Source organism: Acipenser ruthenus, chromosome 16 (assembly GCF_902713425.1).
Source record: "Acipenser ruthenus chromosome 16, fAciRut3.2 maternal haplotype, whole genome shotgun sequence".
Lineage (NCBI taxonomy): Eukaryota > Metazoa > Chordata > Actinopteri > Acipenseriformes > Acipenseridae > Acipenser > Acipenser ruthenus.
In genome coordinates this window covers 35,066,674-35,138,762 of record NC_081204.1, presented here as the reverse complement: position 1 = coordinate 35,138,762, position 72,089 = coordinate 35,066,674, and the positions used below count along the sequence as shown (strand labels likewise).

Here is a 72,089-nt window from a genome sequence, read left to right as displayed (position 1 = left end):
CTAAGAAAAGGGAACACATTTAGAAGAATATGAGCAAGAAAGCTCAAGCAAGACTGGAGAGCAGCAAACCATAATACAATTCAAAGCAACGACACTAATGCTAACACTTACTAATAATCCATAGCAATATTAATAGCGCTGCTGAGAGATCATTCATATAATACCCTATTGGGATTCATTATACATAGGATTTTCATGTTAAGGTATTGCTTGTAATATGTTGTAGCTTTTCATAAGTCACTCCAATGATGTGCCATTTTAATCCACATGAATTTAAATTGAATCAAATCAATTGATACTTATTGTTGTTGAGTGTAACCCATAACAGTAGAACAGAGCCCAGTATATTTCTTCTGGGTGCGGTTACTTGCAGGAGAGATCAGTGCATTGCTGTGTTGCAGTGAGAGCGTGCAGCGTGTCAGGGGTGTAGAGTACAGAGTGGACTGGGCAACCCCAATGCCCCCTCAATATCGATGTGCTGTAGCAGATGACAGCACTGTGAAATGACAGCCTCCTGCTCACCAGCACGGCTCCACACTTTAACATGCTCCCCTCAGTTTCAGCAGGAGGACGCTGCTGTGTGCACAGATGACACAGCCTGCTGGGAGGTCTTCGCAGGCATCAGTATGTACTTGCTTGTAAAGACAGTTTCAGAAGTCCTGTGCCTTGGATCCAGGTTTTCCACATGGCACAGCCTCATGTGGAAATGGGGTCATGCTGCGATTTCCGGATCGTTTTTTTTTCTTTTTTTCTCTTAACATATGAAATGACGGTTCAGATATTATTTAATGAACAAGTGTCATACGAGCCGGATGCTCCCCACAGCAATGAGAGACACCTCGATGAGGCCTGCAGCTCCCCACAGCAATGAGAGGCACTTCTATGAGGCCTGCAGCTCCCCACAGCAGTGAGAGGCACCTCTATGAGGCCAGCAGCTCCCCATTGACCGACCTGGGAAAACAAAGGGCTCATTCATGCCGGGAGCTTTGGCATAGCACTCTAGAGCGGCCTGTGAAGAAGCAATCAATGCTGCTTTTATTAGCTGCCTGTAATTTGCCAGCATTCTGCCTTCCTGGTAACTATCACTGCGGCATCCAGGGAAAGGAATGCAGACAGCCGTGTGAAGATGACCTTGACTTCTAGACCTTGCTTGGACCAACATATACGTTGCATATAACCCCACAGTACAGTAACACATTTTTATCAGTGTTACTGTTATTTCGAATATGGATAACCTTCAATACACTGTCCAAGTACAATGCTGTGTACGTTTACTGTCTCTTAGTTACACTTGATTACAGTGGAAAAACACAGATGTTTGAGTCATTACGATTCAACGAAATATCTGATTACAAATCAGCAAATATAATGTTGGACAGATAATAAATAATTTCTGCTAAGAAATAAATAATAATGTTTCCCACAAAGAGGGAAATAAATACATTAAAAAACACTGCATGACAACAAACTAAAATAGTGAAAGTGTATCTGCTAAACAGCCTCTCTAGCCCTCTTCCAATGCACCACTCTGTTCTCCCATGTTTATTTGACACTGTTGAAATGATAAATCTGGGACCATGCATCTATTTTTGCTGTCCATGTGCTTGGCAGAGCATTATGGAATGAGCAGCTCAGTCCTTTCAGTCCCTCTCGTAATGTCATGGTTATTAGGAGGCTGAAAGCGCCATCTAGGCCATTGATAATCACAATGAAAGCTTTAATGATAGTTTTCCGGTTACTTCTTTCCAAGGCCATCCAAGCGTTCTTTGAGGCACAGCTCTGACTGACATCCAGGGTAAGAAAAGTGAACATCTGCCACAGCCTTTCTTGCTTTAGAAAGCTGGACTTTTAAGTGAAATATTTTAAAGTGTAAGCAATTCAATAACTCCTTGGAATAATGGCTGCCAATTTGTAACACTAAAACAAGAATACAAGGAATAATATCAGAATCTCTTATATCATCATCCATTCAATAGGAATTTCCCAGTGGTCACTAATTCAGGGCAGGGTGTTCATTGGATGAATTCAATGGAAGATCTTAAGTGGTGATTCTATTTGAAAAAACTGGATAGTATTTTAAATTATTTATAATAAATACAATCAGAAAATGATTCAGTATCACCAGCCAATCAGCTTCCAGCTATAGTAAGCATTAATACACAGTAGATGCCCACGGGAACATCATCGCATCACCTGTGAATCAAATTTAAAATCAATCTGTGCAAGTGCTGCCTTTTTCTTTTTGACTTGCTGCATTTTTAAGCATAAATAAATACTAAACAAAGACACAATCAGTCCAAATTAACCAAAACCAGCCAATCAATTGTTTGCATTGACAAAAACAATCAATCATGTACCTGCAACTTCCGAGTCAGCCAATCACAGGCTGTCAGCTCAACTGGGGCACAGACACAGCATCTTAGAACAACAACAAAGCAAGAGACTGACAGTTCAGTAATATCACTCCATTCAGATATATGGCACTGCTCAGATAAACCATAAGCAGCACCAACAAGTAAAAAAAGGGTTAGGGTTAGGGTTAGGGTTTTCTTTCTCTAATTATGTGTGTGACCCTTTATGAACATTTTTGGGACAATTTTCCTAAGACTTTTCTCAGTGGAAGGATACCTGATGATACAAGTTCAAGGTAAATTTAGGGTTTAAAGTGTTTTTTTTTTCAAATAATGAGAAACTTGTTTTCTAATAGTGATAGTGCCCTCTTGATGAATTTTCTACCATGTGCTAGTTGACCTTGACTTTCGTTAGAGCCTCACCTTCGGCTCGGGACGTATAACTCCCGTCGCGATCAACCAACACGCGGTAGAGCCTTCATCGATGCGTACTATCGCTTACATGGAAATCCGGTACTAATTATAAAATGTGATCCGTCTTTGATATAACTAGTTGTAAATTGTTGAGTTCACAAGGGAATTACTGCTGGTAATGGTTTCTTCCTTACAGCTGTGCTGCCGCATGTTAAATCATTATAAAGAGCGAGCCCAAGCATCTTGGGCACCTTTATAGTTTCAGTTATCTTCCTACATTACTTTCACTGCAGAAAATGTCAGCTTTTTATTGCAGATTTCGGATTTAAAGCAGATGTCAATTTCTCATGGATTTAATGAAACAACAGCTAGACTGCTTTTGAGATCTGCATATTCTCGGAAAGCATCTATGTATTCTGTTTCCATTGTTAAAGGTGATGAGCCTACATGAGGGTTTTATGGAACACTTTAGCGTCAGACAAGCTGCGGAGAGCTGGGAGTCTTCTTTGCCAGGTTTCCACACAGAACGAAATCGTTTCACAGCTGCTTAAAGAAAGGAAATCACACATGCTCAACTTGATTAAAGGACAGGTGAAATGTAGGTCTCATTGCTTGAGAAACAAAAAAAGGATATGTTGGTACCAAATCAAAACTGCACTCTTACTTCACAAATCCAAGAAAAAGCCAGCAAGGCAAGCAACTTTGTTTAACCTTGAATCCCAGTTAGCTCATTGGACCTATTTTAGGCTACAAAGTATGCACTGTTGCAGAACTCTCTGAAAAGATATTTTCTTCCCATCTTCACAAACAAACCTGATAAATGAGTCTCGAGGTCCATGCTGGGTATACAGCACACGTACTATCCTGGGGAAAACCCTTATATTAGTTCATTGTTTTCAGTACTCATTTATCTGTGGTTTTTCAGAATTCTATTTTATTAGCTTGCAGTGACCAAGTGCGAAGCCCCCAGTGTCACCCCTTATGAATGGGTGAATGTCAATTTGAGAATGGATGATGAATTAACAAAGGGGTCTGATTAGCTTGTCTGGATATGGACAGAGCCCATGTCTCGAGGCTAGTGTCCCTCCTGTGGGATGGAAGGAGAGTGCCCGGGATATAAATCAAAACAATTTGATTTAGAAGGGTAACCTTAAGATATAAGCCTCAGGTAGATAACTGTGATTGGTTTAGGGAGGCTGGACCTACTTGGGGAATACCTTTAGATGTTTTATATTTACATGTAAAAGAGAATATGCACAGAATGAATGTCCTGGTTTCTGTGTTGTAGGAGCTGTGCATTGTCTTATCTACTAATAATTATTAAAATCCAGGGTAGCTATTTTAAAATTCTACACAAAAAGGAAGAATGTGTTTGAACTGAACCCCAGCCTGTGTGCTCATTGATTTCACCTGTAGGAAATGATGCAGACAGTGGAGCGCAGGAATCCAGTTTAACAGAGCCTTCACGTTGCAACTGTTTTTCTTTTCTTTTATGCTCAAGACCAAGCAGCTGTTTCTTGATGCTGGTTTCTCTTGGTAACGAGTCTTAATTTAACAGCTTTTAGTTTATACCATTGGCATTGTTGTGTTGCGAGGATCCCATTAGTTAAACTGGAGATGTGATCGTATTGTTGGGGAGATTCAAGGTATCCTATTCAAAGCTGCTTTCTTACCCTGGCTAAAAGAAGATAGTCACCACTGTATGGCATACTGTTGTGGGGCAGGGATGACAGTGTAAGAGTATTATATGTTTCTATTGAAATACTCCTAGCCTGCTGTACTGTATTCCAATAATGTGCTGGAACCACTGATATTTTATTGTAACTGTGTTTTTGCATTATTGCATTATTGCATATCTCTATAAATGTTGGTGTCAAAGGTGATTCTATTCAGACTCGGGTTCTGGCTCAGCCTGTGTTAATTAGTGTACAACAAGTATTCAAAAGGCCTGTTGGTTCCCATTTAGCCAAGTTTAAATGCAACATTTACCCCTTGAGAATGTTTCTGTGACAGCTCCGCATTATTAATTACTGCCTGACAGCAGCTGGTAACGTTTTAATTTGCAGAAGCATTCATAATTATGACAGTCCTTAAATTATGCAGGAACACACTTCAAGAGGGAGATTAGAACATAGCTTTGGTCCTAATGAAAAGGAGGATGCTGAGATTTCTTTGTGTATTTCAATCTGGACACTTCATGGGGACTTCCACAGGAGCTACAGATTGAAGTGAATCTTAATGAGGCAGCTATATAGTATGAGGCAGGTTTCTGTTTTTGCTGATTCTCACTGGGGTTGAGAATAGTACATTTTTTAATGGTTTTGCAAAATGTCGATCCTTTGCTTTTTTTTCATTAAACAAGTAAACAAAAGCATAGTTTCCATAAATAACAGTCTAGATTGTTCTGGTTTTTAAAAGGGTTGGTTTTGCAGTGGAGAACAATGCTGTGGAATAAACCTCCAAACATTGTCAGATTTGACTGTATTGGCTGTACATCTTACATGGCACTTGCCTACACATAATGCACACAATGCTAATGGGGTAATTACATGAGCTTGAGAGTTCAGATTCATTTTAATTGCACCTGCACAAAGCTTGCAGCTTTTTTCTAACAAACTATGAAACACTCAATATTGCTCAATTTAGAAATACCTAAAGAAGGCTTAATGACAAAAAATGTATGTCATTGAATTTATTAAGTTTATTTGAGTACAGTCATCTGTCTCGTATCCGACTGCAGTGGGACCAGAGTAATGGCGGAGATGTAAATTATATTATACATAGCTGTAACAATTACTATAGTCACACAATTATTGTTTTGAGATTCAGGTTTTATTAGGGAGCTCCCCTAAATCCCTTGTTTAAAAAGATACAGGGTATTAATGCTTGTGACAGAGTAGTCGTCTGCTGTGTAGGTGCATGCATTCACTGCTGAGTGACAGGCAGGAGATTGAGACGGAGGTTGAAGTTGATACGCCATGCAGGCGAACAGGATTTATTTACATATCAACACACTGAACAGCTCACGTGACACTACCAGCAATGGTAGCACATGGAGCACATACAACACAGTGTATGAAAACTTTGGTAGGATCTACAATCTCTGAACTAATCTTCTGTGTTCAATAATAAAGTAACGTTGCTGAAGAGATTGATCATGGTGGATATGTGACAGGTGGATACGTGACAGATTACTGTCTTTCTAGTTGTTAAAAGAATAAGAAACCAGGTGAGTTAAAGCAGAAGAAATCCATTTAAATAAACATTTTTTAAGTTTATTTCTCATTTTATATCATTTGCAGATTTGCATTTCTTTTGGGGAAAAAAAGTATGCAGACTGGTGAAAAAATGTAAATTTGCTGCAACAGGAGATACGACTGAAATCTCCCTGGCCTGCATATTCAGTTATGAAACTCTCTTTAAACTCTAAATATATTATTCTTTTGGTGAATGCTGCTCATTAGTTAATATTTGGTAAAACGTAGATTAATGGCAACCACCTGTCTGTTAGGAGTACTCCATTATGGTCCCAAAGGTGGTCATTACAGGCCCGTTCTCTCTGCACAAGTTAATATAGGAGCTTTGCAGTACTTTCTTTCCATAGTTAATGCCTTTGCAGTGAAACTAAAATTAATCATTCATTTTCAATTGCTCCCATTAAAATTCTCAACTGAAATATATATAAATATATATATATATATATATATATATATATATATATATATATATATATATATATATATATATATATATATAATCGTAGTTCCAGATAACCACTTGTGTATGTATATCTCTATGGGGTATAAGATAACAGTATATGGCAGAGCAGTCTTAGTAAGGCAATGCTGTAGTCCCATTTTAATGAGCTTTGCCCTATTGGTCACCCTATGGCTAACTAGATATTGACTACAACTTAAATCATATTTGGATTTCAGTGTGAGCTTCCTATTGTGCCCAATCATGGATGTCAAGCTGCCTTCTTCTCTGGATCCCTCCCAAGCTGGTTTAGATAGGTCTGCACAATCTTGGCTTCCCTTCATTGAGGAGCTGGGGAAGGAGATGCAGAGATTTGCATTGGTTTTGTTCCAGTGGAATGCGTAATTGGGCACACCTCAGCAAACCACTGACTTGCTAATGCAGGAAAAGAATAGCAGCAGTGCAATGCAATGCTAGAATAAACTGATATCCTAATGTCAGCCCCCCAGCGTTGAGTAAAATGTCTCAATTAGCAATATATATTTTCTAAAAAGTATTTCATTAGAGGGTCAACTTTTAAGCTAAAAAGAGAAAAAGTTTATGCAGTAATTCAATTTCAGTTTCAATTATAATGTTTTCAACCACATGGAATGTGTATTTTTGTATTTTTGTTAGCTATTTCTTTGCACAAGTCGGGGTGTTTTTCAATCAATAGAAGTTGTAAGATCTCCTGTTACAGCTTTAATTAAAAAAAACATGTTTTTTACATCATGTTCCTCAGTGGATCTCCTCTAGTAGTTTGGATAATCACACTGGAAACATGTACATCCATCTAAAGCATTTATAAAGATGAAAGTAGCAGCAAGCTTTTTTAATTAAAATATAATGAAGCTAGCTTGTCAGTGCTGTAATAAAGACGAAAGAAACTCTCATTGATGCTGCACATTATTCCACTTGGATTTGAGCAACAGAAGAATAACAAAGAACCTGCAAAGGCAGTGAGGGTATGATGTGTCAATTTCTGAGAGGAAGAATAGCTGACAGAATTCCATTCATATTGTATTATACAGCTGCTGCGGGGAGAGCGTTTCTACAAATTCGACTGCAAACTGCAAACAGAGACCACTAACCTTCATGCAGCCACTGTGATTGAGATTGAGATTTCTACACTCAAGAAGATTGGTGATAAGATTGAAATCCACCAGCCTTCACTGCAATGGCATTCTGAGGTAAATTTTTAGGGAATGAATCCAATGCAGCAAGTATTGGAAGACGGTCTGGAATGACATGGTCAGTTATCTTGTTATAACAGCCGATGTAAACTGGCTATTATTGCTATTAAAGTATGTGTATAAAGAAAATGACGTGTTCATTGTGAAACTCTGGTACAGTAGATCAGGGAGAGAACAATTATACTGCACGCTGTAGACTGCTTTAGTCACAAGCGAATCTGGAATTAATTTGTTACAGTTCTGTGAAATTAAAGGCCAAATTAGGTATTTGTGAATTTGATTACTCACACTTCCTCAGAAACTGCTCCACTGCATCTGCCCTCTCTCCATCCTCCCTCCTCCCTCTCTCTGTCCTCCCTCCTCCCTCATTCCTCCTCTCTCCTCCCTAATTCCTCCTCCCTCCATCCTCCCTCATTCTTCCTCCCTCAGCTTTTCTCAGGCAATTCCATCTGCTTTGCTAACACAGCTCACCTAAGACACACGTGTGATGAAAGGTTGTCACATAAATTGCATCTGGGCTACAGAATAACTTGAAAGGAAGAATGTAAAATGTAAAGGAAACAGTAAAGGCATGTGTCCATTGTATGATGTACACACTGTAGCACTGGTGCCTTTTGCTAACTTTTTGTTCTATCTTTCCTACAAGGTTTCTTTGTAGCAATTCGATTACATGAAATTGATATTATGAACATGAGAAAAGTTACAAGAGAGGATGTTGAAGGCCATTGCAAAGATCCCAATGATGCAGCAGCAACAACATAGCTTGGCAGCTCATTTGGGGCATGAAAAAGTCACTCAACTTGACATTGTGTCCTTGTTTGAAATAATGACTGTGGTTAACTTTGTTGACCCCTATATATTTAAAACTTTTGATCAGTTCTTAACTAACACTTCCTTTCCTTCAAACCATCCTCATTACTCATCCCCTAAAGCCCTGGAACATTTCCCGAACCACAGACAGGTTTATAATTAAAGTCCTGTAAAGTGTAAAGCAATGCAATATTTAAGATCCCTTCTGTAAAGACCATCCATGGAACACTGTGATTCATGTGCATGTTTTGATCTTTGTTTTACATGTCGGTTGCCTGGTGGCAGGCGTCATCTGAAAATGTTACATCTCGGGGACAGTAAACTGTTAAAATAAATAATATACAAAAGGATGAATGAATAGATCCTAGCCTGAAGTATTGCCCTGGCTTTCATGATAAATATCATTGTAGTTACACTATGGAAACAACACATTCCATAGAGCCAAGACAACCGGTTTATAGTACTTTAATTCCTATTTTATTTGTAACAAATAGGCAGGACATGATGTGACAGAAGCTGGCATGAAACACTGAGAAGAAGAAGAAGAAGAAGAAGAAGAAGAAGAAGAAGAAGAAGACGAAGAAGAAGAAGAAGAAGACGAAGAAGAAGAAGAAGAAGAAGAAGAAGAAGAAGAAGAAGAAGAAGAAGACACTAGTGAAAATCAGGCCATATTGTAAATGTAAAAGTGTGTGTGTGTTACTGCAGAGAGCAGTAACAAGGGGGTGGAGATGTACACAGATAATGGCCACTTGAACACAAAGAGAGTATCAGTAATGCTAATAGTGGGCCACCTAATGATGCACCTCAACATGAGGAAATCTACAGTGTGTGTCACAAAGCCAGTGCGTCACTAACCTGCACCTTGTGGAGAGATCAGCACAGCCCCCGAAATGAGGCTTCAGATCGGACACTTCATCACCGGAATGCACTAATGTATTATGTCAAATACTTCTCTAAAATAAGTTTCTCAGGCTTGTGTACTGTAACAACACATTTTTCAAGAAATTAGATAAACACAGATATTTCAAAATTAGCATTATTTGCATGGTAAATAAGAAAGTAATGAGTAGGAAAAACTAATTAAAATCCATTACAAACTGTTCAGTGTAAAAGGGCCACCCTCGGGTATTCTTGGAGTAACAGGCTCTAGTATGCATGTTATGGACTTGATTGAATTCAGATAAAATGATTGCTATCAAACCAGCAGTTTACAAGTTATTATCAACAGGACAGTAATGAAAAAATACAATAACCATGATCACTTTTCAGAAATGACTGATGCAATTACCGAAGCCAATGTCACATATATAAATAGTGTGTGAGGCCTTGAGTGTTGAAACTAATGTGGAGTTCTAGTATGTGGCAACTTTTCTACCCATTGCACACTGAATGTGGTTTGCACATAGATCAGAACTATTTCAGATATAAATACGTGTCTTCAGACAGAGCTGTATTCTCTACAACTGTTGGGATAATTATTAAGAACATAACAAACAATTCTAACTGCATCCGTACAGAACGTTGCACAGATCGCCTCTTTCTTTCTTTTATTATTTGTTTATTTAGCAGTCGCCTTTATCCAAGGCGACTTACAGAGACTAGGGTGTGTGAACTATGCATCAGCTGCAGAGTCACTTACAACTACGTCTCACCCGAAAGCACAAGGAGGTTAAGTGACTTGCTCAGTGGCTGAGGTGGGATTTGAACCGGGGACCTCCTGGTTACAAGCCTTTTTCTTTAACCACTGGACCGCAAAATAAATACAAAACATACGCTAATAAAACACAACAAAAGAATGAAGCTTCACTCTAGGAAGATTATGTAGTCCCTGCACAGGACAGCAATGCTCCCAAACTAAACTATCAGCATTGTTGACAGGGGAGATCACCAGGATAGCAGATAACAGCAGGGAAAATAAGTGACTGATAAAACAGCTTCTGCACAACCTCTCTGAGCTTCAATTACAATGGAAATGCTGACTCGTGTCTCAGCTGTCTCACAGTTTTATCAAAATTTGAATTCATACAACATTGTGTTTCATTCATGAAAACCACTAATTGCACACAAGTGCATCAGCGTGTCCTTACTCATAAATACATTACTGAAGCAATCTGGGGATGGGGCAGGCATTGACTATTTACTCAGGCTTTGGTCGTTTTTAATTGAATCAATGTTCTCTGTTCAAACAGAAACGCTTGACTTGATATTCCAGACTTGTAAAATGACACGACAGGCAGTGTTTCTGGCTAATTGCTAAATAATAATGATGATAAAAATCACACAGTAAGCACTTACAGTCTCTTCCAAGCAAAAATAATAAGGAGCAGCAGGGATTGCTTTGTACACTAATGAAGACCTGGGAGAATGCTTCATCTGGAAGAGAAAGCTCTGTGTTTGCATCAAATTAAAATCTGTTTGGGGGAATAATGAGGAGACAGGTGTCACCAGGGAAGCCCGGCCAGAACTAGGGACAGGAAATGTGCCTATAAAACAGCAGCAGGATAATGGCAAGAACAAATCAATAGCAGTGGTTTCAGGAGACAATTCACAGCAACGACCTTGCAGCAAATGGTTTTAAATCAGTTCTTATTGTGTGTAATCAAAGAAACTACAAAATGATGTCGCAAAAGTCTACCAGAAGCCATAATAGTACAGTATTTCATGTTAGATTTCGAAATTTCACATTTTTCAATATTTGTCAGTTTTTTTGTTAAGTATATGGATATCCACACGCAGGTTGAGGGAGGGCCCGAACCTGGAACCTCTCGCACTAAAGCATAGCGCCCAACTATGGGTATTGCCAGGTATTGCCAGTGTATAAACCAAGGGGTTGCAGTCCTAAAACAATAATACAAACACAGACACACAACACAGATACAGACACATCTCCGGACAGTGCGTTCTTTAGGTGCAGGTGCGGTGCTGGATTCAATACAGGTGCAGTGAAGTCCGGGCTTATGACTGGCTTGAAGCGACAGCTCCTGGATGCGTATAGCAGCCGTCTGGCAAAGATAAACATACACAGTTATTGATAACAAAACACTTCACTCACTGTTTCTCCATCCTCGTTTCCTCCCATTAACCACAACAAAGGAACCGATTATGGCATCACACCCCCCTAAAGTACCCTAAGCCCCACCCCCTCCGATAGCTAGTTCAATCACGTCTCCTCCAATTCATGACTGATACTTCGCTCACCGTACTAGGGCGATGACCCCTGGTACCGTGACGCCACCCCCTTCCTGAATGGCTGGCTTCCGACTGCCCCTGGAATGAACTGCCCAACCATTCAGTACAAGGCACACAGTTCCTGTTGTACAGCACCCTCACATGTCGAGAGGGAGATTGTTGATTCAGATTCATTCGCTCCCTGTCACACAATACTATTAATCGATCATACTTGCCATTGGTGCTACAATCTGAAATAGCAAAAAAATATCTAATTTTCATAAACAAGAAAAAGTCATATTTGGAGACAGGTTACTGCAGTGTGAATGTCAGGGGAGAAGCAGTTGGGATTTGTAAAGTATAGCAGTGATTTAGCATCTGTCCTTGATAAGCCCAGGGAACGCGTGTCGCAGCACCTCTTTTGACAGAATGTAAATGCAAGTAATAGACCTGTGCAAGCTAATACACAGATTTCTTATTTTATGACATAAATTATTACAACTACTGATACTAGTGCAGCGTGTTAGAATTGTACAATAAGGCCAGGGCACTAGAGATGTAAATGAAGCCAGGCATCTATCTATCTATCTATCTATCTATCTATCTATCTATCTATCTATCTATATATCTATCTATCTATCTATCTATCTATCTATTTATGCCTGCAATGTGGGAATGGAATAAGTGCTGTGTAATTAGCTATAGTAACATAAGGAAAGCAACAGCAGTTACAGCACAGAAATTGCTCTGTTTATTTTAAGCAAGGTCGAATATACAGCTGCTGTATTTTCAATGGCAGTGTCTCAGGAACATTCCAATGATTTTGTTGTTCACTGAGTGATATTTCCTGTGGGTAGTTCTCATGTCTTGATCTCTTCTGGAAGTCTGGCCCAGGTTCCAATCACATCCATGCAAAACCAAAAGGTTCTGCAGTAGAGTGGTGTGATATTGGACCGCAGCTTTCCAGAGCAGCAGTGTGGAGTAGTGGTTAGGGCTCTGGACTCTTGACCGGAGGGTTGTGGGTTCAATCCCCAGTGGGGGACACTGCTGTTGTACCCTTGAGCAAGGTACTTTACCTAGATTGCTCCAGTAAAAACCCAACTGTATAAATGGGTAATTGTATGTAAAATAATGTGATATCTGTATAATGTGAAATAATGTATAATGTGATATCTTGTAACAATTGTAAGTCGCCCTGGATAAGGGCGTCTGCTAAGAAATAAATAATAATAAGAGCACTGCTGCTCAGATTAACACAAGGACTCCCCTGTGGAACCTTGTCCCCTTTTTCACATTGCCTGCTTCCTTTTTTTACATGATTAAATTATGTTCAATGCTGTTGCTACCCCATTCTACACAAGGTGACCTGGTTTAGGGCAGTTAAGCAGACAATTCTGACTGTTTGTCTCAGATATTAAGTGCAAAATTAAAGTGCCTTACAGACGTATTTATCATATCCCCTGCCACCTTCAGCTAGTCCTGATTGAGTACTGACAAGCAGCGTGCCCTATCATTGAGTATCAGCTTTGCAATGAAATGCACTCAGCTCCTACAGATATCAATGTATCATAACCAGAGGATTACAATGAACCATTTCTCTGGATGTCAAGGAGATTCTGTATTCACTTTTAAGTTAATCTTATAGGAAACCGAGGCAACTTTTAGCTCATAATGATTTATCGTCTTTTCATAGTTCCGGCTGTATTACCTTTGCAAAGTAGATTTTGACTCAGAATAAACATTCAGGAGAACACGCATATTGCTGAAAGGAAGAAACCCAAATATATCAGACTTAATAACCCTTTCTTAAATCTCAGTGAACATGAATTTAAGCAACAATAAAGGAATCAACTGTTTTTATTCCATGAATTTATTATGAACCAAGAAGCCCAGCTAAGTGTCACATCTTGTTTACAAAATCTTTTTTTAAAAGCTCAGGTGTCTTGCCCCAGGGTCTAACATTAGAAGAGTCTCCTGGGCTCCACAGTATTCTATCTGACCCTGGAACTGACCTATGCTCTTACAAACAATCATGTTGGTGCACAATGGTAAAAGCATAGCAAAGTCTTGTGAAGAATTGACAAGTATGGTAAAGAACTATATGCATGGAATGCAAAGTTAACCTCAAAATCAATGTAAATGAAAACATTGACATGGTATAAATACCATTCTGAACATGATATCTGACAATATAAGAATCGACCTGGCATTCATTAATTTAAATAATACTGTTACAAAATCAGCCTCTTTGTAGCCCCACTTACAGAAAGGCGTTCGTTGAAAGATGAGTAATGAAACTTTTTTTGTTCTGAAGTACTGTATGTAACTGTACTTGTCACACTTCAAACACCCAGCACAAATGGATGAGATGCTGATCTCTTATTCAATAACATCTTTCTAAAACAGTGAAAGTAGCCAGATTTAGCCCTGGAATGTGTTTTCAATTGTCTACTATTAGTGTCACAGAACAGTACAAAGGCACATTATCATTATGCGTTGATGTATTGTGAACCACAGACAGAGGCTAGTCAACAGCAAACACTGCCTAACACTGCTTGCGTCAGTCTGTCACATGTATTCATTTGATGCTTTTTTCTCTTACCATGAGTACAATGAAGTCTTAGCTGAATACAATGTTATTTAAAGACTGTTCGTGACCTAGAAACACAATTAAATGCAGATGCAAAACAGCATGCAGAATTGTATGTTAATAATACAGCTCTTCACCTTTGACAGGATAACAGGAGTGTTTAATGAGAACCATTTGCTTACCTTTATCAATGATCACAGATTCACCAAAGATGTATCAAATTCATGCTACTAGAAGAAATAGCTGAGGTCTGTTATGGTATGTCTCATCATTGAATCCTTTTCCCCCAATGACTTTGACGTGATTTTCTACTGCACACCTGCTGAGAGGTTTCAGGAAGCCAATGGGATTATAATAGCAAAGGGCTCAAGACCTCTCACATCTTCCTCTGTTCTTAACTATTCAGATCTTTCACTTACATTTTTACTTTGAGGTGAAACACCAGAAAGTACAAGCCATATCCCCAAAACAGTTCTGTTATAAAAGCAAAACTTAGTATGAAGATTGTGTTACTGATTTTTCAGCACCACTCACTTTGGGACAGAAGCCTGTGTACTCAGACCAGCTAAGAGTTTAAGAATAGTGCTTCTTATTGGCTTTGTTCTTTTCAACTTCAAAATAAACCACACTGTTCCAAGGCATGACTTGACATTTGCCACAACCCTTTGCGTTGGAATTGGGTGAATGCAGTAGTCATTCGTTCACCCATCGAATATGTTTTCAGAAGAAGCATATCCTGGATACTGCTCCTGTGAAAGGTGCCTCACACAGATAGAAGCCCACAGCTGATGCTGAAAACATATTCTCTTCAAACATCTGCTTCAATTCTCTTTAATTATCATAAGCTTTGGTAAACTTCACAAACATCATAAACAAAGGACAAAATGCTAATATTATTACACTGCAATCGATAATACTGGCAAATAAATAATTTCCTACAAAGTGTTCTCTCTCTCTCTCAGGAAATAAAAGGGGGAGGTTATTCTTTTCTTTACAGTGGTCTTGGGACCTGATGGTACCAGCTGTGGGCAGCACATTACCCTGGCAAAGATTAGCACACTGCACAGCTGCAATGGCTACCTTCAATACAATGGCCTGCTGCAATGCTGCATTGCAGGCTCTGTTCCATTTCTGTATGGAAATCTGAACAGCAATTGCCCTCAGTAAATGAGAGGTTACAGATTACAAGGAAGCAGCACAAGGAGGTCAGTCTGAAGAATCTTTAAAGTGCATGTTTCTGTCTATAATAATGACCGCAGGGAACAGTTATAATGATATAAACAACTCTTCATTCTTACCTGACAGCTGCTTAGAGCAGATGTCTGACGTTTGTTATTATGAATATATGAATAGCGTCTATTCATATGTATTAGGTTAATGTTACTGTTTTTATGTCTCATATAAATGTAACTGTTCATATTATTTTGTTTCCCATCGATTATTATGTGTCATTATGTGTTTGAGCTTCAGAACTTTCTGCCCTGCTAACAACACAGCATATCTGTACAAATGATTCAATTGCACTCTGATATTTCTTGCTTCTTTGTATGTTTAGCATCGTCAGTTTTCCCCAGATGAATGCCTTCAGTTTGCAACTTTAAATGTCCAAGCTGAGGAACAGTATGTTCCAGCCCCACGGTTAATAAAGTTCTCATGCACTTCTCTTCCACTCCCTCTTTTCAGTTCATGTGATTAACAGAGTGGGAGTTTGCTTTATTAGCGCTGGTGCTGTCAGGGGGTTTCCAGCACTCGCATGCTGTTGAGATTTCTTCTAACCACTTCGGTTGCAGGGGAGAGATTGATGGTCCAGGCACATTTGTTCACTCACTTTAAAACTAATCACTGCTGTCACTCCCAGCTAAAGGCTTGTAGCTTTTCTGTACTGCTGCAGTAAATAACTCTTCCACTCTCCAAGAGCTTTGTCTTGCAGCCGGTTTCATTCCCCTTGTGTCGCTCCTGTTTCCTCACTCTGCACATACGACTTGCACTCTGACTCTTCTCATTTGCAGGCCGATGGACATGTCCAGTCCTCCTGCTTTCAGTATTCACAAGACTGGTCTTTAATAAGTATGGATATGGGGACAGTTGTGTAAATAAAAGAGTTAGGAAAGTGTCTGTGAGTGCTGGAAAATACTATTGTGTTTTGCAAGTGAACAATAAGTATCCCTGCTTTACTTTATTTTGAAATCAAATGAATGCCTTTCCCTAAGGCTTGTCTGAAACCCTGTACTTGGAACTTGCCAGTCCAGCATGGCTTTCAAATGTTTTTTTTTTTATTATTGTTAAACGTCAATAATAATGATATTCATAATTACTTTATGAACAAATGGAAAATGCTACCTTTAAGCTTTACATGACACAAAGGGTATTCTGGTAATAATAACACTGTATAATTAACCAGTAGTGTGTAGTAGGTGCATCATAAAATATAAAATAGTGAATATCAATTTCCAATGGTGTATGACCATTAAGCATTGAGCTTAAATTCTCAAGAAGCAACTGTTAAAAATGTCATGTCATCTTTCGGGATGATGAAGAAATAGCAGGGTGAGCTGAATCGATAAGTACAGCCCTCACAGTGAAGGGATCTCACACTGGTAGCCAAGCTAGATGGTATTGCTTGTATACACAAAATCACAGGTTACTGCAGGCCCACAATTGGGACCTAAGCGCTCCTATTTAGGACATTGGACACAACATGTGCATTACAAACAAAGCCACATGATGCAGACTAGCTGTCTTTGTGTTTTCTCACTTTTACTTGAGCTTCTTATTTGGGTCACCCAGAATCCAGTGTGACGTTAACATGTACAACACCATTGTTGACATGTTTGTAGACATTTCTAATGGATCATTAAACTTACAGTTGCACTACAACATTTAGACATCATGCCGTGGGGAATGATTTGATGTTAAAGTTCATCTAGACACAATTCATTGGATACAAGTTTTGTCAAATAAACACTTGTATGAATTGCCTTATGAAAGTGCAATGTGTGCTAAGTGGCTAAAGCAAAATCCTGGATTGAAATGAAAACAGAAGTGAAATACCTTCGAGTAGGACTTGGTCACTTCAGACATGCGTTTATAAACAAAGACAGTGATTTCAAGCGAGCGCAGATACTAAATTGGATATTGAAAACGGCACACTGTTTAACATGTGCCCTGACCTAGTAATAGGAACCCACCAGTACCCATTTATATTAAAAGGACAGCTTTTGAAAAGGGTTGATTTTTTTTTTTTTTCCAATTGTTCCTTCATCCAACGTGCAACTGTATTTTGTTTGTCACATAATATGTATATAGTTGAGTGCATTTTACTCTTGACAGTGTTGGAGAAGATAATGGGCTAGATACTCCAAATCTTGGGAAAAGAGGAAACACCAATTATAATTCTACAACTAAAACAACTCAAGAGTGCTCCAAGCACCCATATTAGATGTCTGATTGATTTTGTAACAGAAGCAGCTCTTGCTTGATAAGCTCCTATAAGTATTTTGCGCAGTATAACTGAACACATGTTTCAAGTATTTATGTATTTTTTCTGTAGCTATATTTAGTTCTGTGTGCTTTTCTCCTCCTCCGTTAACACTATTAAAGGCAATAACGATGATACTGTTACAATAGAGAGACTGCGGGGGGTCTAATGTGAAGGATCTGTCCCCTGCTGCGCACTGTTACATTCCCCAGTTACACTATCAACAACAACAACAGCAAGAATTGCATTCAATATCATCTCCAGAAACGCTCCATGGAGCACAATGTGAATTACTGAGCAATGATTATTCGCTTTGCAACGTTATGCCATCTTTCTTTCTTTCTTTCTTCTTTCTTCCTTCTTCCTTCTTTCTTTCTTTCTTTCTTTCTTTCCATGGAGTCAGCCATCACAGGCTGTGTTATTATTGGTTCTCTCTGTTACATTCAGGTGTGGAATGTCTCTAGGCAAAGCAGAATAATTGCAGATCATTATGAGCTTGATTGATTCTGCATGCCCAGGGAGGGGTAATCATTGGAAAAGGGTTCTCACTGAGAACGGCTTCCAGCCCTTTGTCATTTCAATCCTGCATCTACAAAAAATAAAAACCTGAACTTTGAAGTCTGCAGTATTTGTATTTTGTCTATAGCTTGTCTAAGAGCGAGAGCACAGCCCAAGAGAAACGAGCAGCACAGTTTAATCCATCAATCACCCTGCTCATCAGCAGCCTTGAAAGGTGTTTCATAAAGGACTTATTATTATTTAATTTTTTTCATGCATGGAAGACCAAAACATATTTCATAAGTTGCCTCTACAACGTCTATTTGGCTTTTATTTACTAGCATTGCAACTTAGCGAGGTGCCATTTGATTTTATGTTCTTTCAGAATTCATGCTCTGTGGGTTTAAATCAATTTATACTGGGTAATTTACACAGGAAAAAAAATGTTACTGTCGAAGGCTTAATGAAGTTCTCAGGAAGCTTTCTTTATTATTCTCAAAAGAATGATCTTCTCCTAAAAGGGTGTTCAAATATGCACTAACATTAAAAAGACTCAGCTTTAATTACACCATTGCTATTTAGAGAGCTATGTGGCCCTCTGCAATGAAAAACAACTTAGACCCCCTCATGCACTGAATATCATATTGATCCTTCGGGTAAACAGTGTTTATTATATTATTAAAGCAGAATGCCAATGCAATCTCTTTCCAAAGCACGGGAACACTGAGATATCAATGCAGAGCTTCTCAAATGTCAATCAGAGAATGTGTATTCAAAAACAAAATACCAGCGGAAAACACCATGCTTGTTGTACTTGCCAATGGCAATGCTGACTCTCAGAACAAGCCACGGGTAATCAAGACATTGAAACTCTGTAGCTACCCATAACACATTGCCCTCAGGTAAGGTACAAACTGATGGAGTGTAATGGGGCTGATGCTCCTTTCCTAAGGTGCTGAATAGTTCATATTTGCTGGAAGGCTTGCTTTGGAAAATTAAAGATAATTATAAAGGGCTCCCTTGAGAGCATGAGATCTGCAAATGTATATATGTATTTTTAAACGTCATACATAGCTTTAACTACTTAACCCTAAAATATAAAGTAGTACTACAGACCAAAAGACTTTAGTTAGTACTGAATATTAATGCTATAAAGTAGATGTGCATCAGATGTTTTGCACTTTATTATAAATGCTGTTTTTACAACCGGTGTTTAAAACAGTAAAGGCTGCAGCTGAATCGAGAGCTAATGAAGACTCGTTATAATCAGTTCATGGACGGTCTAAGCTGTAATGGCAATCTGCAGCTTTCCTCTTCACAGTCAGTGTTAAGTGCAAACAAGATACAAATACTGAGAGCTGCACAGTGATTGCCACATGCATCATAATTTGAGAGGTTTTATTTATAAAAGACAATAAAATATTGATGACGTCTGTGGATAGGGCTCTGAGCTGCAACCAAAAGCTTAATTTATAACTGAAGACACCAGAACATGAAATAAACAGCCCAAGAGATTTGCCGTAGATTCACCAGGTTAGAACAGAGATTTGTTTTGCAATGAGGCGGACTTGGTCAAGGTTGTTTGTGCTAAAATAAATGCTATAGCTGGTGCAACCTGTCAGGGTGATATTCAGTTATATTTGGGCCGCTGAGAGAAGGTTATCAAACGATATTTGAAGATTAAGCCAGACAAATGGAGAATAATAGATATTTCCGGTGTGCACATCTCTTGATTTGAGGAATGTAGTCAATGTTAAACAGACTTGTGTAGTCCTCTACAAGATGAGATCAATGAGGAGCACACAGGGAGATCACAAAGTGTGAGTCTAGGGCATCTGTGTTGATATTTGTATAATAATAATGGAGAGTATCAGAGTATCACTTTGCTGTTAGCGTACTGTTGTCACCAAGCAGAACATAACAGAGGCCCAATGACATAGCAAATGAATGTTATAATCGCTTAATGAACACAAATTGATTACACAAGCCAGACCGATGTCCTGTCTGTAAGGGAAGCAAGTTTAATGAGGAATTCAATTGGAGGTCACACCACAAGCATCAATCATTGTAAGAGGAATGAAAAGCTGACGTGTGAACGTGACTAATCAACTACCATGCCTGTTTCCACTTCAGTCAAACAGATTCAATATTTAAAGAAACTTGATGGCATTTGGTGACACACTGCTCAGGAGAATTCTCACAATAGAAACAGACCAGAAACACAAGGAGTCAGAGTGGGAGAACTGCAGCCCTTCACAGCACTGTTGAGGAATCAATAACTGTCAACGTCCTTTTTATCTTCTTCTTGTTCTCCATTTTAATATCTCCGTTCATCGCAGTCTACAGTGGAGGATAAAAAGCACATCCGATTGGAAAGAGGCAACTCGTTTTCAGAGTGCTTCGGTACAATTGTAGGGTGAATTCACATGACTTGTCAGCACGCACCCACAATTCAATTGGTAAGGCTATCATGGGTAAAGGCTCAATGAGCATTGCAGTTTCTGAAAGCAATAGATGAGATTGCTAACTTATCTGTTGTGACAAGAAGCAGCTCAAGTTGACACACTGGTATGTGTTGATTTTACAAATCCTCCATTTGAACTTGATACCTGTTGACAGACAAAAAAGAATCTAAAAGGATTGTGAGTTACCTTGAAGATTGAACGGGTTTAGGGAAAACCTTTGTTGTAAATGATTTCTTCAAACCGCGGTCTTTGTCAAGGTGCAGCACCTCATTCTGGGAAAGAAAAGAAATAATAATAATAAATTAAAAATGACCTCCTTTGCCATTTCCTGCTGTACATGCAGTATTCACAAAGCACAGCTCAGAAGAGGACTGAATGGGAGAGGTGACTGTTCAGGGCAAGACTGCCATTGCTAGAGCTATGGTTCATGTTATTGGCAGTGAATTACACCCCAGAACTCACATCCACATGAGTGGTACCTACACAAACAAAGCCCCTTGCTGTTCTCACTGGATTGAATACAATAATGTGCTTGTATCCGCAGGAGTATCTTGACAGCGGGGTTAACTCTGGGGTGCTGATGAGTCGAGCCCTGGGAAGCTCTGCTGAACCCTTTCATGCACCTCCACTGCCTTACATTCTTTCATAGAGAGAGAATTCTGTGGAGTGCACTCAGCAATGCAGACCCCTCGCTGTCCCTTTCTCTCTTCTTCTTGCCCTCGTTCCTCTATATCATGACCTTCCTCCATCTGCTGAGGCTGTGATTCACAAGCATATTAATATGAATAGAGCTGCTGGCCAGCCTCCCTACTGCTCTCCATCATGACACTGTTCATGTCATTGTACCGTTAGTCCAGTTCATTGTTTAGAACTTTTACAGTCGTTTGCAGGACATCTTTCTGAAAAAAGATTCTGCCACACTTGACTCTAGCTGACGTGCCACAATTAGTTTAACAGATAGTCATTCTCTTCATAGATGTGCAGCTGGGTGGCACAAAAGGGTAAGGAGATTCACAACAAAGAAAGTCCAGTGGCCAAACTGGGAAAAAGACTGAATCTCCTGGCGCCCAGTCTTCAGCTGTCAAAACAAGGCCACACTGTGTAATTGCATTCTCTCACAGTGGGAAACAGAGCCTCTTTCATGATGGTTATGCATTTCTACAAAAAAATTGACTAGGTTTGTACATAAGTTATTAATTAGACTGCTGCTATCAAAAATAAGCTGGCAGGTAACTGGTGTGATAGAGTTGTGCATGTCTCACCCCACAGTTGTATGTACTGATAAAACAGGAAAGCATGACTTATAATTCACTGCTCTTGTTCTGAAGCGAGACCCCTGGGCTGTCTAGTTACATTAACTCTTTCAGCCCTCAAGTTACTTACTGGCCTCTTCAGAGGTCTGCAGTGTTGGAAGAATTAAGCAAATACTATCCCTTTGATATCTCAACAGTGACGTGTCACATGGACGGTGCACCCTTCTACACAAGTGGCTCAATGGGTTTGAGGTCATATCGTTGCTATTACTCCAGCTGTTCCAGTCCAGTTTCCTGGCACTTTTCGTTTTTTTACACCTTAATTAATGTTGCCTGCTGATATATTGCTTCTTGGAATCACATTCCTGCACTAATTTGGTTTAATGCCCTTTGCTACAGAAATAATTCCTGTTTTGGAAAATGCCACTTTCAAGTGGATGTCTCCTTTCAACAGGGCTCCCTTTTAAGTGTTGGTTACTTTTCTCTGTGCTGTGGGAAAGGAAGCACTGGTATTGAATCATAAGCCTTTTACAAGCTGCTGATCCTGGCTTGGCCTGTTGAGTGAGAGGCCACCCTGGCTCCCTTTGTTATTCAATGGCTTGTTTTTGAACATGAAGAGAATGCAGCGCTCATATTAACTTCTTCAGCACTAGATTTAATACGCTGTACTAAAACAGAGCCGTGTCTTTTCACTCAATTTACATGAAAGTGTGGAATGTAGACCCTTGTGACTTGCTAGCATGCTTAACAATTAACCATTTTAAAAAATGTGATCTAATTATTTTGTTTGTCATGATGTATGCTTCTTTATAACCCCCAGAGATACATTGTGAATTTTAAGATTTATGGAATGACTTTATTGTCTTTATACACTTTTACAACAAACAGGTATCGCAATTCTCTTCAGCTTTTCTTTTCTTTTTTTTCAATTTTTCCAACAAGAGGCAAAGATTTCCTGGCAATAGTTTGTGTAAGTGCTTTAAGCTGCTTAAAATTGCTTTTGCAAAACCTGCCGCTTCAAAAGTTTAGTGCTGCCCCCCGTTCATTAGTGATCTCTTTATCTGCAGTGGTCCTTTCAAGGCATTTTAAAAGCTGAGGGTTCTGAGTGACTGAATCACAATCACTTCAATTATCCCCTTAATGCCAATCAATGTGGTAGCCAATGTGCACGGTAGCTGAGTGGTAGATAACATTCCTGGGGCACAAGAGACACGAGTAATCCTCCTGTCTCTGCCCATTACTTTGCACTTTCTTATCATAAATCAGCACTTAAATAAATTCCTTTCAAAATGTTTAGAGGTCTTGAAATAGATTTTATAAATAGATACTGTTTAAAAGAATCTTCTGATAAGCCAGATAAGTGTAGTAAAATCTTCATCTGTAGTAAACAATTAACCTTATGTAACCTTTATTAAATTAGTTACATCCTTGTGACCTTATGCAACCCTAGTTAATGTATCAATCTCACATGCAGTCCAAATGAAATGAGTGCTTTCTGCTCTGCATTAGGTAATATTTCTATTAATGTATAGTAGCGAATGTGCATACCAAAAAATGTAAGCATTGAGTTTTGAGACTTATTTGAGTATTTCTTTGTATTCTGAGAGTAATTCTTCATAGTTGTTTAAAGCTATGTTTTTGTTAATCTGTAATATTTTTCAGTTTAAGCAACAAAAACTCAAAACATGTAGACATTTGGGAATAAACTGCTAAGGGAAGCTACATTAATACCTGGTACCTTCTCTTCAAAAGGAAGAAGCTTCATGAAATTGGAGAGTAGATAGTTTGCACCTGTAGCCATGCAAGTGCGTATAAGTGACAGGAATTAATAGAGCTACCAGCATGCAATCCCATTTGAACAATTGTCACGCTATCAAGGGTTCTTTCAAAAGCAGGGAAACGAGAGAAGTTTTTATCTGTTTTTAATCGCTGGCACCAAATGAGATAACTCAACCAAGGAAAGAAAAACAGGCTTTGGGGGCTGATTCTGTTATTTGAGATTTGAGTGGCAAACTAATACCTGTCTGAAATAAATAATACATTAAAAAAAAGAGTAGGAATGTAAAAAAAAAAAAACTTCCTTTGCCAGACAGCACATCCTGAAGGGGCAAGAGCCTTTGAACAGAAATGAGATAAATACAAAGACGGATTTACTACCCCTGCAGTGGCTAAGAAGATGAGTTAAAGTTTGAAGAATTCCCCCCTAATGGCTTTGCAGATGGCAGAATGACTTAATACCTCTGTTGGGAAAAAAGAATAACTTTAAAGAGAATACTGCCAAAAAGACCTCTGTAAACCAATCACAGCTCCCACATGGCTTTGTAAACCAATCACAGCTCCCACATGGCTTCCTAAACCAATCACAGCTCCCACACAGCTTTGTAAACCAATCACAGCTCCCACACGGCTTTGTAAACCAATCACAGCTCCCACATGGCTTTGTAAACCAATCACAGCTCCCACGTGGCTTCCTAAACCAATCACAGCTCCCACATGGCTTCCTAAACCAATCACAGCTCACACGTGGCTTCCTAAACCAATCACAGCTCCCACACGGCTTTGTAAACCAATCACAGCTCCCACATAGCTTTGTAAATCAATCACAGAAAGAATCCAACCATAGACTTCTCCTTTACGTTGACATGCATTTGTCACCTCAAGCATATGAGGTATTTACGGTTTGTATAATTTGAAAATCAGCTTTAATGTTTTTTGTAGCGTGAGCATAAATAAGTGTCATTTCCACTTAGGCAGGGAGTTTAGGGTTTGCACCCTCAGGGCCTAACGACCATTATCCTGTAAATGGTGTGAGACATTTCTACAAGTCTCAGCTGTAAACATGTCCATAAGCCTATGGGAGTTCACAGGGATCCTCAAATGACAGCATTTTTAAATAGAATTGCATCTGTTTTCTTTGTTTCTTTAGCTAGGCTAATAGATAACAGGAATAGTATACAACATACAGGGGTATATTATTATTCATTTCTTAGCAGACGCCCTTATCCAGGGCGACTTACAATTGTTACAAGATATCACATTATACATTATTTCACATTATACAGTTATCACATTATTTTTACATACAATTGCCCATTTATACAGTTGGGTTTTTACTGGAGCAATCTAGGTAAAGTACCTTGCTCAAGGGTACAACAGCAGTGTCCCCCACTGGGGATTGAACCCACAACCCTCCGGTCAAGAGTCCAGTGCCCTAACCACTGCTCCACACTGCTGCCCATATAGAACATATAGAACATATCAAGTTCATAAATGAACACATGTTTCGTCTGTTTATGTTGGTTTGTTCCAAAGTATGTTTGAAGGTTTTCACTCCTAACCTGAACAAATGGTTCTAATGGTTTTAAAGAGGCATTAGTGACTGCTTGCAGAGGAAAGGTTACATAAAAACGGCCCTGGTTTGCAGACAGTAGGATGTGCATGTACAGTAGGTGCTCTTGACAAGCTGTTTCCCGCATGCTCAGAACAGATTTGAATCCTGATTTTGATCATGTTGACACTGCCTCTCCTGCTTGATGGATCCTCAGTGCTGGTTTGCTTTGACCTTTTTAAATTCATTGCACATCACCTGGGGAATTCGGATGATCAAACACCCATGATGTGTTTTGCAGCGCTACTGGTAACAACATCATTCTTTAGCAGCGATGTCTGCTGGCACTGAATATGGATGATACACTGGCAGTGATATTGTGAAGCAGTTTTCCCTGTAACCTTATCATGAAATCTAGTGTAGAGATGATGGAGGCACAGAACTGTACATTAAGATGCGAATGCTTATGAATAGGGCCCTTAATGTAAAATAAAAGTAATAACGTTTTTGTCCCAGGGCAGTGCACACAGTTTAACATCATTAGGAATAAATAAAAAAAAGATTCTCTTCCAGAGAGTTCCAGATGTAAGTGCTAGCTCTTTATCACTTCTCACAATAATTGCGCTTGCTGTTTAACATCTGTCCTTAGGGGGACATTTGTTTCTATGTTTTGTCTAACACAAAGATTCCACTGATTTTGAGCACCAGAAAACATTCCAATGCACGGCATATTTACAGTCTAAGCAGGTGACTAATGGGTTGGAATTAGATTTTTTTTTATCACTAGAATAGAAGTTACCCATTTATGGTCTGCTCCAATGCAAAGCAGGTCATTATTTTTGTGCTGTATGAAAATGTATGTTTGACAATTATTATCAGAATGCAAAAAAAAAAAAAAAAATCCTCCAAAATACCTGGAGTCTTCATCTGAGGATTGCAGTGTCCTTTTCTTTCCAGTTAAGAAGCTCATTTGCAAGTAAAGGTTATTCGACAGGAATGGGCAAACAGTTTGTGTGGCTTCATTAGTGTCAAAACTGCCTGCCTGTCATGTTTTACTCTTTTTATCTGTGAGGCAGAAGATAACCAGGACTTTTACTATGTTTTACTATGATTGTAAATATATGTGCACTCACACATAATTGCACATAATTACAATGTTATTATGCAGTTACACTGCATTTAATGTACTTATTGATTTTTTTTTTTTTTTTGCATGATATAACCCTAACCCCTAACCATTTTCTGATACAATTGTGTACTTACATTGTAAGTATGTATAAGGACACATGTATTTACTATATCAATACACTGTAATTAAGGACTCTAAATGTAAAGTTTTACGAGATTGTGTTTGGCTTCCTCGGTGGTCCTGGAGTCAGGACACCTGTATCATGTTCACTACAGGTGACAGGCTCCTGGGTGTCTAAAGAACTACGTCTACTAAGAGGTTTGTGTGCAGCTGCTAGTGTGTGTTAATATTACCTGATGATGTCATTCAATACAATTTTGTCTTTGTATTTGCATAACTGATATTGGTAACAGACAGTATCTTACAGTGATTTTATCGGACCGAGGAAGAGATGGCATTAGGATTCCATGAATACATTATTGATTCTTTGCAGAAACTGATGCTGTTTCAGAGTATGTAGAAAGTGATATTTTAATGCAGCAACAGAAAATCCACACTCTCCTTCTCATACAGTATACATTTGAATACCCAGAATTCATGGCTGCATTTGTCTCAGGAGGTTAATGTTTTCAAAGTATGTTATAGATTCTGTTATTACAAATAGTTTCTTTCTCCACGTAGCTGCTGTAACCTCTGAAACTAAAGACCTCTGAAATTAAAAAATAACAACAAATACATCAGGGATCATCAATAATGCATGATGTTGTGATGGTAAAAACCATCCTTGTGGTATGAATTTCTTTTGCTGATGTAATCACTGCCCTAGTGGTTTTCATCATAACCCAGCATGTAATTCCAGTCATCAGTCACAGCTAATTACATGAAAACACAGGGCCTTCACATAGCGGTATTGTTGGAATATTAGAACGACCCTTTGACAAAGATGCATTCCCAGGGATACAGTGTGTCCTGTGACCTGCATTCATTCAGGGTATTCGTATTCCACGATAATTACAGCAGACTTCATTATACTGCATACAAGGTTACGTTTCATTAAAGGAGGGACACGGTTCTACATTTTATTTTCTTACCTGTGCCATTGTACTTAAAAAATGTGTAGCTCACGCTTTAAAGTACAAAAAAGTGGATTTTTCTCATGCTTATACAAAGCAAGAATGTGAATTTAAAAGTCTCAGTTATCACTCAAAAGGGAAATCTGAAAGGCCAATTGACCATGTTGTATTTGTGCCTCAAGCAAGTATTTGTTGATGAAATATAATCACAGAGTATTGCAAAGCTGCTGAATAATACAAACACCCGCAGTTCAATTATAGTTTCTGGGCCGTAGCTGGTAATGTTTTAAAAAACAAATAAAGCAAGCTAGCAATCTATGCACAATACAAAATAAGGGGTTATAACAATGTGAGCTGGAACCATGTAATTTCAAAAAGTGATGGATGTCCCAACACCTGTATTTTATTAACTGTGTTTAACGTATGCACAAAATAGAACTAGAGGCATACTTTTTTGACACAAGGTATTATTTATGCAATATGAACCAATTAAAGGAGTCAATTCAAGAGAAGAAGCAGGAAAAGGGAGGATGCTATCTACAGAATGCATAGTGCAAGCATGGGAATCTCAGGAAAGAATGATCAAACATGGTACTGTAAAAAATCATGGCTTTCAAATGTATATGGGTTACATGTTGAATGACATTTCTGATTGTTTTTGACATTTTTTTTTGTGCCTGGGTTTAACATTCTCTATTCCTGGCTGCCAACAATAGCATTGCAGACAGAACATTACAAAGAAACAGATTTAATTTAAGTTCATGAGTCAGCTCTGTGGAGGAGCTCTGAATACATCTGATACCAGGATGGCATTCTGTAGGTCAGTTTTTCAAGGACAAGCACAATGGAATTTAGTCTAAATGAGAATATATATATATATATATATATATATATATATATATATATATATATATATATATATATATATTCAGTCACTTCCAGTGTTCAAAGACACCCAGAACCTTTTTAAAATGTAAAGAAAAACTAGCAATGATTTCTGACAAATATGCAGCAAATATTTTATTTAATTAGGCTGCTATAAATAAAACCAGTTAGCTTTCATACTAAGTCCAAATAGCCCATCTGAAAAGGTGGTGGAAAACACAAGCCGGATAGAAAGATAATAAATAAATAAGATAAATCCGGGAGAGTAAGTGAGGGGGGCCATGAAATGTAAAGAAAGAAATAAAACTAATAAATAAGATACATCCCTTAACCCTTTTCCTTTTGCACTCCTAGCAGGCAGCACTGTAAAATACATCCAAAAATAAAAGGGACTGTCCGCGTAGCTCACATTCTGGAAATAGGTTTGTCAATATCGTCACCACAAGACTTGTTTAATTGATCCTGAATAGCATCCAGATAGCGTCACTGTCAGCTGGAGGAACTAATCAATGCACAGCATTTGTATAAAACATGTTTGAATCTGAAAGAGAAAGAGAGAAAGAAAGAAAGAAAGAAAGAAAGAAAGAAAGAAAGAAAGAAAGAAAGAAAGAAAGAAAGAAAGTGAGCATCTACCTTGCTTATAAATTTAAAAACAAAAAGTCCTAGCTGCATTGTCTGTATCTATGCAGGATCACACTGTACCTTTATGATATTAGCTGACATGCTGGATTGTATTTTGAGGTAGTTGGGCATGTTGAATTTGCACGTCCTAGTCTGAAGATCCCGGTGAATCCCATTATACTATACAATTACTCAACCTTCTCTGCAAAGCAATACATACAGTATTTGCAGAAGTAGGTCAGAAACACATTTACTGGACTGGTATAATAAAATATTCCTATAATAAGAATAACTCAAAGAGTGGAAACACACTTGCGTGACCTATTTTTCCAGTTACACGTGCAGATGCAGGTATACGTGGTTTATATGTCAATGAAGAATTTCCCAGTTGAAACATCACAAAAACAGCTAAGAATGTGTAGCTCTCCTAATTACAATTCTGCAAGACGCAAGTCTTTCAGTTATTTCAGCATAGAGTCACCTCATGCTCCCCATTCTATTTATTTTCTCTGTACTGTTGACCTGCAGCATGTGTTTCTATATATACTGAGATTTTGAATATTTAATCATCAATAAACAGGGGAGCCAGCGCCCTGGTAAAGGCAGTTGTTTGTTGCAAGCACAGAATTACAGCGTTTTAAAAAGCTTCCAAGACGCTTGCATTCCGCTGCTCTAAATTCATACATTCCTAGCTCCTCGAGGTGGAAGAAAAGCACTGAGGCACCAGTTCAGGAAAAGCAAGACTGCATCTATTCTGCAGCCTCTGAATTAATGTGTGCAGCTGCATCCCTTTCTTTATTCAGCATGGCTCAAACACCAGGGGCTATACTGAGCACCATCTTCACTTGTGCAGTGTCATCAGAGATTCTGCACTGTGGTGCTAATTTATAAACCAGCCAGCTAGAGATCCTGGTACCTCGGATAATTCATCATTCTTTTCAAGCATTCTATATTAAGGCTGTTACACCAGAGTGATTTAACATAGTTCCTGATCAGGGGTGTATGAGAGCCACTCAATGTAATCAATCAAATTAAGGTACTACCAGTATATAGAGCAAACCCATTTTTCCATCCTATGAATCAAGCATTGTTCATGCAAGCTTTTAGTGCTATAAACTCGTCTGCAATTTTTATAACATGAAGTTTAAGCAACACTTAGAAAATATTTTATTTTGTTTTGAAACAAGGGGGAGTAAGCGTCCCAAATAACGTTTATTTACTTTTTTTATTGTTTTCCTTTTTTTGTAGATCAAGCTGGATAAGCAGTGCTTGCCAAACAGGTGCAACAGCTGGGAGAGTTTCCTTGAGGGTTCAATAAGTTAGGGAAGAGAGATCGCTAGGAGAAGCAAATACTCGTGATCCCTCCCCTGAATCTCAGCCTAGGCTTGTAACATACTGTAGGGTGGCAGATTTTCAAGGCATGGGCAGACAGTTTTGTGTTGTGTGCATACATGTTGGTTATACACAACTTCAGTTTCATTGATTGGTTTATCTATTGGTTCATTATTGTAACTTTTTTTTTTTTTTACAGCAGAATTAAAAAAAATATGTAGGCAGTTCTAAAAGATAAATACATGTACTTTTCTATGTAGCTGATAGTTAGGGTTTATGATTTTCGGATTTAACCAATAATAATAAAACAAAACGATAAACCACCCCCAATACAAAAAAATGAAATCGGTGTATAGCCACTAAACACCAGAAAAACATTGGAAATTACAAATTGTGGCAAAATGTAAAAAAAAATGCCTAGAAACACAAAACCCCAGAAGAATGTGCCCATGACCATAAGCAGTCCTCGTGCTACATATTGTGACAGAAATGGCCAAGCATTTTGGAAAGTAACTGAAAACAATCATTTCATACAGTACAGAAGAAGTGAACGCCTCGAAAAAAAACGATTTCGGGGTATCTCGAAAATAGCGAAAAATAAACACCGAAAAATGAAATGAATTAAAAATCCAAAGCTCTACTTATAGTGCATTGCAACACTGTCCAGAGACCGCACTGCTCCTGCACTGTGCTGCTCAGCAGAGCAATTTAGATCCAGGTTTAAATAATAAGGGCAAAGGGATAAGCAAATTACAATGACAGCCTGATAGCATAGCAACCATGGCTTCCTGCTGGAACATAACCATCTATTAAATTCACAGAAACATTACATCCAAAGCACACAGTGTGCATAGAAAGATGTGCAATTAAACATGCTTTGAAATGAACTGCAGGCTTCACGTGAATTGCAGTAAATTACAGTAAAAAAAAATATTGAATTGATGTATTCCTTAAATGTAACCTAAAATGCTAATAGATTCAATGGATTATGTGATTTCTGATATTCACTGCACAGGGCTCAATCCAGTGTCAACTACTTCAATCTGACAGCTGCAGAAGGATGAATTGTAATGAGCTCTATTGGACAGTACCTGTTTCTAGAAATTATTTGGAAATAGATGTATAGGTGCATAACATTAACATATTGAAACACAACATCTTTCATATAAAACCCAAAAGCACTATGGTCAAATGGATGACTGCATCATTATAAGAAGGGTAAAGTGATATGACAGGAAAGCCACACGTCTAAAAAATAGGTGCATTGAATATATAACTTCCATTATTTTAGCAGACCATTAGCTAGTGATGCCTTAGCAAGTTGTGACAACAAAGAAAGGAAGGTCAGTATAGTCCTACTCAAGAGTCCTGAGGTGTCTGTGCTCATCTGACAGCCATGTGCTGAAAAGAACTTCAGGTAGAAAGAGAGGCAGCGAAGCCAGCTTTACTGTTGAGAATGTTCAGTGACACACTGACAGGTAACAAGGGTTCATTAGCTGGCTGAGTGGAAGATGTATGCAGGAATCTGGAAAGGCTTAAATGTTAGGAGCAAGCAGTCTCATGAATAAGGTGCAACAGGCATAACAAAAACTAAAAAGATGAGCTGCAATTAAGTGTGCTGTCATCTCTGGCAATGCCCACGCTGAGGCATTGAAGCTGTGTTTTTAGTGATTTGCACTGCCATTTGTGACAGACCTCCATGCTACGGTCAGTTACATCCGGTTGCCTATTTTAATCTGATAGGTAGCTTGGGCCACTTCTACAGGGTAACATCCAAACAGCTGTTTTAGAAAATCATTTTGAATCTGGAAGGGTTAATTGTTTCAGCTGAAAGGGATGATCAAGATGTGGTTGGGTGAAGAAAGCCGCCTGTAAAACATGATTTATTCATTATTCATGTAACACAGGTCACTGCAGCATGAGTTACCTGAATGATGTTCGCACTGTGGCATCACACTTGTCTTTAACTTGGTTCATTGCAATAAATTGAAAGCTTAACCCAGTAGTGTTGGAGAGCTAAATTCGCCACACTGCACACAAGGATGCAGCCCTTGCTGATGGACTCAGTGTGTAGAAAGCATCCCTCGCGGTAATGCATCACAAGCATCAAAAGTCCCAGGAACATGTTTTTCTATGAAGTAATTCACGACTGGTGATTGATTTGTATCAAGCACAAATCAATAGGGATCTGGCACCTTTCATATAGCAGTTTATCAGCAGCTGTCTTATTTTAGTATTTCATTGCATGTTGTTTTTTTTCTGTACAAATAAATAACAAAAGATGATTTAGTTTAAAATGAACGATGAATATGAAATGTCTTGTTTTAAGCCAATTAATTTTGGTTAAATACAGATACTGTGATTATAATACATTAATATAGAAGCTCCACATGTGGTTCTTAGTGGAAACAAACTCATTCCAGAGCTTGCTGATCATGTATCCAATCAGCAGTGTTACAGCATGTGGTACCTGAGTGCTGTGCTGTCATTCAGGTGAGATCCCATCTGCTCTGCAGTTATTAAACTTGCATTCCTTCATGACAAGGTGCTAGGCTGAATTAGCATAAGGATGGGATTGAAATAAAACAGCATGATGCTGGTACTAGTGAGAACTCACCTGCCAGATACCATGTACTAACACAGTCCCCATGCTGCTGTATACCATGTACTGAAGCAGTCCCCATGCTGCTGTATACCATGTAATGAAGCAGTCCTCATGCTGCTGTATACCATGTACTGAATCAGTCCCCATGCTGCTGTATACCATGTACTGAATCAGTCCCCATGCTGCTGTATACCATGTACTGAAGCAGTCCCCATGCTGCTGTATACCATGTAATGAAGCAGTCCTCATGCTGCTGTATACCATGTACTAAAGCAGTCCCCATGCTGCTGTATACCATGTAATGAAGCAGTCACTATGCTGCTGTATACCATGTACTGAAGCAGTCACTATGCTGCTGTATACCATGTAATGAAGCAGTCCCCATGCTGCTGTATACCATGTACTGAAGCAGTCACTATGCTGCTGTATACCATGTACTGAAGCAGGCACTATGCTGCTGTATACCATGTACTGAAGCAGTCAACTATGCTGCTGTATACCATGTAATGAAGCAGTCAACTATGCTGCTGTATACCATGTACTAAAGCAGTCTCCATGCTGCTGTATACCATGTACCGAAGCAGTCCTCATGCTGCTGTATACCATGTACCGAAGCAGTCCTCATGCTGCTGTATACCATGTAATGAAGCAGTCACTGTGCTGTAGCAGAGGGAAGTTACACAGTAGGGTACAGTGTAGTGCAAACAAGATAATAGCATGGGGTCTGCAGGAACTATTACTGTATATGTTAAGAAACTTGAGTTTAAACCAGACAACATGTATTTAAAAATGACTGTAACAATATCTAAATCTAAATCAGCATATGTCCTCTGCATTTCGTTTTTTTGTGATTCATAATAAGTAGAGATCTCTTGTGTATCTTTTATTGTAAGAGACATCATTTCACACAGTTTGAGCTGCCACAACTCGCTGTCATTAAATGTTCTTCAATCCTCTTTTACCAGAATCTCCTGCTCTGTTGCTGTTAACCCAGAAAGTCTACAGCAGTCCCTGCATGGGTGCACCTGGTGCAATAGACAAGCAATAAACTAGCTAGCTAACCTGAACACTACAGAGGCATTAGAAAGCACCCACACTACTTGAAGTAGCAGTGAAATTCTGCCTCTGAAGTGTTTCTATAAACTGAGCCCTGAGACACGGGGGAGTTCATTTCAGGCCGGAGCACATTAATAAGAGAAGGTCCACTTTGCTCTTGACAGATGGAACAACCCTGAAGCTAAAAGTGAACCAGGAACTAAGTACCATTACCTGAAAGATTTTTCACCTTGGTTTCTGTAAAAACTGGCCAATTTTTAGTTGATTTCCCACACTGAAAAGCATATTATAGCATTGCTTTAAACCTGTGGGTCTCTGTTATGGAGCAGTTGTATAATAGCAGGAAAGCATTTTGGAAACCATCCGGATCACAGACCAAATTCTGTTAGCCTGTCTATCAGGTAGTGGTGTGCCATGACTACATCTACTGGGGTAGCAGAGCTGCATGTTGTAAATATTGGAGCAAGGACTGTTAAAGTACGCTTTACATAAATAGACAAACACGTGTTGATGCTGGCTTTGTTTTATTAACATGTGGAACACAATATAGCAACCGGATGCATGGATTCCATCATTCACAGGGGTTACAGTTTTGTTCCATTCCGCTCATGCTGTCCTACAATTGTATTATAATGCTACCTTTGTTGTATGAATGTACGGTATTTCTAGCTAGTAATTACATCTCATTGCCAACACCTCTTGACCACACTGATCTAACAACCAGAGGCCGGTAATGAGGGCACTGCAGCTCCCAAATGCACCTCATTAGGTGTAACGTCAACACATTGTTTTATTAAAGAATTTCCCAAACCAATATACTGCATGCATGCTTTAATGCATCCTTTACACCACAAATAACAATCACACATATAAACACAGGTCAAAGCAATATTGCAAGATGAATAATAAGCAGCTTACTGAAAATATGTTTACTGACTGTATTAATCATTTACAACGATTGTTTTCATGCAGTTTGTTTGCATTATAACTTTGCATATTTAATTTCAATATAATGATCAGAAAACACTGTGTAATCATTTTTTTTTTGTAGACAGATTATGTTGTGTATATAAGTGTGATCAAAAGTCTAACCCAAATACATAAAACTTTGATTTACAGAACTGTCTCATTCGCAACAGGCTGGAAGATCTGCTTATTCACACTGAATAGCCCCTTTTTTTAGCACTATTCAGCAATGCAAAGTATCTGCATCTGAACTGCTAACAGATCTCAGGCAAGCAGCTGCTACTATCTCCAGAGCATGCTGTTCTGAGCTCAGAAGATGGGCGCTTGTCCTTGCTTACACTGCTGTGCACATTGCTGCAATGTATTCCTGGAATAGACTATTTTTGTCTGCTATGGTCCATTTGAGAGCCAGCAGCTTCTTCTTCAATGGGCTATAATTAACATCACTCCTCTCTGTAGGCTTCAGACTTCTGCTGGCAAAGAGCAATTAAACACTCCAACCCATCTTCGTTCGGTGCCAGGACAGCTCTGCAGTCTTTTTTCTTTTTGTTGTTTTACAGTATAAAGGGCAGGCAGCACTAAGCATGTATTATTCCACTGAACCACATGGCACTTCAGCTTTGAAAGTCCCCACCCACTACTTTGCTTTTTATATCAGCCTACACCAGGTGAATAACCTAGTTAGACATGCAAGAGCAGGTTCTGATCCGTCCCTGCTCCCCTGTCTGTCAATTAAAGTCATCATTATGTACTGATAGTTTGGTTCAATATACTATACATGTGCTTCTTGTCATTAATCTCCTATATATTATAAATCTAGTGTGAAGTCAGCAAATGTGACTGACATTCTTTCCTGAACTGTCATCTGAGTTTGACTTTAAAGGAAAGTTTTACTTAAAAAAAATGATAAGATCTTCTCAGCCAAGACTTCTGTTACGTGCATTGCTGTCAATGTGGATCTACCTATGGGACACACTGTCATACCAGAACAATTGGGCTTATCCTTTATAGGGATCTAAGCTTTCCAGAGACTTGGAAGTAGAAAGATGACAGTTTTAAATCACAGACATCGTTTAGTCTTGAAGTTTATGTGGTTCGGTTGCCGATCTTGGAATAATACCGGAGTCATTCAAAGTAATAAAGGACTTGGCAGCTGTAGCCAGCAAAGCTCCCACCAGCACAGAGCTCTCTAATAGCTGTGGGAAAAGATTGCGATTTGGAAATCAGTGCGACTGGCTTCAGCATTGCTTCTGAAGAAGCTGGGGAGTGCAGCTCAAAGTGGACAAATGTAATAATAAAAGTTTACTGAGCTACATCAGCACAAATAAAGTAGTTTCTTCTGAAAGCCTGGTAAAGCACACACACACATTTTAAAGCATGTTTAGCAAGCTTAGTATATGTATGCTGCAGCATGGTGATCTACAAAATCACTGTTCAAATTCACCATTGTGTATGTATGCTGCAGCATGGTGATCTACAAAATCACTGTTCAATTTCACCATTGTGTATGTATGCTGCAGCATGGTGATCTACAAAATCACTGTTCAAATTCACCATTGTATATGTATGCTGCAGCATGGTGATCTACAAAATCACTGTTCAATTTCACCATTGTGTATGTATGCTGCAGCATGGTGATCTACAAAATCACTGTTCAAATTCACCATTGTATATGTATGCTGCAGCATGGTGATCTACAAAATCACTGTTCAATTTCACCATTGTATATGTATGCTGCAGCATGGTGATCTACAAAATCACTGTTCAAATTCACCATTGTGTATGTATGCTACAGCATGGTGATCTACAGAATCACTGTTCAAATTCACCATTGTTCACTTTTCTAGGAAGGATTGAGAAAGTGAACTGCCCTCCTCCTTAGGAGGGTGTTCCTGCTGCACTTTATTTCAGAATATTTCATAGATCAAATGGCAGGTACTTGGATAATAAAAAATAAAATCAATGTACTTGAATATATCCCGGCTAAGTGCACAGTTGTGATTGACCTGGCTAAATCTGGATTAGTGTGTAAAAGCACCTGGAAGGGAAAAAAGGGAGCACTGGCCCTTTAACAGATCAGCTGAATTAATTACCTGTTTGACCTCTTGAACCCTACTATCCTCCTTCCTTCCTTCCTCAATGTGTGACAGCACTAGACCCAGCCAGACCTCTGTGTTTGTGCATTCAGCACCCAGCTTGAGAGTTATGGCTTTTTAAAGATTTTGTCAGCTGGCATTGTACAGATCAGGTTCTTTTTGAGTTTTGTTTTTATTTGAGTGCTTGTTTGTTGTTTTCTGTTTGCTGCAACAAACACATTTCTTGATACAGTGTCATGTCTGACGTTGAGCGCTGTGCATACATTAGTCATATTTAAACGGAACTGTTGGAGACAGGTTGAAAACTTTAAAGTGCTTTGTAAGCACACAACAGCAGCAACAGACTGTGAACTGCACTGGGGATTTGAACACAAACGCATTGTGGAAAAGCTGCTGAACAAACAGCAAGATCAGCAGCATCAACACAGGTACACATGTTTTATTTTGTGAGCTCTTACTTCAGCTGGTGAATTGTGCATTAAGCTGAACAACTAAAGATAATCGTATAATAGTAGAACATGGTAGTTATACGTTGCATCATATATATATATATATATATATATATATATATATATATAGTTGAATGAAGCATGATTTAAGTGTTCTGTTATACAGTCATGTATTATGACAGCTACAGTAATATGTTCTCAGTTCTATATTCCAGTGTGGCTGATGTAAATGAATATATAATATTCATATGAATATGCTGTGGAGTGGCTTTATGCTGTCTGTGCACGAGTTCTAAATGATTCATGCATTGCCATTATGCTTTATTAAGTATAAAGAATCCTTAATAAGTTGTGCATAATTAATATGCAAGTCATTTTTGGAAACCATAAGGGAAAGTGCTATCAGTTTGCTTGCCTGCCCCTGATTACGATGCTGCAAGATTTGATCACTTTAAAACATCTTTGTGTGTTGCAGCCTTTTGTTCACAATGTGCCCGTCACTTTGCAGAGGGATAGCTGGAGTTCAGCAGCAGTGTTTCCCACACTGGCTCTAGACCGTTCTGATGAGAATTGCATCTCTTTGGATGGTGAGTGCTAACCAGCAGAGGAGCCCTCCCCGGCAGTGTTATTTTCAGGGGTCACTTATGAGCTCAGCAGTTCTTAGGTATCCATTTATAGCCGGTGCTAGGTGAGGGCACTAGCCTGTTCAGGATGCATAAAGTAACGCTTGCTGTACAGCAGCAGTCAATGAATCAGTAAAGTAACTGCAGGTCTGTGCAGCTGGAGTTGTGTCATCAGGACCAGTTCAAACACAGACTGGTGAAAGGCAGCTGAATAAACCCTCTGCACAACAAGCCACCTGATATGGTGCACATGTTTATTTATTTAAACAGTGAACAGCCCATACTGATGGCTTCCCTAGCCCTACACACCATGTTACAGGCTGTCGCAGCATTTCCTGATGGGTGAGTCTGTACTACACTCGAGTTATAGTAATGTGTCCACAGCCTTGCAACATACTGTGTGATGCTGTAAGTAAGATTACTGATCACCAGCTGATAATGCCCACTTCTCTGGTTCTCTGCATTTGCCCTTTATAGAGCAGCACAACCAAGCTTCCACTAGCTGTGAAGAACGGTGTTTTCAGTTTGCTTTGCACACTCCTGCTCTTCCTTGCTTTTTATATATATATATATATATATATATATATATATATATATATATACTGTTCTTTTGAAATGGATCTAAGCTCCTAACACGGCAGATTGCATCATTTGCACGGCTCAGGGTGGGCTTTATTGTGCCGGCTGTGATATGAACTGACCCTTAGGTTGGGAGAGGCTACTAAATCCTTGACATATATAAAAGTCAGCTTCAGTCTTCCCTAAAATCAAATAAGCCTGAGACACTGAAGTGTTAAGATTTAGCACCTTGTGTTTGCGTAGCATCCTGCTCTCTTCACTGTGCAGCACTGGTTTTTACCATCCAGCCAGCAAAGCCTGATGTTTGTTATGCTTCATCTGTCGTACAGCTGTATGTGTTGTTATAAAGTAGAGGACCTCTTGAGTTCAAACCACACTGTCACTGCACATGCAATATTTGGCCAAGGGTGGCACAACAGTTGAGTTAAAATTGAGTGTGCACATTAAACAAAATAGCATCAAATGCACAGTATGATAAAAAACGACAAACTGGGGGGGGGGGGGGGGGGGGGGGTTCATTGCAATGCAAATTGGACATAGTAATGTATGTTTAAGAGCTAAAAGGTTGCAATACATTGTATTATTATTATGATTATTATTATTGTACTTCATTTATTTTTGTTCAAGGCTGCAGGAGCTATTTTCCTATTTGCTCATCATTCAGTAATGCCTTCCTTATAAAGGGGTTTTGTTCTTGTTATAGCTGAAGGCAGTCCATCCTTCATTGCTCTCAATTTTACATTTGTTATGAACAACAAGAAATGGCCCAATCAGAGCAATACACATAGTGGAGGTTTTTCAGCCCTTTCTACGGAGAGGAATGTTATTACCAGGTAAGCGTCTTCTCAATCACACAGGCTCCGAATCTATCCCGGCTTCTCCTTCAACCCACGGCATTTTTATTACCAGGTAAGCGTCTTCTCAATCACACAGGCTCCGAATCTATCCCGGCTTCTCCTTCAACCCACGGCATTATTATTACCAGGTAAGCGTCTTCTCAATCACACAGGCTCCGAATCTATCGCGGCTTCTCCTTCAACCCAAGGCATTTATTGCAACCATTTCTCACTGCAGATGGCAAAGCAATAACCTTTATGGGCCGAATTTTTCTCAGGGAATCTTTATATTTGTTTCAGGTAGGCAGGGTCAAGGATACAGAAACAGCATTACAGTTAGAAGGCTTTCTTTTGGAAAAGATGTTTTTCAACATGGGGACAAGTGGCAGATCCTTAACAACTCACAAAAGATAGATGGATGAGATGTATCCCATCCAAAAGCCATGTTAAAAATATGTCAGACCTAAAGAAGACAAAGGCAGAGCAACATTAACTTGTCATTCTAGTGACACTGCAGTCCGATGCTAAAAGCAACCGCAAGTGCTCCTATGCCAACAGTGATGTAGAGTATAATTCTGGAGCAAAGGTAGCAGCTCAATGGAATGAGTTACATTAGCAAGTTATCAGCTGACCCTGTGCTGGACTGTTCTAAACTACTTTTCTTCATTAACACACGCTGATTTGTTTTCCTAGTTCCAATTACGAAGGCAGTGTCACTTTGAATGGGCAATATGTGTACCTGGTGAATTGTACACCAGTAAGGACCATTCACTCTTGTGATCTAGTTTGAGAGAGACAGAGCTGCTTAACTCACTATCTACTTGAATAGATACCATATAGACATTTTTTTTCCAGTTTAATTACAATTGATTATATAGGATTTTGTAGTCCTCGTTTGTGAATCCCTGGACAACAGACACCTGCTAATTAGTGTCAAAAGCCATCATAGAAGCTTAAAAAAGAATGAAAAGCAACTGTGTGTTACTGTGTGTGTGTTAAGTGAATATAAAGGCAGAGGAAAGGATTACAGAACAATCCCTAGATCATTATATAGTAGGATGCCTGCTGTTTTCTTTTAAATTCTGTTAAGAACCTATTTTTACACCCATATTTTCAGTGCTCCATTCCAACACTACGTTTTCATATAAAACAGATGCTTCCATATCATGTGTTCTGTGAGTTCCATGACTGCCTGAACCAGTTTGGCATCTGGCAGCAGACATGAATTGTCTATTGCTTACTAGCTCATCACACATTCCACACAAGACCGTGAATCAGGTGGCTTCTGTAAACCCAAGCCACTTAGTCAATGACAAACCCCCTTGATCACTAGAAATGAATTGCTGACCTTGTACTAGATCATTGCAGACCCTGAATTACATTTCCAGACAGACTTGAACACACAGCTTTGGTGGGAGCTGCCTATTGGGAATCCTGTGCTAACAACCTCCTCCTGCCTTCAATGGGAGTGAAACTGATTTCTTCATGTTCGTGAAGCTTGAGAGATCACACAAGCAGAAGCGAAGTGAGCACACGTGGCTGAGACAATGTCAAGGCTTATTTCATTCTTAATTGATTTCAAATTCAAAACTGCGTATTGTATAGACCTATGTGAAGCATCTGCTGCACATGAAGCCACAGAAATGATAGATTCTCCTGGACATGCCTTGAAGGAGAAGTCCATCTCAAGGCATATCCAGGAGAATCTATTGACTGGATTAATGCATTGACTGGTCATTAATACATTGATAGAGGCATCAATCTAACTGGTATCTCGGAAGTGTTTCCTGTAGCCAGTGGATATGGTTAATACAGTTTTACTTTGCTGACCTTTGCTGCTGAACTCTGCAGAGCCCTGGTCCAGTGATCCGAATGTTCCTGGTCAGTCCCCCTGCAAAGTCTCCCCTGGAAGCTGCATCTTTGCTAAATGCAGTATACATTTAAAGCGTGTGAGCGTTTCGAACTCTGCAATCTGCGCAGTTTGGTTTCCACTAATAGCCCAGGTTCCTGTGACAAATACATCCCACATGGAGCCACTGTAAGAGCCTGTAGGCAGAAAAGTATTACTTTGGGGAAGCAGTGTCAAAACTACATTCTGAGTCACATTCAAAATTGAACCATTAAAGTGAATTATAGGCACAGATTTATTTGTACTGTAATTCTAGAGGGTATTTGTGTGCGTGTGTCTGTAATATGAATGCTACCTTTAGCTCTGGAAAATAAAAATTATAATAAATCGCAAAGGAGTCAACATTCAGTTTTCTCAGTCAATTATTACCAATACTACTGCATAGCAGCATAGAAAAATATAGATGTTCTCTTTTTATATACTGTAACAGTTGTAATAACAGCAGTCTTGGATATCAACTGACACTCTCATTAAAGGTAAAATGGTGTCATATACTGCTTCCTACATCTCTCAACCGTGTGCTTGATATTGGCCCTGATAAAACTTGCAATTGGTTTTCTGGGGAAAGCTCCTTGCACATGGCATTGGATCCATCGATGGAAGCTGTTTGGAATCTGGATAGGTATTTTCTGCTGCAATCTGCTTCAGCCTACATGCCTTCCCAATACCTGTCCTCTTCTCACATTGTCAAGATAGCTAATTCAAGCTTTAGCAAGCCTAACAGTCTTCTCAGAGGAATCTGCCTGAGCACACAGGGCTCAATAGAGACAGACCCCTGTGCCTCTCTCCTAACCCTGGCTGAATTGCCCTTCCCAAGCGCCGGTTTGTACCAGTGGAGGATTACTTGGAGTGTGCTCCGAAGCACAGAAACTCTGAGCTGTGAGCTCTGGGGCTCTCTGTTTATTCAATACTCCCCCCAGTTATAATTTAAAACAGGCTGGAGGTGTCCAATCGTGGTCCTGGTGGATCATTCCACTCCAGGTATTTCAATAATAATCTAGAGCAGGGGTGGGCAATTCCGGTCCTGGAGGGCCGGTGTCCCTCCTGGCTTTTGTTCTTACTGTACCCTAAATTACTTAATAGGACCAATTATTACCAATTATTGGTGTAATTAAGTAATTTAGAGCACAGTTGGAACAAAAGCCAGGAGGGACACCGGCCCTCCAGGACCAGAATTGCCCACCCCTGATCTAGAGCCTGGGTGGAGGTTTCATTGGTTTGGTTGAACAATTTAGAACAGAGTTGGAACAAAGACCAGGACTGGAAGGGCAAGCCATGGTCTCCCAATGTATTGGGCCCTTGGAGTGGACATTGGACCAATCAGAACTAGAAAGAGATTTGGACCGACTCATGCCCCTTGAGGGCTGGAGTGGAACAGTAGATACTCGTTGACATGTGTGCATGCTTGTACTGTAATTCAGTGTTGTGTAGTGCTTCTGAGGTGGTGTGTGAATGAAGGTTTGCTGTGACCTCCCTCCCTCCAAGCATGTTCTGTTGTAGCATATTTTTTCAAAATCATCCCTAAGCAATGCCCAGTGTCCACAACTTTCTCTTTATCTATCTCCCTCTTTTTTTATTTATTCATCTTGTTGGGGAAAACAATTACAGCAAACTAGATAACTCTTATCTGTAGCTTACAAAACAGTAATGTGTAACTATGTGATTTATGTTTTGTCTGGTTTAGTCCCAGAGGAAAGAAGTACTCAGTTTGCTTTTCACAAGGGCATAAATAAGCAGATTAAAAAGTAAATAAAAACTAGAAGGACAAACCTTGTCATTCCCTCGACACAGCCATATATCCTGTGGTGATTTATGGACTCTTGCAAAACCGAAACTGGTGAAAACTTGCACTCATCAGTCTTAGAGGTCAATTGTGCTGCCACATTCAGTGAAGTTTGCAATTCTGGGATTCCTGATTTATTCATATTGTGTGCAATGTGTGCTGCATGGGGCAAATGTAGTTAAAGTTATTTTAATGTCATTCGGTCAGTGTTGCCACAAAAGCATAAAGTAATTCTGCATTGCAAAATAAATCTACTGTATAATTATATCTAATGTTGTCCTGGAAATGGTCTAAATGGTAGAAGCACGTGTGTGTTTGTATTTGGTTGTTTGTTGGTTTGTTGGTTTGTTGGTTTGTTTTTTGGCAGGGCTGTTCCCACCTGAATCAGTAGACACATTGTATTTCAGCATTTTAGATGTTTAAATTAATTACCTGTCATTACAAAAAATATCTGTTATTCCAAAGAATGCAGTAGAGTCTACGCTGCTCTAAATAGACTCATTAAATCTAGGTCTAGGTCTGATCGATTGATTTGCTTTTCCATTTTCTCCATTATTTCTAATAAACTCTGCTTTCAAAAACAGGTCTGGAAAAGCAATACTGGCTATTGAAATATTGATATGCAGATATACATACTGCCGAAAAAACAGCAGGAATACTTCTACACACAGCGCATATCGATGCACTGATATGAGATTTGCACTGTCCTCCTAATCACCACTCTGCTAACTACCAGTACTGTAAAGGTTTCCAGCTCCATTTCACATCATGATCATTGCACTGAGTAATTAGTTTTTCACCGGCGTTATTCACTGATAGCTTTCACAATTAGCTATTCATTTTCATGTGAAGGAGATGTTGTAAAATGTATCTGTTGTATCATGACCCTAATGGTACTGGGATAATTCATTTTGTTCAGACGGTAAGATGCTTTGAAGTCACAAGATGACATTAATCAGAAGGTTACTTATAAATATTATTTTCTTAAAGCCAGAGGGAATTGAGGTGCTTTATTTTATTAGGAGAAAGTTTAGGGGCCAACCCATACAAGAGCTGATGCTGCTAGCAATCCTCTTTGTGCAGCATGTGAAGGGTAAGCCTATTCTCCACAGTCTGAACTGATCTGTGAGGAAAGGAATCGTGTTTAACTGTGCAGGGACCCCATTCTCAACAGTCTGGACTGATCTGTAAGGAAAGGAATCGTTTTCTGTGCAGGGACCCCATTCTCCACAGTCTGGACTGATCTGTGAGGAAAGGAATTGTGTTTTCTGTGCAGGTACCTCATTCTCAACAGTCTGGACTGATCTGTGAGGAAAGGAATCGTGTTTAACTATGCAGGGACCCCATTCTCAACAGTCTGGACTGATCTGTGAGGAAAGGAATCGTGTTTAACTGTGCAGGGACCCCATTCTCAACAGTCTGGACTGATCTGTGAGGAAAGGAATCGTGTTTTCTGTGCAGGGACCCCATTCTCCACAGTCTGGACTGATCTGTGAGGAAAGGAATTGTGTTTTCTGTGCAGGTACCTCATTCTCAACAGTCTGGACTGATCTGTGAGGAAAGGAATCGTGTTTAACTGTGCAGGGACCCCATTCTCAACAGTCTGGACTGATCTGTGAGGAAAGGAATCGTGTTTTCTGTGCAGGGACCCCATTCTCCACAGTCTGGACTGATCTGTGAGGAAAGGAATCGTGTTTTCTGTGCAGGTACCTCATTCTCAACAGTCTGGACTGATCTGTGAAGAAAGGAATCGTGTTTAACTGTGCAGGGACCCCATTCTCAACAGTCTGGACTGATCTGTGAGGAAAGGAATCGTGTTTAACTGTGCAGGGACCCCATTCTCCACAGTCTGGACTGATCTGTGAGGAAAGGAATCGTGTTTTCTGTGCAGGTACCTCATTCTCAACAGTCTGGACTGATCTGTGAAGAAAGGAATCGTGTTTAACTGTGCAGGGACCCCATTCTCAACAGTCTGGACTGATCTGTGAGGAAAGGAATCGTGTTTAACTGTGCAGGGACCCCATTCTCAACAGTCTGGACTGATCTGTGAGGAAAGGAATCGTGTTTTCTGTGCAGGTACCTCATTCTCAACAGTCTGGACTGATCTGTGAAGAAAGGAATCGTGTTTAACTGTGCAGGGACCCCATTCTCAACAGTCTGGACTGATCTGTGAAGAAAGGAATCGTGTTTAACTGTGCAGGGACCCCATTCTCAACAGTCTGGACTGATCTGTGAGGAAAGGAATCGTGTTTTCTGTGCAGGGACCCCATTCTCAACAGTCTGGACTGATCTGTGAAGAAAGGAATCGTGTTTAACTGTGCAGGGACCCCATTCTCAACAGTCTGGACTGATCTGTGAGGAAAGGAATCGTGTTTAACTGTGCAGGGAACCCGTGGCATTCTGCGGGAGCTGCATGGATTACCCTGTCAAGCCCTCCTATTCATCATTCCCAGAGGTTCGGCACGAACAGGAAATCAATCAGAGAAACCTGTCTGCGAATCAGCACTTTTGCCGGGTCTGTTTTCTAAATGTTGTGACACAATCCATCACAACGTGGCTGGACGTCCCGAGCTCCCATGTCAGAGTGATACCGCTGCCTTTTCCTTATGAAACATGCATTCATTAATAGCAGAGAATCAAAGGGCTTCAGTGCTTTTCAGCAGCCCGGTATCTTTTGTTTTACTGACTGATTTTTCAAACCTAATGGTAAGAGTTTGCAACATCCAGTATTGCAAAATGCCCTTTTTGCAGTTTTGACAGTTTGTTATATTGTAGGCATTGTGGATTCAGCTTGTTTTGAGTATTGCTTTTATGTATCTTGTAAATACTCCAACCTAAGTCCTGCACCAAAAATATCCTATCATTTAAGTAAGATTTGCTATGTCACAATCTACATGGTAATATTAGAATTATGCTTGTTTTTGGATCTTCTTTTTTTTGGTGTGGGAGGGGGCGCTACCTTTTTCATTAAAACCAATTAATGGTCCTTTCAACTAATATCATCTTCTTTTAGCATGCAATCTGTTGTAATATTCTTCACTGCAGGTAACCAATGATGCTTTCACTTTGATATTTAGTGAATTTGATTTTACATCCAAGCCTTGTAAAGCTAATTAATGAGTTGTCACACATTTTTGCATATACCCTTGGCAGGTACTACAGCAACATAAACAAAAATATTGAAGTAGAGATAACACAATCCGCATGAACAGATGGGAATCCATAGGAGCTGTGATAATTTAATAAGGGGCGTGACGATAGTTATTTATATCAGCATATTGTCTTGACTTTATCTAGCAGCCAAAGACATCAGGGCAGCAGTGTGGAGTAGTGGTTAGGGCTCTGGACTCTGGACCGGAGGGTTGTGGGTTCAATCCCCAGTTGGGGACACTGCTGTTGTACCCTTGAGCAAGGTACTTTACCTAGATTGCTCCAGTAAACACCCAACTGTATAAATGGGTAATTGTATGTAATGTGAAATAATGTATAATGTGATATCTTGTAACAATTGTAAGTCGCCCTGGATAAGGGCGTCTGCTAAGAAATAAATAATAATAATAATAATAATGTACAACTATTGCTCCTTCGCAGAAGCTTAGTGCGGTGTCGATACATAATGTGTTTGCTTACAAATGATCTAAAGTGACAAGAACAGCTTTTTTAATAAAATTAAATGTAGACAACATGCAGTTTTGTTTTTTAAAGATATCTGCAAATAGGAGCACAAGATGCAGATCATGCTCGGTGTAGCTGCATGCTTCTGCTGCACAATTTATAAAGCAATCCTCTTGTCCAGGGGCAGATCCACTTTGAGACACAGAATCATGGGCTGGGCAGAGACTGTGCCAAGCCGTCCTCTGTGAAGTTATTTAAAAATGAAATGACTTGTCTTAAGAAAGGGTTAGCAGAAGCACAATCAAAGAAGCAAATGCTCGTTGCTGCAAGGCTGGAGAAATGTATGTGCAGCACAATCCCGTCTGCAGAAAGAGCTTAAAGTACATTTCCATTTTTGCAATGCACTTTTCTTCTGTTTTGTAAGGCACATCCAATACAGCATGGTAATTACACAGCGTTTGCAATAATACTAAAGTAAGTACACATGTATTTAATCATGTGTATGCACAACTTAACCCTTTTATTATGCTGATGTGGTTTTGTATTAAATATTCAGGAATTATTATTGTGTTTAGCTTTAGAATTATTGTGTTAGACATTCCTGGTTCACACTCTATCCTTTAGTGTGAAGTGTAAAAGGTTGCAAGTCTATGATGAATGAAGCCACCATGTACACCAGCTCCTCTAGATATGAACAGACGAGACAAAGTGAAATGGACTGTTTCTGATGGGTCTTCAGTGAGGTCACCTTTAATACCATGTGACAGACCTGCAAACCACAGGGCTCAGTGCGATTAGCTGCTTGAAGGCTGTCCAAGACTAGCAAAGGATTTCTGTGTCGCCCTCTCAACATCAACGGACTGGAGTGAGCAAGTGTCTGGATCACTGGACCTTCCTTATGCTTCATGTGGTGGGTAAGGCTTTCGATCCCAGCACCTCTCAGGTCTGCTTCTGCTGAGTTGTGACACATTCCTATAGGACGTGTTTCTAGAGGCACTGAATTTTGGAGTGCAGTGGTTCTTGCCTCTATAGATTATTTTAAGATCCCCCCCCCCCCCCCCTTTCTCTGCTGATGTCTAAAAGCACTTACTGTATCATTCGTTTCCCTGCTTGGGTGTTCTATCAAGGTTAATGTGGCCTCACATGGAACATACTTTTGCAATCCTCATCCATTTATTGCTAATGATGTTCTTTACTTGCCCTAGATTGGGTCCAACCCACTTCTGTCACCCTTTGATGAATTCCTTGTGCCCTGCATGTCATGGTTTCTTCTTTGCAAAGCACTCCTTCTCTCTCTCTCTCTCTCTCTCTGCATTCTGCTCCATTACATGCCTAACATCTTCATTTTGTTTTTTTGTTTTTGTTTTATTTTAAGCGATTACAAGATATCCTCCCATTTTATTCTCTCTCTCTCTCAAGGCCATATTTACCTTTTTACTCATGAAAAATAAGAGCTTGTAATGTACTATATTACAGATTTGTCTTATCAGATCTTTGGAACGACTATCACTGAATTGAATACAAAGCTGTATGTATGTTTTCTATTTTTTTTTTTTGTTTATTTTTTTAAACAAGTAAAGTTAGCTCTGGAGACTTTGAATGAACATGCTGGCTTTTTTATATGTGTTTTTGTTTTGTTTAAAACATGATCAATCCTTTGCATTATTACTGATCAATCAAGAGTCCGCTTCTGAGAATTTTGTGAAGGAATCCGAGCTCTGCTGGATCTTTAAAACACGTCTGCATTTCTTTTAAGGATTGTTGTACAGCTATCAGTGAAAAACAAACCCTTTGTGACACAACTCCCAGCTCTTTACTGAAGCAGGCTTCCCTTCTGAAAGCAAACCTGCTTGCCATGGCTTTGCTGCAAAGCACCAGCACAGGCAGGCCCCCCTGTCCCGTTACTGCTGTCAGTTTGGCATCTAAAAAACAGGACAATTCTGGATTGCATCCCAGAAACAATTTCAAAAGAAACGATCACCAAGATATTCCCTTTTCTTTTTATTCACTGTCAACTTCCAATAATTCCATTGTGTTTGCAAAGTGTCTTAATAAAGTGCTCTCCCGTCATAAGACAGACCTTTAGACCACAGAATTGGTAATAATGACTCCCACTTTTGGTCATTGAGGGGAGTGCTGTGGTATATTCTATACTGTATATTGTGTGTCTGAGCTCAGTAGAAGTTAAGTTGGTATTTACAGGGATATTTTAAATCCTCTACATGTTCATACTATTTATTATTTTAGGTGTTTGATACCCCATTCTGTGAGTTAAATGTAAATCACGTCAAAGTTTTTTTTCAATTGAATGTATAGTTATTCAAATACTTTTAGATCCATATTTTTCGAGGGTGCAGTAGAACGGGCTAGTTTATGTAAATGTACAACAGTAAGTTGATGATGAGGATGTTGATAGTAATGGGTTTGGCATGCATTCTCCAAGTAGCAGCTTTGTCTTTTTTACCAGATTTTCCAGTCCTTAGCAACCTTCTAATAGTACATTCCAAGTCTGTCAATGAAATCTAAAGACATTTCACCAAGGGCATGAAAGAATGCAGGGTCAGTGTTATTTATATGGAGGGTAAGATGGACATAATGTTTAAAAGTCCCATTTTCAAACATGTTCACTGATTCCAATGTTGCATGGAAATGACCAAAATCACTAAAACCTGAAAATGAACAGGCACTGCCTGACCAAACTCAGTTTGCATTTACTCCAAGAATGGCAAGACGTCAGTCTGGGATCCATGCCAATTTCCAGCCACCGTGCACATCTCTGAGAAAACTCTGGAACAATGAACTGAACAGCGCTCATACCCTCCCGCTTACGTAGCCCTACTTAGGGAGCTTACCTCCTCCTGAAACTACAAGTGCAGATACCAGGGACTAATCTGTCTCCGTGTGGAAAAACGACAATGTCTGTCTGCTATAGATAGTGGAATCTTTTACTAAGACGCTGGGGAGGGGAGGTCGCATTTGGAAACCTGTTTGTTTTAGAAACTTAGAGGGATTGCTAATTTAGCTGGGTTTGTATTTGTTTAAGACTAAAATGATCTGTTTTGACTGGATTCGGTGGACTAATTGCATGCAAGAATGTCAAGGGCACGATGGTAGAATCAATGAACTGTGCTAGTCTTTATCATTCAGGCTTTATGACATGGCATTTGTGGAAGCACTAAGTTTAAACTGATCCCCTAATATCAGAATGCATATCCCAGTGTGAAATACTGACAAGTTTCGATTAATGGTCTTGAAAAAGGTTTTACTTTTTTTTCTTTTTTTATAGTTCCATTTTCTCCAATTCAAGGTTTTCCATTTCCCCAAAGTGTCTCAGAGATCGGCAAAGGCCCTGATAGAGCTCTATTCATGAGTACAAAACATGCAACCTATCATGAAAGTCTCTGACATCTAACTTCCATGACAATTGAAAGAATCCCCGAACAGTGAACATCTGACAAGAAGTCCATTAAATGAAATCTGAAGTGACAGCTAAGCGCATAAATGCTTTTATAGAAAATATATAAATCAGAAGTTACAAATCGGTACCCATAGCAATGGCAAAACTGCAACAAAGGTTTAGTTAAAAAGAAAAGTTAAAAGAGTGAAAGAAGGAGACAACCTGAATCGATGTGGTTCTTGTAGGAGCTATCCAGTGAACCAATTAAACAGATGAGGTCAATACAGCAGATGGTCATTGTGATGAAGACTAAATGGTCTTGTTCCGAAAATCAAATGCATGACGTCTTAAATGCTTTTTATCCTTTTAGAACTGATTCCATTTGAATGGCTGGTAAACCTGTATTACTACTGTACACTGAATCATCAGACAGTCTAAACTAACTACATAGTAGACTTTATGAGAGATATGGGTAAAACTTTACATGAAACAAAGTACAGGGATAAACTCGGCCTGTTGGAATAACAGATTCAGAACCACCAGACTGATTTGAAAGCACAGGGATAAACTCAGCCTGTTGGAATAACAGATTCAGAACCACCAGACTGATTTGAAAGCACAGGGATAAACTCAGCCTGTTGGAATAACAGATTCAGAACCACCAGACTGATTTGAAAGCACAGGGATAAACTCAGCCTGTTGGAATAACAGATTCAGAACCACCAGACTGATTTGAAAGCACAGGGATAAACTCAGCCTGTTGGAATAACAGATTCAGAACCACCAGACTGATTTGAAAGGGTAGGAGAAAGGCAAATGCCTTCCTATGCATTACCCTTTTACTTCCAGTTCCACTTCCTTCCACGGATGCTGGAGCAGGTTATCTCTCAAGTATTTCTGCTTTGGAGACTGAGGAAGAACGAAGAGAACGCCAATTAAATGTATTTTGTGTTTCATCAACTCGGATTGACAAAACCAGTCAAATAAACGAATAGACGCAATGATATGGGTAGGTGACACACGTTCCTGTGACATCTAAACGTGTGATACTCCCCTATTATTAGTAGTAGTAGTTGTAGTAGTGTAAGTATTAGTATCAGTATTGGTATTGGTTGATAATCATGATTACCGTGCGCAATGATAGGAATAACGCTTTTAGAACATGTTGGTAGAATTGTTTAGTTCCGCACTGTACATATCCTCGTGATGCTGCTCCCTGTTGTTTTCATTTGTCTTTATTTTGAATCAAACGAGCAAACCCGTCTGCTTTGTGTACATGATTATTTATGGTTTGTTCAATAGATGAGACTCGGCGCATTTCTTAGCACTCGAGTTCCGGTACAGATGACACGTTATTCCCCGTGCGCGTTGGCTGCTTTGTATACCTTGGAGAGCGAGGAGAGTACTTGGAGCATTAAAGAGAATTTGCAGGACAGCGAGAGAACATTGCATTGAGAATACAAACTGCCGTGTCTGCTCACAATGTCTCTGTAATGGAAGCTCAAATAAATATTGCATCAGCACGCGTGTGTTCTGTTCTGGATTTGCAACCCCATATCTTACTGGATGATGATACCATCCCAGGATCCTCACACGCACTTAGATTACCCGACTGCAAGAATTGCATTGAAAGTTATCGGTATTAGTATTAGTAGTATTGTATCTTTATACATCTGACTGTGCCAAACTGCTTACTCAATCATTTTAACCTATTCATTGTATCCTCCTATTGTTCTTATCATTCGAACAGATTTCACACACGTTCTACAGTAAATTAAATGTATATAAAATGGATATTTGCAAGAGTTTAAAACGCACCTCCTAGTGGTCTGTTTGGTGATATGCGCACTACAGGATACTGCTTCCCACTGCACATTATTACCAGTCAGCTAGATGTGTGCATTACGGTACACGATATTGAGAGAACAACACGGTACTTCACAGTAGTGTACGCACTAACCATGGAATAATAATAATAATAATAATAATAATAATAATAATAATAATAATAATAATAATAATAATAATAATGGGTAAATTGCAGCGTAACAAATTTAGTCCTCTTTATGTGTTAAGCAGGTTTAGTCTACTTGTTTAAAGTTAGTAGGGTTAGGCTTCCCGTAGACTTTCGCGATATCATTTTCTAATTACTTTGATTACAGAATGTTAAATAAAAGATCTAAATTATGTGCATGTGTTTTTTTTTTTTTTCTTTAAATGTCTTAATCATAAAATTATAGATGATGCAAAAGATTTGGCCATAGCTGTATCAACTCTTCTTTACTAATCGGATATGTGGAATTCAGTGGAAGATAAACGTGTAAAGGGGTCCCTGTACAGAAACAGACACATTTTGATTACATCAAGTTAAACAAGTTATACTGTGCTAGACTTTATTCTCACTGATCTGTAGCCTACTGCCCGTGACGGAGGAAAAATGCTTAGGACTAGCGAGGGTTAATGCCCGTTACGTTTCTTTTTGTATTTAGTCTCCTGGTCTAAAGTGCACTTGCTTTCAGTCACATTTTAAACAACTTGACGCTTTAAATCTGTTAGAATATTTCAAACGGTTCGACCCTTAAGGGGAGCTCGGTAATACGCTGGCCCTCTGGCACAATCCGCAAAGGTTGTTGCCAACAGTCATTGCGCAAAATAAATAAACACATACATAATGTATACACAACGCACCCACCCGCCAGTCTGCCAAGTGGATAACAAAGCTTCTGTATATAGATACTGCACCCTTAAATGCTTCTTCCAGCTGACTTCACGGATACACATTTTACAGTTATTTTTTATGCATGGTACTAAAACAAAAATCGGCTCCGATGCAGAAAGGTGTACTATTCGTTTAAAGCGCAATGCAATGAAAACAGATATACACTCTTCTCTCTGCCAACAAAATCTGCCCGTCAATTCGTGTGACGTAGCGTTCCCAAGCTCGGGCTGAAGGAGGGACGCAAAACTCCGAATCCAAACTAAGCGCACACAACACATTCACTGCGGGAGCGAACCAGTCCCCTCTGAGAGGAACCTTACAGATCGCATCCAGGGCTCAGTTTAAGGAAAACTGGACATCCCGCGGGTGAACATACAATACCGGAGTGCTTCATTTGCAGTTATTTTTTTTTAAATTATTATAATAATTATAAAAATTAATAATAGTGTTATTTGATTTAGAACAACATGGCAAACCCTGGGTGCAACGAAAGGAAAGAAATGAAATAATGTTTGCGTTCTCTTAATCAGTGAGTATCTCGCTGTTATTATACATGTTCTCTTCAGAGACACTTTCAACTGCTGCATGAATGTTCAGCTCTTTACCCGGGAAGAGTACTGCTGAGGCACCCCAGACACCATGTTTACAGCGAACCACTTTACAGAATGTGTGCTATGATTGCCTTTATGCATCGTTTGGACTAGAAAGACGATCCATGGAGAGCACGGCGCATTTGTGAGCTTTATATATATATATATATAGTTTTTTTGTTGCTGCATGCACTTGTTTTCTGCCGTGCTTGGAGTTTGGCTGAAATTCTACTTTTGAAAAGGTCTGAACGCGTTGATGTTGGGGCTCTGGGCAACATTGTTTTAAACATGCTGAACTGCGTTTTGTTGCTCAGTATTTTAACGGTGACTGGTCTATCATCCAAGACGGAAAGCCGTAAAACTCTCAAAGACATTTGTAAGAATCGCTGTGCATGTGAGGAAAAAGAGAATATCCTGAATATTAATTGTGAAAACAAAGGATTTACATCAGTAACCCAGTTTCAGCCTACACAAAACAGAATATGTCAACTCTTTCTCAATGGAAACTTCCTATCCAGACTGTATCCAAACGAGTTTGTGAATTACTCAAATGCTACAACCCTGCATCTGGGTAACAACGGGTTGCAAGAGATAAAAACGGGGGCATTTACAGGACTAAAGATTTTGAAACGACTGCATCTTAACAATAATAACTTGGATATTATTAAAGAGGATACTTTTTCTGGTTTGGAAAGTTTGGAGTATTTACAGGCAGATTACAATTACATCAGCTCCATCGAAGCAGGGGCATTCAGCAAACTGAATAAACTGAAAGTGTTGATTCTTAATGACAATCTATTGCCTTCTCTTCCCAACAACGTGTTCCGCTTTGTTCTGTTGACGCATTTGGATCTTAGAGGGAACAGGCTGAAATTCCTGCCGTTTGCTGGGGTCCTGGAACACATAGGCGGCATCATGGAAATCCAGCTGGAAGAGAACCCCTGGAATTGCACGTGTGACCTGCTCCCACTGAAAGCCTGGCTGGATACCATCTCCGTGTTTGTCGGGGACATTGTCTGTGAAACACCGTTCAGGCTTCACGGGAAGGATGTTACCCAGCTCATAAGGCAAGACCTTTGCCCCAGGAAAAGTGCAAGCGACTCAAGCCATTTCCAGGGTCTGTCACCAACCCTGCGTGTCGGGCTCAACCCAACGAGGTCCCCCAAAGCCACCCGCCCCCCTAAAACAAGAAACCGTTCCACGCCCCGGGTAACGGCACCAAGCAGGGACAAGCAGATATTCGGACCCATAATGGTTTACCAGACCCGCTCACCGATGCCAGTTACGTGTCCAAACGTCTGCATCTGCACATCTCAGAACCCAGACAGCGGATTGAACATTAACTGCCAGGAAAGGAAACTTTACAACATTTCAGACCTGCACCCCAAACCCTCATATCCAAAGAAACTTTATCTGACAGGAAACTTTTTGCACACGGTGTACAGAACTGATCTGCTTGAGTACAGCTCTTTGGAGCTACTGCACTTAGGAAACAATAGGATAGCTATTGTTCAGGACGGGGCCTTTGAAAACTTAAGCAATTTACGCAGGCTTTATCTCAATGGCAACTACATTGAAAGCCTGTCCCCCTCCATATTTGTAGGGCTGCAGAGTCTGCAGTATCTTTATTTAGAATACAATGTCATCAAAGAGATTCTGCCACAAACCTTTAACTCTTTGCAGAACCTTCAGTTATTGTTTCTTAACAACAATTTGCTGAGGTCTTTACCTGACGGTGTATTCCAGGGTACCATGCTTACCAGACTGAATCTGAGGAACAACCACTTCTCTCACCTGCCTGTGAGGGGTGTCTTGGATCAGCTTTCTGCCTTTATTCAAATAGACCTTCAAGAAAACCCCTGGGATTGCACGTGTGAAATTGTGCCTCTCAAGAACTGGATGGAACAGTCTAGTACGAGCGTCGTGGTTAATGAGATCACTTGCGACTCTCCCTCTAAACACGCAGGGCGTCTACTCAGATCCCTAAGAAATGATTCTATCTGCCCAGAACACACTGACATAACAGCAACTATGGTGGCAATGGTCAGTCCCAGCTCTGGTGCCCCATATTCTGTCAGTGCACCCCCTAGCCCTTTCCCAGAGATCCACCCGGAGGTACCTCTGTCAGTTCTCATTTTGGGGTTGCTGGTCGTTTTCATTTTGTCAGTCTGCTTTGGGGCAGGTTTGTTTGTTTTTGTCCTAAAAAGACGCAAAGGGGTCCCGAATGTTGCAACAAGTGCCAACAATTTGGACTTGAATTCGTTTCAGGTGCAGTATGGGTCTTATAACACGGAGGCCAGCACTGACAAAACGGAGAGCCACGTGTATAACTACATCCCCCCTCCCGTTGGTCAGATGTGTCAAAACCCCATATACATGCAGAAGGAAGAAGATCAAGTAGCTTACTATAGAAACCTGCAGGAATTGAGCTTTGGTGTCCTGGACCCCAAAAAAGACGAGCAGTCCCGCAGCCCTGCCTATACAATAAGCACAGCAGAGTTCTTAGAAAAGCAACCGTGTGGCAACAGGGAGACGGAGCTGCTGTATCAGAACCTAGCAGAGAGGGCAAAGGAGCTCCCGACTGCAGGGCTTTTCAACTATAACTTCTGCACCTTGCCTAAAAGGCCATTTGCACCGTCGTATGAATCCTCCAGGCGCCACAACCAAGATCGGTTAAACAAAACTGTTCTGTACGGAACCCCCAGGAAATATTATGCAGAGCAATTGAAAAATGAACATCCTTTGCTTCCAGGAAAACTAAAGACAGAACCCGACTACCTCGAAGTTCTGGAAAAACAAACTGCCAGCAGCCAGCTGTGAAACGAGTTCTCATCTCTCCAGCTTATTGTATTAAAATAGAATGACAATGTGCTAAACACAATAGGACATGCACTGTAAAAACGAAACGCGTGGACAGCGTGACATGAGCGACCCCCGTTCTCTGTCTCTGCCGTGAAAAGGAGGTGTTTAATAATGCAGGCCTAGGTGTCACCGCTACTTTTTTTTCAACGTTTAACTTATTTTTGTCACCCCCACCCCCATTTGAAACGTACACAATAGCAACAATTATCACAAAAAGTGTATGATTCATCTTTACGTGTTTTTGTTTTTACTTATGCGTATGCTCATGTTTGCACACACACACACACACACACACACACACAGAGAGGACAGAATCGGGATGTTTGAATACAATTGCCTTGTACATAACAGATAATGGTGTTGCTGACAAGAGTTCCCAGTTACAGCCACTTGGCGTCCCCTTCTGTTCGAAAGTGCCTTTGCGCTTAATACCCAGTATTTGAACATTGCTTTCTGCTCTGAGAAGGTTTTATATGTGTTGTATTTTATGAAATTCAATGTGTAAAAATAGACCTATATGTCAAATGCATTAAATGAAACTCAAAACGTATTGAGTTCTGGATGCAGAATGTTGTGTTCATTTCCCCCCTTTTTGAGCCTTGCATAATGTATAGAGTGTGAATCATTTTCCGCGCGCGAGGACGGGTTGAGAGCTCCATTTTAATGTTCACTGCAGCAGAGTTTCTCAGTTGCCAGTTTGGATTCATTACTTTAAGGGTTTGGTTATATAATACCATAGCAAATTATTTCAACTTGTAATTCAATTAAGCAAGCTGCTAGGTAAGAGTAGGATGCAGTGCGCAATTGTCCTGTTTGGCATTCGAGCATGTCCGATGTCCGCAGCTGTAATCATAGATATGTATACTAATATATGGGTCAAGTGACACGCGTGTTGCCCGATCGGTTATTATATGTATCTAATAATACCAGTTTAATACACCTTTTTTGTTTGTTTGTTTTAACACCTCTGAGTTGTGTCATCTTACACGTGAAATTGGTAGGGTTTGCAAACTTTTTTTTTTTTTTTTTTTACTACACAAACACCCCTTATATCCAACAATCCCTGTTTTTGTTTCCTCTATTGTAAATCCTTATGCAACTGGGTTTGTGGTTTGCATGCGAAGTAGACCGATCTTTTCAGTCACCAACCAAAGCAATTAATGGGCTCTGAATGAAGAGTCCTGTTTCCTTTTCACAAATAGGTTTCCACACAAAATAATCTTTTATCGTTAGACGAACGTTGGATGGGACTGTGGAAGCACTAGCGTGAAAGGTTGACTATAAATCAGATTTTTTTTGTCTCAACTTGTTTCCTCTGGGTCCTGCTGTTCAGCGCATTCTGGGTTGTTGAATGTTACTGGGATGACTCAGTTAAGGCAGTTTTCATGTGGTTAATTACGGGTATTTAAGTAGCAAATCTGATACTGTTGAAACGCATGAGTAATGTAACAACAGCGCAACGTGTCGTGTACAGATGTTTGTTATTAATGTATAGCGTTTAGTTCGCATTTGTATCGGGGACGATTCATTCGTTTAACGATATTAGACCATATTAAGTTTACAGCATGTTTAAATGTAATCTATAATACATTCATTACATGTTTCTGTGCAGTCCCGTTTACACAGTGAAGAACTCCCAGTCCAGGTGACTTGTTTGTTCTGTTTGGATTGCAGTGATACTTTCACAGCACAAACAGACAGAGTGCTGATATAGAGGGGATGCGGAAAGGGCTGCACAGCATTCCCCAACATTGTACTGGAACTTCATCTGTCTGAACGAGGCTTGCATAGATTGCAAAGTTTGTTTTCGGTTTACAAATGAAGAAATCACTTTTCTATGCTTTTGACTAATATGATAATAAAAGTTCAACATAACAGTGTCAGGGTGTCCTATATAGATAGATAGATGTAGATAGATAGATGTAGATAGATGTAGATAGACAGATCGATAGATAGATATATGACCACTTAGCAAGGACATTCTTTAGCAAGTACTGTATTCCACTCAATACTGGCTTAATGTGTAGCCTTAGAAACCTTGTTCAAATCCAGCAAATATCTTTCTGATATCTCACATGTAAGTGGATCAAGTGCCTGTGCTTGGTGAAGTCACGGTGCAGTTCAGATAGCAGGTTACATAAGAGCTAACAATAACAGTACAACACGGATTGCTGTGTGTGCCTGCATTGAATTATTTTTGGTTAACTAAATGTGATTTAATTAATGTACTGGAGCAAGGAAAACTGCACCAAGAAAGTAATAGCCAGATTAAGACATAACCAGAAAAAGAAAAGGACAATGAATTGATGTCAAACTCATGATTAAAGGTGATCACAGTCGAGTGGGTCGCTATCAAGGTAATGTAACCTTTCAATTACAGTAGCTTCCCAACAATGTTCATTGTCCATGGCCATTGCAATATGATTTAACAATGTGAAAGTGCTGATAGTAGGGTTAGCAACTGCCAGCACATTGGCTGTTTCTATTATTAGTATTAGTATTCATATTTATTTATTTGTGTTTATTTATGTGTGTATTTATTTATTTATTTATCTTCCATGTTGTAACTGTTCTTGTAAATCCCACAGTATGGTTTATACAGTGTGTGTCTGATTCTGTAAATGTAACCTGGGTAACAGGGTCATGTATTGCTTCTGTTTGTTCACACAGAAAATGATTCCCCTCCACTCAGTTTATTCAGAGGACCAGCCCTGATAGCACAGCAGCCCTGAACACCATGCTGGGGGTGTTGACAGATTGGAAATGTCTGAGTTAACCAAGCAGGATCTGACCCTGTGTTCATGTGTCCCAAAGGGAGGAGGAGCTGCTTTATTTACTGCACAGTGATCTTAAATCCAGGGCCATACAAATAAAAGGGTTGTAGTCTCTACACAGTCGTTTGAACTGGCCTGTGCTGAAAGAGTCTGTCTATATAAATCAGCTCATTTACAAAAGTCTCCTCAAAGCATAATTATGTGTTTGATTTAAGATAGGTAGCATGGAATTGGACACTGTAGCATTAATAACATCTTCATAAAGGTACACATCACCATATAACCCCTCATAATCCTTCACAATCACATGCATATGCATATTCAGAACAGTCTGCAAAAAAAAATACAGCAAATGTACTCAAATTCAGAATTTCAGTTGCATTTCTGTGACCCTTTTATTGATATTATTAAAATATATCAAATATAATGTTTGCAGCATTATAGTAGCCAAATGTTATGAATGCCCATTTGTCATTATTCTGAATGATTATGCATGTAGGTATATTCATGAAGATATTAAAAAGGCTGCATGGTGTCCAGTTTAAACACAGTGTTCCCAGCATGTTGTATTTCATAATGAATGTCCCCGTGCGAGCTGAATTAAGTACTTTTTTAAAAGAAAAAAAACTCAAATGAATACAGCTGATGATCAATGTCATAACTTGTACCGAAGATCCTAAATTGCCCCTTGAACTGAGTCTTCAGCATCCATAGAAGGAGACGGTATAGTTGTGACTTCTTTGCTGAACGTACACTAGAGGCTGTCTTTGGAAAAATGAATTTTCAGCACTGGAAGTCTAAACCAGCTACAAAGTCACTGTCCAAGAAGATTCTGTTGGTTTGCGTAACAAGCATGTGAAATTTACTTAAACATTAAAGCATCCATTTGCTCCAGTTAAGAGGCACAATCTTCCCAATGAGGTTTCCATCAGCAGTGAAGCAGTCATCGGCTACACTAAAGTGACACAACACAGTTTTATTTGGAAAGCATTTGTATTGTTGTTCTTAGGAATGCATACAGAGATGAGGCTTTTGGGTGGGAGTATTAGGTAACTGATATTAAGCAGGGATTAGACTCTTTCAGATGTTTCAGGCTTTTTGATGGGATTATTTACACTTCCTCTTTAGGAGACACTAAGAACAAGCAACAGTACACTGGGGATAATTCGTTTTTTGGGGGTATGTATTGGTAGTTTGGTTTATAGCAAACATTGATTTATTTCAGTATATTTTGAGGAGCAGCAATATGTTTACATGCTACTCCATAAATACAGCACGCTATAGAAGTATTTATGTGTCCTTATTTACAGTTGACCCATTTTTTCAAATCCATACTTTTTGGTGAAATAAAATTCATGAGAGAAAGGGCAGAGAAGAGAGACTCTTGATTCACAATCATAACACATCATTATGTTCCAGTAAATTGAACACAGTTGTTGCAGTTATTTTTTCTTTCAGACCTTCTTTGGTGACTTCTTTGGCATAAGGGGTTTTCTATCTTCTGGGTCATAAAGTCTTCATTTCTCATTGAAGAGTTTGCTAGAACGAGACCGTTTCATAAATTCAATATAACTGATTGTATTTGCATGTAGCAAATATGCCCTAGTTTGCTTGCAAAGCAACATGATGTGATTGCTGTAAGTATAGCCTAATTATAAGTTATGTGACAGTTTCCCTGGTTTGCTATTTGTAGTGTAAAGTAATTATTGTGTTCTTGTCAGAAAAAAACAATGTGCTCCATTGTCCACGTTCCCACAGCTGACACAGATTGTATCAGTGAGGGAATGAAAAATATAAAAATACATTTTGAACTCCTACATGGGATGCAGTAGCCAGGAGGAAGAACTTAAAATCCAAACACTGGAAAGTATATAAACAGTCAATGCCAGTACTGCTGGCTGACAGCTCTGCTGCTGCTAAACATCTCAAAACAATCACTTTCAGGTACCTGCGTAGGACTCTGTGCCTCTGGCTAAGACAGGATCAGAACGGGAATCCAGAATAGTTTTAAATCAAATCTTTAATAACCTGTAACTGACCAGGGGTGCAGCCTGTAGAGGAACAGTGAAGCTGGAGCCAGTGATTTCAGAAGTGAATAACCCATCACAGCACCCTGGTAGGCAGTGTGTTTTTATTGTCAGCTTTCTCTCTGGCTTGCTTTCCTGTGGTGTAGCTCTACCACCAAGCAATCTGCGGGACGACAGCTCTTTATGAAGTCCGTCCCAAAATAAATGTATTAGTAGTAGTAGTAGTAGTCGTAGTAGTAGTAGTAGTAGTAGTTTTCCCACTTATGAACTGGAACACGAGTTCTATGCCAGCTTCATGGTTTGTTATAAAATATATTTAAAAATGTTCAAACTTTTAAATCAAATAAACAATGGATATAGCCCCATCTTCTCTAACATCTGGTGTCTGTCAATCTTGCAGACATGAACTATATTGCATTGCTATGATAGGGTTTTTAATAGTCCATCTGTAATTGCAGTCACTTTGCACATTTCACAGCACAAACTGCTGTCCTACTTTCTGTGATTGATTCTCTGCAGTGGTGCAGTCTGTAGTGTCACTCTTAGACTGAGGCCTGTATGGACCAGCACACATGCAGGTATTGATGAGTGTTTGGTTCTGTAGTGTGTGATGGTTCTTTCTGAGAATAAGCTCAAAAGCTGCCCATTCCAGCTGTCTGATCCTGTTAAGAGATAACCTCTTCATGCACGATTCCCTTTAGAAAATGACACACAGAGCCGCAGAACCGAAGATAATTGCGGTACTTGGCAGCAGCTCCCGGGTCTCTCGAAGCTTTGGCAGTGGCACAGTGTTTGCACTGCAATGGTAACCAGACAGTATTCTATGATTTGTTTAATATACTCCAGTCTACAATAACAAAAGCAAATAGGAAATGTCTGCTGGATATGTTTGCATTTTTGCTAACTCAGTGGCATGTTAGGGAAATCCTAACCACATGTTATACAGATTGCTGTGCTTAGCCAAGCCTTACATTTGCCCTTATAACGCCCTTGTTTATTCAATGCTTAGGTTGCTGTTTTTACCATGCTGTTGTCAATGGATATTATTCCAGTTTTGTTCAAAATCCAAAGCCTAAGTTTCTTCATATATAATTCCTAAAATTTTAATCGTTATTAATTGATTTCTGAAGCGGTAAAGCAGTATTGAATGAGGGGCCTACATATAACATGCATGCTCCTGAAACATCCTTCACAGAAACTCTACCCTGTGCCTGCCAAGTCTTTAATAAGTAAGTCGTTTGAATACTACCATTCATGTAAAATGATTGCATGTTATTAATACAGATTCATGGGCATCGGAGGTGCAATGAAGTGGGACCCCTAGTTACTCTTCATTCAAATGGACCGTATGTCACACTGTCCTGCATCCGCCAACCTGCAAGTGGTAGAAATCCACAGGCCATGCATTATTAAAGAAACAGTATAAAGAAATAGTTCTATTCAAGCACTTTTGTTTCCTTCTGCTGTCTTTATAGGAAGGCTTTAGAAAACCATGAACATGCTATTGACACAGATATAGTGTTAAGTGATGTGAACATTGTACTTGTGAATAACATCAGTATACATGGAAGACAACAGTTACCACTGTACTTGCAGATCTCCTGGTTCTATGAGTTTGAAAAGGGAGTATTCTCTGAAGTTGTGGGGCTGTCATTTTAAGATCGTATCTACTAGATGAGAGACAAGGCACAGTTAGAAAACAACTACCTGCAAACTGTTTGTGGCAGAGCGAAAGCCCTAAAATGTAAATTGTGTGTGTGTGTGGGAATGTAAGGTTGGCAGGGATGTGGTTAAATCTGTCCCTGCCATCAATCACAGGTGTGGCCATTCCCCAGTTAGGTAATTGAGTGCTGGTAGGAGAAGATCTATAATTGCATGACTTCAAAACACCTGTAGCAGCAGTTTAAAAGCAGCCTAATGAATTGTCACTTTGTTCTACAGAATGTAATGAGTGCTAGCCACATGTGTTGTAGAGAACTGTACCCCCCTCTACTGGGTAAAGCAAGCTGCTGGAGGAATTGAGATTCTGTGAAGATGTATAAGAGGCATACACGTTATTTTACTGGATGCTTTCATGATTGCCAATGAAAATAACACATCTGCCAGGTTTACCCTTTGAAGATGATCTTCTTCACCAACAAAGGGTGTCAGTGTTTTTTGCTCAGAATGGAATGAATCCTGGTTTGTCAAACCTGCCGTGTCTTTAGGGATCAGCAACACATCTTACCCACTCAACTTCCTTTAAGCATAAAACGTTATTTATGGCCTTTTGAAATGTGCAACATAATATAGAGCAATAACACTGTCTCTGTAATGTACATGAAGATAAAACGGTGCTGAAAAAAAACAGCATCATTATTTTCCAGGTGAATGCAAGCGACTGAGCGTCGTTCTAACAACTCAGTCTTTTGTCTTTGTTCTCTCTGGGTGCTGGAATGTAACTGATCACCATGCAGGGTATTGCACTGCAAATGACTGTGACACAAGTGACTTTCACGACCTGCTACACCCAGCATGTTTAACCCTAAATAGAAATGATTCCACGTGCAGTACAATGCTCTTCTCTGTGCTCAGCTATCCCGATCAGCCCTTGCCATGGAATTCAGGGTGGAATGTTATCCCAGGGCAGGAACTGAAATCTAATATTCATACTGATGTATTTTTTTAGAATTACTTGGTGCATGAATATCATACAATGTTAACGATGCAAACCTAGTTATGTTTATGACTGCATCGGATTTGATATCTGGTTGGTGTAGGGAGACCAACACACAAGAAACACAGACTTTGAACCATCACCTTCCATTAACAACATAACTAAAATCTCTCTACAAAATATCTATTTATATTTCCCTGTTTCATGCAATAAACCTTCACAGGCATCAGGTAACATCTTAAACATACTACTCATTTATGTATGCATTTATTTATTTGACAATGTGTATAATTAACACTGCAGGATCTTATTAAATCAGCTGCCCTGTATTCATTCTGCTGGGACAGTGTACCTGCCCCTGTGACTGCTCCACCATGACGTGGGGTCCTGTATTCATTCTGCTGGGACAGTGTACCTGCCCCTGTGACTGCTCCACCATGACATGGGGTCCTGTATTCATTCTGCTGTACAGTGTACCTGCCCATGTGACTGCTCCACCATGACGTGGGGTCCTGTATTCATTCTGCTGGGACAGTGTACCTGCCCATGTGACTGCTCCACCATGACGTGGGGTCCTGTATTCATTCTGCTGGGACAGTGTACCTGCACAGGTGACTGCTCCACTGTGACGTGGGGATACACCTTGGTGGGCACACAGCGTGGATCACAACATGAACAGGTGCTGATGGAGCAGCTCTTGTCTAGCCTGCAGTTTTGTGTTTATTCAGTCAAAGAGCTGGCCGGTGGGAAGGTCGTTCCCTGAGGTTTCAAATGCCTCTTTCTCATTAAATTACAGCAAGCTTGATGGATTGAACCCTGGTTGTGACATTGAGGGCCTCTGACTCTTCAGGCTTTGGGCAAGACTAAACACTCGGGATGTCGTAAGCTGTCTGGATCAATGGACTATCCCATGCAGCTGTGAAGAATCAGCACAGTATTGTTTGTATTCACTTCAGACACTGCATACTAAAAGCCTAACACCAACATTAGCATGTGTTTCTTCCCCCATCTGTCAATTGATTGTGTGGCTCAATCATTGGTTTTGCTAGTTTCTTTTTAATTATTTTTTTTTATTTGGTGTGGTCTTGTCACACTTTCTCAAATGATTTTATCATATGGTTGCCAGTTTCTTTTCTCTTTTTTTAATTGTATTATTTAAAAAAAAATATTACTTGGTATGTGGACAGGAAACAAAACCAATGTGTTCCATGGTAACAAAGTGTCCTATACATAAACATTTAAAGATTGTTTTAATGAATGTTCTTTTTTAAATGTTTATAAATATTATCTGAGAATAGGTTTTGTGACCAGCAAACATATATATATATATATATATAACAGAACAAAACATTCCTTAAAATAGTACTACAAAGGTTATGAATTAGACCTGATGAAGTTCCAAGAGAAAAAATGAGAAGGAAGGTCTGACAAAAAGCTGATGAACTGCCCCAGTCAATCAGTCCCTGACACCCATAAATATAACAGGAGTCTTTGCAGAGATCATTACTGCTGCTTGTTGGGACTCTAAAATGCACTACAGTAATTTAAATAGCCGGCAATGCCCACTTTACTGTATATTAATGCTAAAATTTAAAAAACCCAAATCCAGAACATGTCCATTTCATTGCCAGCCATGCGGACCACTGCCCGTTTGAGGAATTAGTTCATAAACAGGCACTGTAATAATACAAGCCTTTGCAAACGGTACAGCTGGGATTTTATAACCACAGAGCATCTCAGCAGACTCGAAACCTTCACATATGATAAACCAATTCTTCAACCTGTTAATGTCTTAAGCAACTAATCAAAAATATGCTGGGTAACCACTCAAGAATAAAACCCCTGGCAATGAAAGCTTTGTAATGTTCACAATAACTGACAGGAGAGACAGAGCGGCTTTGATGTATTTTATCCAGGAGCCCTGGAGGTCCCGGTCATTCTGTCTTTCCGTCTGTCTCAGGATAATGTTTGTGTTTCAATATTGGGTCATTTAAATGTGCCCTTGACAAATATATTTAATTCTACATTAATGTTACAAAATGAAAAACAAACCGCTTGTCTTGAGAGACATTGCATCAAAGTATTATTGTTTTCTTCTAGTTTTGAAGAGGTATTTTGTTCTTTTGAATATAACACTGTGTCATTGTTTTTTGATTGGTCCAATAAAAGTCCACATAAGTTATTAGCTACTGCATGGTGTGTTGTATTGTATATCTGACAGAATGGGGCCAGCGTCAAGAAAGATATCCGTAAGGTTCATTGAGTTTGGTATTTCAATGCAGGTGTGCTTTCATTGCACAATACATTGGATGGTAAAGGGCACCAAAAAAAAAAGAAAATAACATTCTTCAAGCATTGTGTTTGCTGTGCAGGGCTTCCAGAGAGATCTCTACAGGAGTGTATACATGCCATTGAAGAAAAAATCCATTGTAGGGCTGTGTTCGTTAATAACTGTGTGAGCTTGTAAGTGTTTACTCACGACAGGGTCAAGACAATGCTACTGGTTATAGTCTAGAATGCAACACCCCACGCACACCTACCTTTCAGCAATGGGGCTTTCTAATGTGATACTTCCAATTGGGCCACCTTGTATGATAAAACTATAAAGCATGCAGGATATGAATGTTCCCTTTATGATACACATCCACCCATGCAGGCATCCATTGATCCATGGAATATACACACATACTTACATGCATGCAAACACTCTTGCTTTGTGTTATAATCCTCATTTGCAAATAAAATGTTGGTAACTCAGAACTAGTCAATTTAACATTGTGTAATCAGAGTGGGTCTGTATCGCACCTCGCTACAGGTTTAGCTTTGGGTTGAGTCTCCATCCCTGTCAGTTTGTGCCAGGCATCGTGTAATCACAGTGGGTCTGTATCGCACCTCGCTACAGGTTTTAACTGAGTTAACTGCTATTACTGTATGCTGGGGTGATCTGTCTGACACTGGTTTACTTTCTGAGAACATTTGCTACTGCTTCACTTAATCTCTAGATTGTCACACCAGACTGGAGCTCAATGATGAATCAATTTGTACAAACCAAGTATATATGGTTTGTTAGCTCAATGTGTTCAGTGCCGACTATTACGGCAATGTAGTCTGAAGCCCCCTGTGAAGTTGTAATGTTGTGTACAGTGCTCTTCAGCCCCGTTGTCATAGAAATGTCATAGAAAGGGTATTAACACTACAGTGCAGGACTGTATGTTATGAATTTAAAGAGAAAGCAGTCTTTCCTTGATTTGACTTATAGATAAACCATTTTTCAGGTGGGTTTCAATTATCCACATTCCCAGAATACCCCCTGATCCCAATTAGTTCAGAGAATGGAGGTTTTCCTGTATGCAGGTGGTGCACCCTTTTTGAATCCTATTGCTTCTCTTTAAAAGTAATTTATAAAGCTCTCTAATCCCGAACAGACAGCACTGCAGGAAGGGTGCATTCAGGCCATAGTGAGTCTAGGAATCTAATTAACTATTAATGAGTCGGAAATGGTTTCTGTATGTTTCATTGATCATTGATATGAGACGCTGTATCTAGATGGTTACCATTCTGTCTGCACTGAGCGGCCTGTACATCCCTCTGCTCCGGGAGAAAACGTTGCTGTGTCACGTGTGTGTGTGTGTGTGTGTGTGTGTGTGTGTGTGTGTGTATGAAAGCAGCCTGGCCTGAAGTCAAGGCAAATGTTGTTCTTTTTTAGTGCAATGTTTCTGTTTTATTTGCTTTTTCTTTCTGAGAAATTCAAACATCTGGATGCTTTGATTTGCTGTGAACTGAAGTGTCCTGTTTTTTTTTCTCCAAGGCAGTTGCGTGTCGGTGTTTTATTATTAAACTGAGAGAGTCTTATTTCTTCCAGCAATCCAAACTTTGTATTAGGTTTACTGCCACATTTAAATATAGATTTTTTTCTTCGCTAGCCATGTTACTATATTCTTACATGCAAAGCAAATTTCATGTGGCAAATCTAACAATACGGTTGTTTTGTAATTTTTCGTGTTCGTAGTCATTACATTGCAATCTTTCAAGTATGACTGAATGGGATAGCAGTGAGTAGTCATAGAATTCAAGGAGAATTATTAAATACTGGTAATCCCATCGCAGTGTTAGTGAACACCTCCTCGTTGGTGCAATGTTCTGACATTGTCTCTGGTGTAATATTATATCATGCTGAGAACATTTCGACCAATCACATTCCTCGCCTGAGCTGAACCAATCACAATGACAGCACTCAAATAAAATCACTGCCTAAATTGTCATCTGAAAACCAAATCAGCATGCATGTGCCAGGCTGCGTCTCATGTCCTCTGTTGAGCTTCACTTCACTGTGCCCTTGGGTACGTCGCTCTGAAATGCGGGTGGAACACGAACAACAGCCCATGAAATCTTTATTGCTTCAAGTTTATTTTTCAATCAAGCTGCTTTGTTGTCTGTTTTCAACAGTAGCATGGCTTGAGAGGGACTTGTTTGTTTAATGACTGTAAACATCAGTTACAGAGGCTTGTTGGGAAATAAACCATTCTGGGCTATAGAGGATCAATTCAACTCTTCTGTTCAGCAAGCTTGAAGTGTAATGTCTCACTTTTACTGCCTTTCTCCCTCCTCTCTAACTGACACAATAAAGTTAAAAGATTCTTACGCAGAAAGTTATTTTAAGTGGCTTTCACAGAATATTACACCTCAATGTTTTCTCCTCCATACTGTGCTAATTCATTAGAGCCTTACACAATGCAGTTGAAATAAAAAAATAGATTTATATATTTCATTATATTCGAGCCAGACTGGCTTTCAGGTTATTAAATGTAGATGCTGAATTCAATTTGCAATCTCAGTGACACAGAAGGTTGAAGAAATAAACTGTGATGCGAAATAGTTCCGCTTTTTGTCACCGTGGCAACAGGATTTCTCTGGCTGCTCCGAGACCCCAAAGCACGATGAACATAAGCGCGCCATCTTGCACTTACTTAACATTAACATGAGGTGTAACAAATGCAAGAGGAAATGAGGTGGAACCCATTCTACACCAGGTAGCACAGAGACAACATAAACACATACAAACATAAACGGTAACCCAGCAACTGCTTGGTATGCCAACAAAGGGTTAATTAGCATGCCAAGACAGAACTTGGGAATACACCCTGGAGAGTGATTGGGAAAGTGACTTTCCCTCTGTGGGGATCTGTAATCATATTGGCACGATGGAAACACAATCCTTGGAAGAGAGAAGGGATTAGCCAGTAATATACCTGGATGGGTGTCGGAGACACTGAGGCAAGTGGCTTTCACAAGATGAAGAAAGTTCCTGAGCTTGGGAGCTGCACATCAGTGTTGCGTGTGTTCATCTCTGTAACAGATGACTGCATTAGAGCTGTCCCACTGCTGTGAGCTCAGTTAGCAGTCACTTTGGCAGCTGATTGTGTTTATATTGGGTCACACACTGAACCCTCAGCAGTGTTGTTCTTCAACATGTTGGTCAGCATTTTAATTTTGTTCTTCTTCAAAATTTGTACCTATTGTAATTTGCATAGATTTGTGGAAAGCCGTTCTCTCGTTATATTAGCAATGATGGTGTGGTGACCCTTAAAAAAACATATACAATTAAATATCAGTAGAAGCATTATTGGCTGTTATTATTTATTTATTATTCATTTCTTAGCAATTTCTTAGCACAATCACTTCTATTCCTAAAACAATGTGATTCTTGAACCCTTTACTGGTTTCAGGCTCACAGCTCAATAAGAGCCTCATTTTTAACAGCATTGAATACATCTTTGCATATCTTTGTTAGGCAAACAACATAACTTCAATGAGCAAAAAAGACATTTAGATTGTAATAAAGAATGAATTTATGCACGGTGTGTTAAAGTGTTCATTTAAAATGACTGTGCTCATGCACGCTAGAAATGGAATAGTTCAGGCCTGTGTTATCATTCTCAATTGCGAGTCAGAAGACCATGCATTTCATTAGCAGAAGAGGTAGAGGTACAGAGCTGCAACAATAAGACAATCCATACATAGCAACAGGGGTCCAAACTGCTAGAAGTGGTTCAAACAAAGACAGGGTTGAATCATTTACAATGGTTGGTTTGCTCAAGGACAAGAAATGATAAATTGTTTCAGGCAAGCAATGCTGCACAAGCAAATCCTTGTTTACTCCAATCTGCTTTCATTTAGAGGAGGATGAGGGAAGCATGGAGAACATCCCTGAGCCCACAGTCTGTATGGGCAGGTTGGAACAGATCTCATATTCCTTACAAAGCACTACACACACTTTGCATTTCTGGAGTTTCTCCAATACTTTCTTCTTTTTTGTTCTTAAACTATCCTTCAGTATACTTAAGATGTTACAACTCGGATAAAACTTTTTTTTTATTAATATTATTATTACTTGGTTGCAGCCTTGAATCAAAGCCTTGAAAAACCATGAATTCAGACGCCACTGTATAATACAGTACCACTGTAAAGTCATTGCAAAGTAAATGACAGCTATTTAAGTGTGCTAAGCTCAGAGAAGAGCCAGTATTGTAAAACACCACTAGAACAATGATGGAACATGGTTAATATGTAGTGCATTTGGAAAACATGGTCAACTGCAAAATGACCACGTATCCAAGGGGTGTGAACTTTCATTCCACAAGCATTTCAATGAATCCGTCTACTGTAGGTGATCAGTTACCCAGCCCGGCTCTTTACCCCTTTGCTGAAGCTGTTCTGCTCTGCGACAGCCCCCTTTGCACTTTCAATTGAAAAAGCAGAGATCTGCAAGTGATTGGAGGAATTCATGAAAGCATGCTGGATGAGATCTGCTGCCAAGCTGCTATGGATGCATTGCTGCAATTGGCCCGTGGCCTTGTCCATATGGAGCCCCTTGTCTGTACTGTGTCGTGCTGGCAGGGGCAGGGAGGTGGTCAGTCTGGCAGCTCTGCCCACACCTGCTCACTGATCCAGACCAGCCGAAGGGGGCAGGCAGGCAGGGCAGGGTCAGGAAATGAATCAAGCAGCGCTGACTGCTGCCAAGCTCATTTTCATACCCATCATTGCATTGAATAAACTAGGAGATGGTTATACATCCTGTTTGCACCATAAGGCAGGGGAAACCATGTTAGGCCTTCCTTTCCAGCTCCATCATATGCAGCCATGTACAACAGCCCCTCCCACCACACACGCACGCGTTCTTATCCTTCTGCTTTTCTGTGTTTGCAAATAGTTGTATTTAACATGGTTTCCATGTCACCCCAAGGTTCAATTAAGTTTACCTCTGTTTTGGAAAGTGAAGTTTGAAAGATAAGAAAACTACAGTTTTTTTCTTTTTTCTTTTTCTTTTTTTAAGACTATTCTGTCTTCAGAATTGGTGATGTTTTTCACATTAGATCACCGCAAAGCGCTTTACAAGGATACAAACATTAATAAATATTACAAAAAGTAACAATAAGCAGTAAAAATGAACAACAGGATAAAAACAAAACAATAAAACAGTAAAACGAGCAAGAAAGGGTACGAACATTTTAAGATATATAACCCAGATTATAAACATGTGTTTTTAATCTAGTTTTAAAGACAGCAACAGTGGGAGCTTTCCTTACAGGGCTTGGCAGGTCATGCCATCATTTAGGGGCTCGATAGCTGAATGCTCTACCACCTGTGTTTGTTTTTTCTGAATTTTGGAAATAGTAAATAACCTGAAATCCTTTAAGCGGAGTTAGCGTCTAGACTCAGCATTTTGTACAAGCTGCAGATAAGAAATAACATGACTATGAGTACCAGAGAATAGGGCATTACAGTAATCAATCCTTGAAGCTACAAAAGCATGCATCAGTTTCTCAGCTTTTGGTCGGGAAAGAATGCTTTTCAGTTTGGCGACATTTCATAGATGAAAGAATTAGATTTTGGTAACATTTCTCATGTGTGGTTAAACAGAAAGCTCTGGGTCAAAGGTCACTCCTAAGTTTCTCATTTCCACTCAGGACGAGAATCCATCAAGGATGAAATCAGACAAATGTTTCTGAGATCCTGGAATCATCACCTCTGTTTTATCATTAACATTAAAACGTTTTTAAACATCCAATTTTTCATGTCCGCAAGACAGGTATTAAAATACAATATATATATGTGTGTGTGTGTGTGTGTGTGTGTGTGTGTGTGTATAATACAAAGAGACGAAAGTACTTAACCCTTTCACCCCAGTAGACTATGATGAGAACTTGAGACAAGATATGAATAA

At 39.5% G+C, this 72,089-nt stretch overlaps 1 protein-coding gene and 1 long non-coding RNA gene across 3 annotated transcripts; both read left to right on the top strand.

The window, feature by feature from the left end:
* The first annotated feature begins 37,101 nt into the window (after window positions 1–37,101).
* Window positions 37,102–66,033, top strand: LOC131697859 (uncharacterized). 2 transcript variants are annotated; one of them, XR_009307513.1, is made up of 3 exons: window positions 37,102–37,474; window positions 37,971–38,082; window positions 64,662–66,033. It is a non-coding gene; the product is annotated as an uncharacterized LOC131697859 (long non-coding RNA). The 2 variants fall into 2 exon arrangements; XR_009307514.1 differs by lacking the exon at window positions 64,662–66,033 and adding an exon at window positions 38,389–38,444.
* Window positions 53,094–56,958, top strand: LOC117430897 (SLIT and NTRK-like protein 2). Its single transcript, XM_034051479.3, has one exon. It carries the CDS (start codon window positions 53,835–53,837, stop codon window positions 56,364–56,366), a length of 2,532 nt encoding a protein of 843 aa, XP_033907370.2. The 5' UTR covers window positions 53,094–53,834; the 3' UTR covers window positions 56,367–56,958.
* Window positions 66,034–72,089: the final 6,056 nt, after the last annotated feature.

What these genes read in the sequence shown, in the direction of transcription:
- LOC117430897 (XM_034051479.3), top strand. Translation starts at nt 53,835, where the DNA reads ATGCTGAACTGCGTTTTGTTGCTCAGTATTTTAACGGTGACTGGTCTA.